The sequence below is a fragment of the Anarrhichthys ocellatus genome, unplaced genomic scaffold (assembly GCF_004355925.1).
Source record: "Anarrhichthys ocellatus isolate YVR2014 unplaced genomic scaffold, GSC_Weel_1.0 scaffold18, whole genome shotgun sequence".
NCBI lineage: Eukaryota > Metazoa > Chordata > Actinopteri > Perciformes > Anarhichadidae > Anarrhichthys > Anarrhichthys ocellatus.
The window spans coordinates 4,552,315-4,623,047 of record NW_022280048.1 but is presented as its reverse complement, the minus strand read 5'-3'; the positions used below and the strand labels follow the sequence as shown (position 1 = coordinate 4,623,047).

General features: G+C 41.8%; 5 protein-coding genes across 7 annotated transcripts in view; 1 reads left to right on the top strand and 4 right to left on the bottom strand.

Annotated features, from left to right (window-relative positions):
* Positions 1-2,506: 2,506 nt before the first annotated feature.
* Positions 2,507-9,394, bottom strand: kcnk4b (potassium channel, subfamily K, member 4b). Its single transcript, XM_031857145.1, has 7 exons — positions 9,323-9,394; positions 8,797-9,067; positions 6,050-6,164; positions 5,749-5,909; positions 5,460-5,646; positions 4,264-4,406; positions 2,507-4,173 (listed from the first exon to the last, which is right to left on the bottom strand). Exons 2-7 carry the CDS (start codon positions 8,983-8,985, stop codon positions 3,577-3,579), a joined length of 1,392 nt encoding a protein of 463 aa, XP_031713005.1. The 5' UTR covers positions 8,986-9,067; positions 9,323-9,394; the 3' UTR covers positions 2,507-3,576.
* Positions 9,395-16,963: 7,569 nt separating this feature from the next.
* On the bottom strand, positions 16,964-24,060 carry adssl (adenylosuccinate synthase, like). 2 transcript variants are annotated; one of them, XM_031857522.1, is made up of 13 exons: positions 23,755-24,060; positions 23,100-23,202; positions 22,593-22,661; positions 22,352-22,402; positions 22,208-22,274; positions 21,956-22,063; positions 21,367-21,448; positions 20,824-20,950; positions 20,565-20,719; positions 19,469-19,593; positions 19,226-19,323; positions 17,440-17,589; positions 16,964-17,314 (listed from the first exon to the last, which is right to left on the bottom strand). In XM_031857522.1, the coding sequence occupies exons 1-13, from the start codon at positions 23,983-23,985 to the stop codon at positions 17,262-17,264; spliced, it is 1,419 nt and encodes a 472-aa protein (XP_031713382.1). In that variant the 5' UTR covers positions 23,986-24,060; the 3' UTR covers positions 16,964-17,261. The 2 variants fall into 2 exon arrangements, with proteins under 2 accessions (XP_031713382.1, XP_031713383.1); XM_031857523.1 differs by lacking the exon at positions 23,755-24,060 and adding an exon at positions 23,542-23,711.
* A 9,055-nt stretch (positions 24,061-33,115) lies between these two features.
* Positions 33,116-46,126, bottom strand: kif4 (kinesin family member 4). The gene is made up of 31 exons (XM_031857256.1): positions 45,933-46,126; positions 43,616-43,755; positions 43,334-43,448; positions 42,894-43,084; positions 42,681-42,770; positions 42,323-42,489; positions 42,134-42,228; positions 41,862-41,981; positions 41,548-41,723; positions 41,284-41,345; positions 40,555-40,687; positions 40,279-40,337; positions 39,990-40,095; positions 39,794-39,895; positions 39,471-39,629; positions 38,990-39,093; positions 38,707-38,851; positions 38,470-38,580; positions 38,262-38,345; positions 37,930-38,031; positions 37,652-37,807; positions 37,432-37,529; positions 37,068-37,197; positions 36,776-36,946; positions 36,564-36,683; positions 36,372-36,449; positions 35,585-35,686; positions 35,130-35,297; positions 34,713-34,838; positions 33,977-34,093; positions 33,116-33,847 (listed from the first exon to the last, which is right to left on the bottom strand). The coding sequence occupies exons 2-31, from the start codon at positions 43,736-43,738 to the stop codon at positions 33,632-33,634; spliced, it is 3,726 nt and encodes a 1,241-aa protein (XP_031713116.1). The 5' UTR covers positions 43,739-43,755; positions 45,933-46,126; the 3' UTR covers positions 33,116-33,631.
* A 6,514-nt stretch (positions 46,127-52,640) lies between these two features.
* ammecr1 (AMMECR nuclear protein 1) lies at positions 52,641-63,086 on the top strand. Of its 2 annotated transcripts, XM_031857050.1 has the most exons (6): positions 52,642-54,248; positions 59,369-59,479; positions 60,725-60,839; positions 61,009-61,099; positions 61,224-61,320; positions 61,672-63,086. In XM_031857050.1, the coding sequence occupies exons 1-6, from the start codon at positions 53,761-53,763 to the stop codon at positions 61,784-61,786; spliced, it is 1,017 nt and encodes a 338-aa protein (XP_031712910.1). In that variant the 5' UTR covers positions 52,642-53,760; the 3' UTR covers positions 61,787-63,086. The 2 variants fall into 2 exon arrangements, with proteins under 2 accessions (XP_031712911.1, XP_031712910.1); XM_031857051.1 differs by lacking the exon at positions 59,369-59,479 and having other exon boundaries at positions 52,641-54,248.
* A 5,780-nt stretch (positions 63,087-68,866) lies between these two features.
* tmem164 (transmembrane protein 164) overlaps positions 68,867-70,733 on the bottom strand; it is a 19,029-nt gene continuing 17,162 nt past the window's right edge. Inside the window, exon 6 of the mRNA XM_031857052.1 lies at positions 68,867-70,400. Within this exon, the coding sequence (XP_031712912.1) occupies positions 70,194-70,400 (207 nt within the window). The 3' untranslated portion in view covers positions 68,867-70,193. The remainder of the gene's footprint in view (positions 70,401-70,733) is intronic.

Genomic DNA, 70,733 nt, shown 5'->3' with positions numbered 1-70,733 from the left:
CTCTAATTATAGACCAATAACCGTTAGTCTAGGCTGTTTAAACCAATAAGCGCGAGAGCCTCGCTTGCATTGAGGCGTTTGCATGCAGGCTGTGCAGTGGGCTCGAGGCACGGGACCACGGGACGTGGTGCGCGCATGAGAGGAAAAACTGACGGCAGTGTCATTGCGACCTTGAAGCAAGGTCATTCAGTCTCTGCTGCAGACACTGCAATTCTGCGGAGCTGCATCACACATGGTGCAGAGTCTGCATTATCACCCTGTTAGAGGCGAAACCGGCCACGCTATATCTGCATTAGATTCAGTCCGAAACCGAAAAATTTGATTTGTTAGAAACAGTTTGAGATGCTGCGTTGTAATGCTATAAGTAGAACTGTGTCACTCTTGTCGCCGAGGATATGTGTTCAAGCTGAAGTGGAGGAACAGGCTAAACTGTGAATGCCAGCCAGGGTCCCCAGGGTGCTCCTTACAGCAGGTCCTGACCCCGGACAGGTGTCGGCTGATAGGCTACATAAATACCAAGACGCCATTGTGCCTGATACACAAATAGCATTTGGGCACTGCATGCGTGAGTCATGGATAACACAACTGATAGAGAACATATAGTCTCCACCTATTCTATAAACACTATGATCTGCATAGTGGCCTGAATACACAGTAAGGCTTTTAGATGCTCTTGTTTCAAGTTGTCCTTGCTGAACAATCTTTGGTTCAAAGTCTGTATTATTACTTTTATACATATTCCTATTCTTATTAGTCTTATTATAACTGCATTTGTATAAAGTTTAAAGGGGAAACATCCTAAAACGGGGCTTTACATATTATAATGATTATCAATACTAAGGTCAGTATCTAGAAATACGGACAGATGTTTCACTAAACTGGAGATCAGAGCAGCATGGCTTGATAATGCCATCAGGTTACATTCAATGGAGTTTCACACCACTGCAACGACTAATTCCACGAGTCCAAAGAGGTTTTGTTTAAGAAGTCTCATCCAATGAGTGCACAGTGTCCATTTGTGAATTATAGAAAATGTCCTCATAATGGAACTGCTCCAGGATTTGTTTCTAACTGACATGATCACTGCAGTCTGTGATTCTGTCATCAAACCTGTATTGTATATTTAGGGTGGATTTTCCCTCTAAGTCCAGGTCAGGAGTGTCGCCTACATCAGCACTACTAACACTGGCCAGTAATTTGCCCTCTAGTGGCAGCAGCGGAACTGATGACGTTAGAGCAGCTGAGTGTGTGTCCTCCAGTAAAAGGTCACCTACTGCCACAGCACATCATCACTGCCTGCTGACTTCCTGATTGCAATGCCAGAACTCTGCCTTTTTCTTTTTACATATGCTGCAGTAAAGTGTCAGATTTCTAAAGGGCAGATGAACAGTCACTTGGTTTCTGCTCCTTCCAAACACTTTGCTTACTCACCATAACATTCTGCTTACTCACCAAAAACATGCTGAGCGTAATTTGTCTCATTTCAAATTCATTCAGACACCAACAAACAAACAAAGTTCCTGCAAAAGCCTTGGATATATGAACATGCTGTATAAATGAGTCCTGGACTTATAGGGAGGGAAATGTGTCAGTGTGCCATCTGCTGGTTGTGTTCAAAGAGAAAACAATCTGCATTCATTTACTTAGCGGGGGGGTAATCATAAACGACCATCAACTTCAACTTTTATGTATCCGATATTTTGTGAGATCGACTTTTCTTTAGAAAAATAAAACAGACAACAAAAGAACTGCAGATACAGTTTGCTGTGGCGTCATGTTTGTCCTTGGTGCCATTTCCAGATTGAAACACCAAGGAGTTTCCAGCGGAGTATCACTTACATGGATCGAACGAGGAGCGACGGCACATGCTATAAGGGCCATATTGACAACCCGAAGGGCATTTATACAGTACATCCATAATACGGTGCTGTGTGTATGCCGTTCAAATCCTGCAGCACGTCTGGCCTGTCTCCACCAACCTCATCATGAAAACCATGAGTGTTTTCATCCTCACCTCCCGCTCTGTGCACCACATAAAGCCTGTATTTCAGTTTACTGACAAAGCCATGACACATGCAAAACTTCATTTAAAAACAACTGATATTGCCTGGAATCAGTTTAAACCCGTTGTTCCCGTTGTTCCAGTTTAAACCCGTTGTTCCTCCTTCGTTTTAGCTGCTTCAGGAGTGCCCGTGTCGGTCGGTGTATTCAGGCAGTCAGGCTGAAATATTTCAACAACCATTCAACGGATTGACATGAGTTTTCCTACAGACTTTCATGGTTTCTGGAGGATGACCTTCCCTCTGACGCCACCATTAGGTCAAGCATGGCTGTAAACTCTTCATGTTACACTTCATTTTCTGTCTGAATATAACAGCTATTAATACCTAAATTATTTTCACAACAGCCTGCAAAATTAGAAAAGGATTCCAGTTAAACTTTCGCCAATTGAGGTGTACTTTAGACACTATATTGATAGAAATCTATATCAAGTAGTGGATTTGACTTTTTATTGTAACAAATTCGGGGTCCCTGGTTTCATCCTAGAAGAGGCTCACGCTGCCACCAACTGGTGCAGTGCATTGTCGTGTGACTGATTATATGACCAGCTGCAGGACAGACCCTAAAACCTCCAGAAACACAGATATACTACATTCAATATGGGACACATATTGTAACCAGCTCCTGGTTTGGTCTCTGGGATACACCCATCAGGATTCAGCTCTCTCATATGCTCAGCTTTGTTAGACAGGTTGACCTACTTTTTCATGTATGCCGGGCCATTCTTCGTGCACCAGGGCACTAACCCAACATGTGATGATAAAAAAGATGGTTGTTCAACAGATTATCATGTTTCCCAGAGGAGCAAATGTGCTGGAACAGCATCTTTAAAAATTAAGTAAAGTAGAACAAAAATGCTAAACATGCTTTTAAGATGCAATGCAGCTTTCCTTTAAAAAAAAAAAAAAAAAAAAGAAATCTTTATTACATATATGCAGTACAGTATGATTAATGCGTTTGGCAATCAAACTGCAAATATTATGGTGGTACACAGTATTTAAAAAAAAGTTTTATAACATACCAAAGATGTACAAGAGCCTGTTTAGTACCCGTTTACTTGTTGGCAGGATTCAAGAGTAACTGTCTCAGACCAATACTACCTCTCTTTAACATGAGCATCACACTGCTGTGGCAAACACATGTTTTTTTGGTTGCTTTTCTTGTTTCTTGCACTATTTGTTTTATGAATAAAAGGCAGGGAACCCTCATGTTAAGAGAGTGGTAGTGCATTACTGTCTTGGCCCAGTAGAGAGCAGTAACTCCTCAGAAAGTAATGGGAACATTGGCATACAAATCCCTTCATCATCTTTGGTTGAGCCATACACACTGGCATGCTAAGAGCATTAAATGCAAACCACAAGTGGCCAAGGCTTCTGCTGCATGTTTTCATCTTAAGAGTCTGTAAGTAAGCATTACATACAAATAAATTGCTATATTGACAACTCCTTTGTCAGAACATGAACACATCTCATATCTCTCAGGGCGATACTTGTGCTAGCAGTGGAGGTTCTGTTTTTAGCTTAATTCTAAAGGCTTCACTGGTAGACCTGGAACTGCTTGGGAGTTTCCATTGGGCTCCCTCTTGATTTTGGGGCTTCTCTGTGGAACAGGTCTTCTTTGACGTCTCCTCTTGGGTGTCTGAGAGCGTGCACAGTTGGATTGTGATGTATCCAGCAGAGGATCCAAATGTAGTTTACCACTCTGGGCATCTGAAGACTCATCAATAAAGGCAAGGTTCTCCCCAAAGTAGTCCAGAGGCTGAGACAGGTGGGGATCTGGAGGAGTCTCCTCCTTTTCAGGTTCTGCAGTTTTTTCTTCAGGCACTCGCTCCGTCTGAGTGACCTGAGAGTCTGTTTCTGACCGAGAGCCTGATTCATTAGAGGAGGCGGAAGAGGAGTAAGATCCAGACTCTGTCTGACTCTCACGTTGCTCTTCTTTCCCCTCAGGGGCCCCGTTAGCTGATGCGGTGTGACCATTGCTGCGAGGGCCGTGGCGACGCTTCCGGCGACGTCGTTTGAAGGGGTCATCGATTTTTCCTGGAATGCGAAAATCCACCGACATATTGTGGATGTTTTGAGTCCAGTCAGTGGCGTGGGCTCGGAGCTCCTCCATCTGAGAGAAGGGGATAAAACCAGAGATGATGGAAAGGAATTGGCAGAGACATGACAATGATAAAAACAGACATGAGAGGAGGAGAAGTACCTCAGCTCTGGTCTTCTTGGATAGAACTCGAAGCCAGTTACCAATCATTGTCAGGATAGATGCAAAGTAGGCAAGACCCAGCAAGATCCAGAACCACACCAAAGGCTTGTACCAGTGGTCACTCCCCGCCTTTCCTGAATCCCCTTTGAGAAGATACAAAGATTACCAGTGTGTAAAGGCAACACATTTATTCATCCATTCAACTTTTTTTACAGAGTGAATAAACATTTAAGATAGGAGATACTATGTAGCAGATTAGATCATCAATAATTCATCTCTCACAAGAAAGTAATCCTGAATTATTGATGAGTAAATGAAAATTGTCTGTGCTGAGTGAACTAAATGCATTACCAATGACAGTTATATTTATGGATGGCTAATTAAGTCACGTTCATACACATCTACAGATCAATAAATTCAACGGAAAAAAAAGCAAAAATATGCAAAAGCAAGCGCAAGTCAGATATAAACAAATTAGACGGAAACAGAAACTATGTTTTCACTTTAGCTGCTTCACACAAACAGTAAATATTTATTGATCTGTGTATTAAATTATGTCCAGTGAAGATCAGCTCTCAGCAGTTTGCGCAGTTTCACAAGGGCGTAATAGAACTACGGTGGCCCTCAGGTATCGTAAAAACACGAAAAGGCTCTCGTTAGAGCCAACGTTTGGTTTGACCGTTCTGGGCTACTGTCGGAATATGGCGGCGCAACATGGCAGACTCCGTGAAGAGGACCCACTCCCTGAGTAGATAAGATGGGCTCATTCTAAGCTAACGAAAACACAATGATTCTTAGTTTCAGGTGATTACACTAATGAAAACGTAGTTAGGAATATTTTATTCCATTTTTGCAAATAGATACCCAAAAATGATACACACTGGCCCTTTAAAAAAGGGATCTGAAGATTTCTAGGACCAGCATGTGGCTGCATCTTCTCTCTCCCTCTTTCTTTCTCGCTTCTTGAATGCAGATTTCATTTCTTGTATTTCTACAATGACAGTGATACAATACAAGTTATTGCACAGGTGTATAAATATACACTATGTTATAATGGAAACATAACTAAAATGTTTTGTATGTAAATATGCCTTACCAAGCCTAATGGTAAAGTCCCCCTTTGTTGCTTCAGAGTCTGTGCACACCACTGCAAGCTATGTTAAGATACACGTGGGTAATCAATTACTGTTGTATACCTGCAACATAGTCTCCGAACCCCACTGTTGTCAGGGTGATAACGACAAAGTAGACCGACTCCAGCAGAGTCCACTCCTCCACCTTTTGGAAAACCAGGATAGGCACAGCGACAAAGAGCAGGCAACCCAGCAGGATGGACAGGACGGCTGAGATCACCCGCACAATGGTTGGACTAACATGCCATTTCTGTCAGCAGGTTGGAACAACACAGTGGCATGAGACAAATAGAAGGAAGTACATGAGCAGTGCAAGCAAAGAAGACATTGGAAGCTCCGTTAAGGGTCTGACCCGGAAGAGAGTCTCTATTTTGGCAACAGCTTTCCTCAGCCAGGTACCCAGATGGTCTCCGACTCCAGCGAGCAGAATACCAAACATCGGGATTCCCACCAGGGCGTAGAAAATGCAGAACAGCTGCCCTCCTTCTGTCTTGGGAGAGATGTTTCCAAAACCTGAACATGTGGGGTGAGAGGTGGAAGATTAGTCGATTTGAGGACACAAAATGTAAAAAAATGTAACTGATTTCGCTCACAAGTAGCCTATTTGATCAGAATTAATGTTTGCGGCCTTACTGCTCCTATTGGACACCCACCAATGGTTGTGATGATAGTCCCTGAGAAAAAAAAAGCACTGGCCAGATCCCATTGGCTGACGAAGGTGAAGTTGCTGTTAGGATCCACACCTGCACCGACAGCCTCCACTACTTCCTGGGATGGTAAAGTAGAAAAGAGAAGAGTTTGAAACAGTTCCGCAATTCATATTTAATCGGATAGTAAAAAGAGGGGTGAGCCAAAATCGTACAAACTCAATTAGCCCACGCGATTCATTTCAGACATGTTGAAAGTTCCAAAGGCACAAACATGAGTGTGAGTTTCTTTTTATTATCCAATTAAATAGTCCAGTACTGTTGGCAATGCTGTAGAAAATGCATTGTCATGGCATCAGCAGCAGGAAGTCAGTGACAAAGAAGTGACTGGTGATGTACGACTGTGACGGCTCCATTCTGTCCCGAGTGCATCGAACCAGTGCGAGCACAGATTCCTGATCTAATTATCTGTTTTCTGTCTGTTGGTGCTTGAAGACATTTGTTAACTCTGAATTTAAAGCTGACTATGATGAAGTTGTGATTGAATATGGTCTCTGCGGACATTATTACTTATAGTAAATTAGAAGTTTACAATCACAGAGGCAGGGCTGTGTCTGGTTCATACTGAAAATTGATTGATTTCTATTGTTTTACGATTCCAACTGAGCTTTCACTTGAATTGCTAAAGCTCCTAAAAGGGTAAACATGGGCAATATTTGCCAAACTAACACAGCACATATTGAGTGGTGAAATTAGCTGAACTTCACTAAACCTGACCTTACTTTAGTAGAGTTGAGAACAGATTGTAGTAGGAAGGAACTTATCTATTGAGGACCTGTTGAAACATCAGCTGACGTTGTTGCAGTGAAACCTGACCCACGGTGCTTGTTGACCAGAACAACGTCTGAAGAATTGCTTTGTGACAACTGCCATGGTTCACTCATTAACAGGATGACTTCCATTTGTTTTTCTGACAGCACCTAACAATAGATACAATAAATGTTGATTATATTAGTGCATTTCTATTACTACAATAATGTGGAAAACTGTTTTAGAAAACCACCAGATGTTTTGTATTAAGTGATTATCTGTATTAAATAATTTAGGAAATAATTTGAACTCAACCTATAAAGATATTATTTAGCCATTTTTAAACACTTTTTACGGGAGTTTATCTATATTTTAGATTATAGAATTATTTAAAAATGCCCTTTTTCCATTTATCTACGTATATATCAAAGCTGTGCATGCTACCTACCTAGCTGGCCTAACATTAGCTGGTTAACTCAGAGTTACCTCTGCAGCATCTAAATGTTCTTCATAGAAAGACAAACAACTCTGTAAAGAGAAAAAAGACAGAATCTTTCTCCGTGGTAGCTCATTCGCTCTGGCCAACGGAAGCTAGCCAACACTGCTAACACTAGTAACTGCTAACAGTTAGCTCGTTAGCCGGCAAGGTTGGTAGCATTAACAGCCTTGGTAAGCTAATGCTAAGGCTTAAAAAAGCTAAAGAGGTTTAGTTTGTGTACTGTGTTTATTTACAGCTGCAGCATTGCTATTGATCTAGCTGACCGGAGGGAATTGGCTATGATTGGCTGAAAGGTGGTGACTGTTGACAACAACACAATCATGAAACGTGACATGATAAAATAAAATGCGTCATTATCAAAAGGGCTTTTTGAAATAACAATGTCTATAATTAAATAATAATTAACTATAAAATTCAGTTATCATGAAAATAATTGATGACAAATCATTTCATAACAATGATTTCTTCAATTATTACACAAATTATTGTTTCATTTATGTATTTTAAACTATATTTTTTCTATTTGCTTAATATTGAACACTTTGGGGTTCCATATTAATCATTCATTCCATTCTAATACTATGAACTATGATAAATTATCCTTCCTGTCTTTTCATGTAATCAGTAAACAGGATGCACCGAAGGAGCACTCCAGATCTCTTATCATCGTCCTTTAAATAATCAAAAACAAAATGTGACTACCTCGTTTACATCTGTCATGTCCGTCAGTCCCTTCAGTAACCTTTTTGCAAATGTCAATGACTAAAACAGTGATATACAACTTTCATTCTGGAACAATGATAAACATCTCAGAATCCCAGAACGGTTGCCAACATGGCAACCTTCATGCACTTGCACATGCATACTAGAGCTGACCCATCATTACATAGCTGCTCAGACCACACCTGTTATCCACAACTCCAAATGCCACACATATCTGAAGGGTCACCCTGAAGGTCCACAAAAGTGATTCAGTGCGATAAGTTGCATTGTCAAACTCAAGCGAGTTCCAAGTGAATATAAAATGTGAAGCAGTCAGGCCAAAATGCATTTTTAGCGAGATGTGGGCCGTCTCGATTCAGAACCTGTTGTAGAGGTGGATGACCAATCGTGAGTGAGAGGGGAAAAGTACACACAAAAAAAATCTCACCACAATAATAAATAATAATAAAGAACATATTCCATAAAATGATCAGCCACAATTTATTTTCAAATATCAGTTTGAATCTCAGCTTTTTTTAGTACAAAATTAACTAAAAAGTCATCTATAAATCTACCGCTGAACTATGCGGTAGGAAGTAAATACTGAGGCCTTATTGTCGGTCACAAGTTGTGTTTATAATACTTTTCAGTGGCTATACCAACCTGGGGGTGAGGACCCCCAAACGGCTCCCAAATTAAATCCATGTTGTCATGAGACATGTCAGGAGAAGAACTGCTGTACCTCTATAAGGCTCTGTAGGTCGTCTGGGCCCATGCAGGTAAAGTTCAACAAGAAGTCCCGGCGTATGTCCAGCAGCTGCATGTGCTTGCCCTCCTCTCGCGGAGCCTCCAAGGAGCGGAACACCACAGCTCCCAGCACCAAGTAGAGAAGCACCCCCGTGAGGATGCCGAGCAGGGTGGAGCAGCGCATGGCTCTACTCAGTCCGAACGCAGGCTGCTGTTTCCCTTTGCCAGCCTCTGCGCTGGTGTGGCCTGGATCCCAGCTGCTGCAGCTGAAACATCACCAACCACACGAACACAAGGGGTTTTCAAACTGACAACCCAGGCTGTTTACACACCTGCGCATGAGGCATTTAATGGACTCGGGCCACACCACGCTGCTGACACACAGTCAACGAAACATCCTTGATAAAACGCCAGTCATCTGACCTGCCTGAGACTTTGAACAGATTCGACTGCACTCCTACAGAAACATACAGTATATGATCCATGTCATCAACACACAGACAGATAATAGTTGACCTTACCTATCAATCCGCCTTAGTTGCCCACGCCTTCGTCTTTTCCAGTCCTTGTCACCAGGCCTGAGGATGGAGTCCCTGGACCCGTAACCAGTGGGGAGCCCGTCCACCTCACACTCCGAAGGAGGGGACACTAGATAGAAGCAGAGGCACGTATTCCCAAGTGCTATTTTAGCATTCACAGAATTTACGTCAATGATTTTGAATAAGAGAAGAACAGCTTTACGTTCACTTTCTCATAAAAGGTGTCAGTAGTGAGGATAATCCTCAGAGACAGGTAACAACAAGGGGAAGCTGTCAGGCGTGGCAGTGCTCAGGTTCTGGTAACAAAGCCACCTGTTGTTGTCTTTTCTTGATGGTTACACATTATCTGTATCTTCTAATCATATGCACACTGTGCGCCTTTCAATTGTGATGAGAGACGGTTCAGCTTTGTTATATTCCAGCCACAGCTTTGTGAAATCAGGGTGGAGAAAACAATTATAGAAGAAGATGTATTTCCTTTCGGTGATGCAGATCAGCAGTAGCAGAAGAAATACAAAGTGCAGGTACCTCCAAATACATCAGATGTGAACTTCAGAGATTGGTGATGTTGGTCATCGCCGGCTCAAGCCAAGACGCATTCTCATTTAAAACTGAAACTGGAGCCAAGTCTCTGCACTCTGATGCATCTTTGCCATGTTAAAGCGATGGAGTCGAGAAACTAACAGATGTGTCCGACACTCCCCTTTGTCCCCAAATTTCGCCGGAAATGATTTAAGATTTTTTATCATTTGGACCAGTAAACCTGCCATTTCCAATTTAATCTGCAACACTGGACTGCAAGCCAGAACAATACAACCAGCTCCCGTCTTCTTAAGTTCGGTGGCTGCAGCACTTTAGTCAGCAGATCTGATGAAATTAAAGCAATAAACTGTGACAGCAAAATATACACTTGAAGCATTTTTTGGCCCAACAACACAGTTAAAAACAGCAGTTATCTGCTGCACACCTACCGCAGAATGCAACACAGAGAGCCAGACAGGTTACACACCACTAGACAAAAGGAAATTGTAATACGGCTTGCATTAAGTGCCAACTGTGCTGCTGCTGTAACCAAGACATAGCCGTATAGTGATCCCATTTTATTCCCACTTAAGGTCCCTCCTGGTCCGTAAAAATGTATGGCACCGACCGACCCGCCGGAGATTCCCGCCCATGTGTGCTTACCTCAAAATGAAGGATCATAAGAATCCAGAGTACCAGTCGCCCCATGCATGGTGTTTCATGAGTTCAGGCAGCCGCATACAGCGAGGTGTATGTGTGTGTGTGTGAGCATGAGTGTGTGTGGGTGTGGGTGTGAGTGGGGAGGGATGCTGCTGCTGAGCACGAAAGAGAGGAAAAAGATACTCGATCAAACTGACTTTATATAGAGTGTGAGAGAGTGAGTTAAAGAGAGAGGAGGGGGGGGGCAGCACAGATGATGATGGAGTTTTGGATCTATTCAGTTTCTTCAGACTTCAGTTAGATCAGTTTTTTTATACAGTACGTAAAGATATCATTATATAAAGACATGAACACATAATGCAGCTTCATTCGCTTCAGTCTGTACGTGGAGTTCTTCATATTCCAGAGTTTTACTCCAGTGAGTTAAACTGAATGTCCAATGCAGTCGTGGCTGTAGTCATATCAATACCTCTGTGGGATCAATGTTTGAGATTCATTGAGATCTGACTGCCGACTCTGCAGGGGGAAGCCAAGCGCAGCCACCCTTCACTCTGCTCTCAATGTCCCATCTTCAACACAAGCTGCTTGACAGAACTGCTGCTGCTCTCTTTCTTTCTGTGCGTGTGTGTGTGTGTGTGTGTGTGTGTGCATGTGTGTGTGTGTGTGTGTTTACAGGGGCGGAGATGAGGTTTCTCAGGCAGATATTCCTATGTTCCTCCAGATCTGTAAGGTTATTATTGTAGAATGCCTAACAATACCAGGCAAAAAGGACTGCTGATAGCCTTTCAGCTAACTCGGGTACATTTACATTTGTTCGAATTATGCACATTGTCCCTTTTCAAATAAACAATAACTCCTGGTTACTATTAAATGTAATAGTCAGCCTAGTCATACATTAATATAGTTTGAATAACTGCAGGGATTTTTAAACTGCAGGGATTTTTCTTCCCGTAGTTTAAAAAAAAGACTTCAAGTTTCAGCATAATATAACAAAATAAAGATGCTTCTTCGAGGCTTTTCTTTTGCACAGCAGCGCTTTGAGCGAAATGCGACTATCAGCATGCTAGCATGCTCACAATAACAATGCTAACATGCTGATGCAAAGGATGCATACTGCAAACCATGTTCCCCATCTTAGTTAAACGTGTTAGCATGCTAACATTTGCTAATGGCTAATAATAAAAAGTGCTTGTTGCAAATGTTCTTCATACCTTTGCCACTGCAACTAAACAGCTGACCACAAAATATTGGGAATATATGTTCTCCAATGACAAGTAAAAACTATCTTCATGTAAGCTATACGACTAAATATATCATATATATCATGTATAATGTTGCTTTACTGTATATATATTTGCAGTATTTGCTGTTATTTTACTGTACCTTCACTGAACTGGCCTAAATAAACTACTATCACCTTCATAAGAAGGCTCGTACAAGAGAAAATGTAGGATAAATGTTGTCTCTTGTCTTTTGAAAGAGAGACAAATGGGACGGCACAGACGGAAAACTAAGATCACAAAGCCAAGTTGGCAAATTCCCAAGAATCCAGTGTTGCTCAGTCAGGGCCGGCCGTATGGAGCTAAAATGTATTACTCAGTTAAAATAAGCATTTTAAAGGAAAACACAAATGGGAATTTGATGCTGAGTAGCTCGCCACATCGGTTTAATCGAACATAAAAAAAGAACTTGTTTGATTTTAAATGGCAAATTTTGTGGATGAGGCTTTTGTGCGTAGCCTCCTGACTGAATCGATGTTGTTGCTCCTGACCACAAAGGAAGTGAGGAGTCATATCGAGAGCTGCTGGGACGATGGTGATCAATCAATCATCAGTCGAACAATCCCAGACATCTCCTTTCAATACAATTCATCCCAATCAGGAGCGGAAAGTAACTTTCTGCCAGCAACTTCAGCAGAGCTGCCAGACTGTAAAGGGCAAAGTGTGCCAGGACAATATATCAGGCTAAGAGGGGTGGACAGAGTTATTGTTCAGACAGGAACTGGGACTTCAAATTGGATGTATTACAAGTAACAGTACAAGGGTCAGTGCAAAATGATTTAACATGGCATCCAGACAGTAACCATCTACATCAACGTGTTATTTATTTAAAAGTGAACATGCAATTCAATTTCAGCTAATATAACATATCAAAAGCTATTGTGACCTGTTGTTCGTGCAGCATCTTTATATTGTGGTTATTCATTTTTAAGCATGATTCAGTGAGCAAATTCATCCAAAGTGGATACCATGAATATTTATTTTTATTAAAGAAATTAAAATGTTCTGTCGACCGGAGATACAGCTGTTCCCATATTTGTTACTCATAACTAAAGCCTATAGGGAAATAGGGGGGGGGGGGGCAGTTTCAGGGACTGACAGTCAGTTGCACACCATGGCATAATGTTGCTTTATTGATCAGCTGATCAGCACATCTGCAGATCTATCACATCCAGATGAAATGAAATATTTGACACGCCCTCCCAAGCAACATGAGGTTACTTTACTCTTTACAGGAACAGAAAGGGGTGGGACTTCATGTGATGTAAAATATGGATAAATGCATTTTGATATGTTAAAGAATACTGAGGATTTGTTTACACATTTAAGCAAGGAAGACACTGATGTACAATCTACACTTAAACAGATTATTAAACAGATGATCTCTTATCAGTAATTGGTGATTGAGCTAGCACATTGTAGTATTTCTGTTATGACAAGCAGACACGGGTACATTGCCGTAGTATTAGAGCAATACACTAGACAAGTACACTATGTCATAATGTATTTACATGCATCTGTCAAATGAGTACATCTTATTCATAATGAGATCAAACTTTACACATCGTTCTCCGTATTTCCCTGCAAATACTTTATACTCGGTTTCTACTTGCTAAGTTGCGGAATTGGATTTATTCCATGCACTCTCCCAATAAAGTGTAAAATACATTTAGCTCCTTCAATTCAATCTGTGTGAGAGCTGCTGTCTCTCTGTTCTTACCAAAACTGAACGCAGTCCAACCCCCTTTGAAACAGGTGTCTTATTGCTGAGGCTATACATACATCCTGACACATTGCAGAATGAGGAAGGAATAAAGGAGGGATTCTTCATAAATGCAGTGATCAATGTTAATCAGAGAGCTCTGTGGAACGCACGGGGAGACAATTCGACAACCGTGGCAGTTTTTGCATTGCTCACACCCGTTCCCAGCCCCCCCCTCCACTCCTCTGATTCTTCATCGACAGAAAAGTAGTTAACATTTCGATAAAACAAAGACCACTTTTTATTTCAGGGCATGCTGATATCAAAAATGCATATAATTGGACCTCTACATTACCTCCATATTCACCACATAAAAGATCTACCTTGACATTCATCAAACTCCTGGTCACACATGCAAAGAAAGAGACAATCTGAAAATGCTTACTTCTAGTAGGTCGATGGCTTCAATTCCAGGTGTCCTGTTAATGTGATGTATGATTGAGCTGGCAGTGTAAAGGTAAATGAATTAACATCCAGCCGTTGGAGGGGAATAAAACAGAGACAGCTTTTGGAAAGAGATCTGATGAGGGATGACCATCTGAGAGGTATAGCTACACTTGAATAACAGACTCAAATTGATTGACCTGCTGATAAATGTGCTCTCAATTACAAGTAAAGGAGGGTGGTTGTAAACAAAAGAGAGTCAGGGAGGGAGGGGGCCGACAGAAACGCCTGGGGGAGGAGGACTACACGGCTATTATGAGCACTTTATTTTCAATTAAGCCTTCTTGCATCTACTGTAAGCTCACTTTCTGCCATTTCTGATGATGCAGGGACTTCTTGGACTGGAAATTGATTGGTTAGCAAACGTCTGCAACTTTGCTTATTTAACGGGAGATGCACTTTCGACGTACATAAGACGACAAAACGTCAGAAAATTATATATTTTTTACTCTATAGGGCATTAGCACAAAAACAACCAGGTTTCTATGTTTGAAAGAAAGTAAGATAAGTTTTTGTAATTCTATTAGAACTTGTAGTAATTGCCTGTTCAGTTTTATATTATTAACCTCTACATTATTAATCCAGAAGCACATGGGACTGCTATTCAGGTTTTAAGCAGAATGCAGGAGCTGGTGTGATGTGTGGAGCTTGAGTTATATTTTCAAATTAACCGTTTTATTGAATATTGCATGTTTCATTTGAAGTCGTTTAACAATTGTGTTTTTATTTCATGATGTCCCATTTCAATGACACAAGTGCCCCGCCCCTTCATCTTTCAGCCAATCCCATGCCCCCAGCCATCCAGCAACAACTAAAAACTCTGTCCTTTTTTGTCCTTCACAGCGTGTTGTGTCTGGCAGCAAGCTGCTGCCTCTCGACTTTGACGCTGACTCTAATAATTCCAGGGAAAAAGCCAACGTAGCTAGTTAGCTGATAACGTGTAGATCGTTACCAAAATAAAAGGAAAACGTTGTCACCGTGTGTGTTTATTCACAGCAGCAGCTAAATCATTGATTCAGAATTAGTCGTTTTAGCCAACAGGTGCTTGTTGATGATATTTTTGTGGTTGGGGCAGATTTTGGTGTCATCAAGACATTATGGAAATGTTTGGTTAATTCCTAATTTATTCATTACTGTAGTATCTACTTAACATTGTTTGGGGCTCCATGGTAGTCTGGAATATAGTGGAATACAGTTCAAAACAAACCTTTGTGACGTAAAATAATTTATGCAAATGATCTGCAAGTATACATGAACAATAATAAGACAATGGCTTATGAATTAACTTTAAAAGATTTTAGGTTTAAACTCAACATTGAGCTACTATTTTCTATCATTATTTGATCATTTCAGGGCCGTTGACCGTCCCGTTAGTTTTCTTACTGCTCTTTCCAACCTTACGATGTCCATCTGTATGCAGACTTTAATGACATCACTTCCGAGCACATCTCTTCCCAACATCAACCTGAGCGGAGGTCTGATCGGCCTGTACAGCTGATGACACCTGTGAGGGTGTGCAGGGCCTTTAACGCATTAGACTGCAATATCTGAGAATCTCCAGGACTCTGTTACACCTAGACCATCGATCTGCCAAGGCATCTACTTTACACTTTGATCTAATCCCCCCCCCGGTCCTGAAAAGCTTTTAAACCTTGAGAGGAAGTCGGCTAACTAAGGAGGGTGTGAAGTAAGAAAGAGTGAGAGAAAAATCTTACGGGCTGAAGGGGGCATGAAGAAGAGTGCAGTCATCTGTCCACTGACGCCGTGTGAAGTTGATGAAGCAGAAGTGTCAGCAGCAGATGTAGAGCAACTTTATCATTTGTGTTTCCGCCAACCGGCAAATTCAAATCCTATATTCACTTTTCTTTCAGCCGTTTTTTTTAAATTTAGTATGAAGCGAGTTCATCGGGGCTTTCTTGCTGAATCAGCTGCCCGCTGCATGTGGAGACGCAACCGTTTGAGGCAAGAATGAACCAAAGCTCCACAGACCCGAGGGCAAGAGCAGTCAAGTTATAATTCTTTGTTGGTTAATCACTACAAGTGGCACCTCTCATATCGCACACATTCATATGATCCGTCCCAAGATATACATTTTTTTTTTTTGATCAGAGCAGCTTTTAAACTTGCTTACGTTTTTGCTGTGGAGACATTCAGAGACGCGCATCACACATCATCTTAGGTGCAGATTTCAAATGGGCCACCTTACACAGATAATAATGTGTGCATAATGACTAACACTGCATCGGCCAGAAGCACCTACATTTACTTGTGAACCCCAACAAGAAATACTGATGTGAATGGAATAAACTGAAGCTGCACAACAGGAAGGGAACAATGTGAGGACGACATGATTACATCGTAACATTTCACATTAACACCTGAGAACAGTTCTTCGCTCCAGACTTGGAGGTTAAACCCTTTACTGAAACCTGAATGAATGACAAATTAAAATAATGTTAGTTTCCTTTTATTGATAAGAGCAAGCCGAGTCTTTTACATCATTGACAATGAATTAAATGGTGTAGGAAACACATTGAAATATTCTCTGGTACGTTATTGCCCATCGGCCATTTTCTTCACATTTACACAAACTTCTCACAGACCGGCAAATGTGTCTGTGTGTGGAATTTCTACTTTTCCTCAATTATTGTGAAGCAAACAGCTATTCAACCTCCAGTTGTTTAGTGTTGGTTTATCCGTTTTGAAATTGATTTAAAAAGCACTGTCTTCGTTCCAACACTCCTCATGAAAATATTGTTACAAACTGAGATGCATTCATGTTTCTAAATTGTTTTAAAATTGTTCAATAGAAAAGTTCACTAACGGACTGATTGCACAATGGCTTTCAATCACTACAAAGCCTGAAAATGGTCTCTTGCTTTCTCGTGTTGAGATGCAGTGTTCTGTTCAGTAACAGCTCTTGAAATACATGTAAAAAAACAACACGGAGAACAGTTAACAATTAAGGGTTAATTAGATTCAAATGCTAAAAAACAAAACTGTGCTTTACTGCGGAATGGAAGAAAGAATGATCGATCCATTTGCACCACGTTTTAAAAATGAACACCGGAATAAATTACATTACATTATGTGGAATGCATAAATGATGTCTGGGAAAAATTATTGCAAATGTGATGCACAAGCAGCAACAAAAGGTTTCACAAATAGCCTTGCTGGTGAAGAGTTTCCTCGAGGAGAGTTTGCACTTTAAACTAACCCTGAAATGATCTGAGCTTACAGGTCGGCAGACGGATCAAAACAATTTCACCATGCTCTCTCTGGACTTGCCGACTCCGACCCACTTCACTGAAATGAGAGAGAGGGAGAAAGAAAAAAAAAAAAACAGACAAGGTGTGACTGGCAGGTTTGGCAAAGCGATTAACGATCTGGCTGCAGTCCAATCCGTTGATGTAAAGTGCCCGTTTACAAACCTGGCACTTGCAGGAAGTCCTCGATGAACCGAATGTAGCTTTGTGCATTCGGCGGAAGCTCCTCGAAGCTCCGAGCTGACTCGGTGCTGCAGCACCAGCCGGGCAACGTCTCGTAGTCCACCGACACCCGCGTCAACACGTCCATGTTTGCTACGACAGAACGAGTGAAAGATGATGTTTTTGTTACCGATTCATCACATGTCTGGCCTAAACAACACACCGGACAGCTGTCCTTTAGTGGTATTTATGGTGCGTCACGGATACATTTTATCATCCGATAGGATGTGATGCTCCTAAGTGAGGGTGTTCCAGTCGGCCACCCATTGTTTGAGCTGCTATTTGTTCTAAACGGTTTGATCGGTGGTCTCTATAAAAGGTCGCTCAGAAGAGCCAACCAGATAGCACAAAGACGGGACTGTTGCGCCGTTATTCCGCCTCACTGTTCTGAATAAAGAGGCACGGAGACAGAATGGGGACATTGTTGCTTCGCCGCTAAGCCGGCGTTTACAGCAGTATTGCAGGATCTCTGTATTAAAAAAGGGGCGATGAGAGAGAGAGAGAGAGAGTCCCCCTCTTATCGATTAGTCCACTAATCTTTCATTTTGGTCTCAGTCGACTAAGATTTCTTAAGTCGTGTTTTAATGCTTCCTCCTGATGAATGACCCATTTCCAAGAAACTGATGAGCACATTTCTGGTAAACACAAGATTTAAAGTGGAACTGAGAACTTCAAGTTTTATAGATCTGTAAAGTAAATCATCTTATCTGTCGACAAAATCGTGCAAGTCGACTATGAGTTTCGGCAATATGCTGCATGTGTCATCTGCCAATACTTTCTCATCTCTTCATTTTAATACACAATAAATAGAAGGCTTCAAATGGGTCATGGGATCGAGCACATTTATTCCTAAATGTGTATCTCTCCAATTGTTGAAAGACTGCAGCACAATCGGAGAAACAGATCTTGATGAGGATAAGAGCCCCCTCAAACATTCAGCACCATAAAGATGATAAATATACGAGGGCAATCAGTGATGACATGCTGGTCGAGAGCAGCTGCAGTGTCACAGAGAGAAGTGGTTTCATCATCCTGTGGTTCATTAGCTTAACAATTCACTTTGCTTTGGCAGTGAAAGCAGAGAGTGACTGAAGATAAATGCACCCTCAAATCTGCTGAAAAATAGATTATCAGAAAAGCCCAAGATGTTGCATTTCCTGCTAGTAAAAGCTGACCCGTGTGAAATAAGACATTAAGGAGCATAAAAGCTGCGTTTGTTCACCTTTAACCAAAGGCTGAGTAGTCCTTCTGGAAACAATGATCCCTTTGAGAGTACAGGTCCTCTCCCGTGTTTACAGTCATCAAGTTTCTGCCGCTAAAATGTTTGTAGATCGATGGATAGTCTTAGAGGTGAATATTCTTCAATCAAAAGATCAGGACATCAAGATAAAACGTGACCATTTACACCTTGTATTGTAGTCAACAGTTGATGCATGACAAACACTGGTCACAGCTTCTCAAAAGTGTGAGGATTTGCTGCTTTACCACGTTTTATATCACTGATACCGTAACTTGTGAAGTGCGGTTTTCACTATTTTCAGGTCTTTCGATCAATTAATTTTACAAATAATTAACAGAAAACAAATATAATCATCACTTGCATCCCTACTTTTCATCAATCTCTGCCCCCTACTTTAAGGCAATGTTACATGTGAAATCCAACACTATGTTCTCTGTAACGGGCAGACAAAGAGCTGTTCTATAAATCATTGCGATGGTTATGACCTACCGGGGAAACTTGGTAGAGATTTTCCGTCGACTTTATAGGCCACGCCCACTTCAATCTCTGACAGCGTGTCCAAAATGTCCAGCTTGGTCAGGGCAATTCTGCAAGGAAAGAAATCACTCCGTTCAACTCTGATGGCGACGGACGGTTCAGAGTGCATCACAAAGCTTAACTGCAGCTCCAATAATTACATCAGCAGGTGGGCATAATATTCTGAAATGGCGAGACTTAAATGGCGAGACTTACGCAGAGAAGCCATTGACCATGTGGGCGTATCTGACCAAAATCAGGTCCAGCCAACCGCAACGCCTCTTTCTGCCCGTCGTCACGCCGAACTCTCTCCCTCTGGACTGCAACAGTTCTCCAGTCTCCTAAAATACAACAAACAAGGAGCACACTTTAAAAATCCACCAGATTAATCAGCAACTTTAAGGGCTACTGTGTTGATTCTGCTCGTTTTGACGCTTGTATTTGTGTCGGAACCGTTAGCTGCACATTCCCTTTCCCAGTAACGTCCTGCTTCAGCATGTGGAAGCTGCCCAGTACAACCACACTCCTCTACCTTTGACCGCTGAGCGTTAAGTGTCTTTTTAAAAAGCACAGCGCTGGCAGACCTTTTCCACAAAAGGTTCTCTCAGCAGTCTCCTAGATTTGAACTAACCCACGTCTGACCAGAAGTCTGCCCCTGAAGCCGACCTCCATACCCGAGGTCACTGGGGTCGTTTCGGCTCACGGGGGAATCTGCATTCACCCACTTTTTAAAACTACTGCTGATAAAGTGAGCTTCTCTTTAACAGTTACTGAACAAGGAGACACAAGTCGGATGATTTACTCCACCTCTCTGCAGCACCTTTCACCACGACACCGTGTGTCTTTGTTTAGTGATAAAATTGTTCTGCTTTCGTCTCTGGATGTTTTGAGAAATGTTTCACAATCGTTATTTCAGAATTAGGAGAATCCAATCCGTATGAAACTCATAAACCACGTCAACAAATTCAACTTACCCATTTGGAAAGATATCTTATCAAGTTAAAGGTCATATAATACTGTGATAATGATAGTGATAGTGAATGATAATTCACATTTGTTCTCTGAATGTTGGATAAACATCTAAAATACTAAAACGTTGCTGTTGTGAGTGTGGTAACCCGACAACAACATCACGTATCTCCTTCAACCCGGTGGAGTACGTTGGCTATTTTACAAATAGCCTGAGAAGAAGGCAAGATGAATTTGATCCTTTAATCACAACATCGACGTCTTCTGAGCCCGACGAGTCTAATCGGTAATTAGCTGGAGCTTTTTTATTGACGAGTCTTTTTTCAAATGCTTCTTTACTCACATTATCCTGCTCTGTTGGGAAAGCGCCAACGCCCACGCGGGTGGTGTAGGCTTTGACGACGCCGTACACTCGGCCAACGTACGACGGAGGCACGCCGAGACCAGTGCACACTCCGCCCACGGTGCAGTTAGAAGACGTCACGAAAGGATACGTGCCTGGACAGAGAAACCTCGGTTAACCCGAGGAGGCAAAACATCTGATCCGTCTTCATAATTAACTCCGTGAAAAAAAAAGAAAAAAAAAACCCAGTGGTGCTCACCAAAGTCGATATCCAGCAGAGCAGCATTGGCTCCCTCCACCAGGATCTTCTTACTGGGCCCAGTGAGAGCTTTGTGCATGAAGTACACCCCGTCCGTCACCAGGGGGCGCAGGCTCTCTGCATAGCCCTGAAAAACAGAGACCAACAAGTTACCAAAATAATGAAAACACTGAATTCTGTTCAGCAATAAATACAAATTACAACTGTCAATCATTCAAACACCACCCTATGGTGAACACCCTTATCATATGAAACTAGTAAATAAGCAATAATCTTGATTAATGCATCGTCCTGATTTCATCACAGCAGACATTTTAAATTGTCACAGTAGTACAAGCAGGTGTTAGTTAACAACATGAGTGATTTCTCTGTTCTTGTACGCACAATACCAAGACCTTGAAACTGAGGCAGCTAAATTCCGCAACCGTTCATTGTATTATTTACACATGTGCATTTCCCACTGACACGGGAAAAATGTCTCCCGTGAAAAAGGTCTATTGTCACAATAAGGTACTGCGACGTCGTTCCGTCAGTGTTCCTCACCTTCAGCTGCTTCAGTTCACCGTCGACGTCCAGGTCAAGTTTCGGGTACATCGTCAGGAAACGTTCGGCCAACATGCGAAACCTGCGAGGAGGACGGAGTTCAAGAGGCTGCTCACACACACGTTTGTAAAAGTTTACATGCATCCTCTTCTGGATGCAAATACTGCATCACGGACAGGCCATCGTGAATGCTTCCGTTGCATGTGCTGCCACCTGGTGGCAGGAGAAGATACAGACACTACACTTACTACGTCAATGCATTATGACACTCATAAATAGAACTATGGACACCCGAATGTCTATGAGGTTTTTGTTCAAATGTGATTTAAATGCTCTCAAAAATGTGTTCCTGAACACAAACTTGTATCTTGGGAAGATCCTCACATTTAGGGATTCAAATACAACTGCCCTTTAAAAAGAGATGCGTGTCACAGTGCTGCAACACCAAAACCTGAATAGACTTTAAATGCTGCTCACACAATGAAGTTGGAAATAATATATTTTAGACCACTGATGAGTTGGCAACATATAATGAGAATATGGAAATGAACGAAATTAGAAGAAAAAAAAACAAAACAGGAAAACTTACTTGTCCTGAAAAACCTTAAAATCGGAGACAAGGTCACAGACTCGCAGACCGTTGCGAGCAGCTTTGGAGGAGTAGGCTGGACCGATTCCCTTTTTAGTGGTTCCCAAACTGAAGAACAAGTAAAAACGCAACATGAACAACCACAACAACCCATTTGTTTAATAGAATAGAATCCCTCCAGCTTAAGTATTAAATATAAACCTCACCAGACTAACAGATATACAGTATTTAAACTAATTATAGTAGATTTACTTTTTCCCTTCTTGTTGCTGCCGCTGCTGCTCCTGGATTCCATCAACAGCTTGATGGAAGTTGAACACTAGAGGCGGATAGAGGGGATTGTCAATAAGAGGACAGTACTAACTAAGAAATTTGAATGAGGAACCGCTTACTCACCAAGGTGGGCACGATCAGAAATCTTTAATCTCTCCTCCCATCCTTCTAATCCTGCACACAATACAACAAACCCCACATTACATGTTGGCTATACGTCACCGATACCACAGTCATGACCCCATCCTGCACATTTCATTGCAGGTTTCCAGCCTATTAGGGGACGCATCTGGGTTTTTGAAGCCAATACCAATACTATGTTTAAAAACACTGTAAGTTTGATGACATATTTAGAAACCTTTACCTTTGCCTTTCTGCAGGTTCTTCTGAGCTTCCTCAAACAGACCTGGTAGGTGTATCACCACTCCGTTGCCTGTGACGAACAAAAAGAAACTTATACAAACCGTGTGAGAAGCCGTGCACCATTGCTTAAAGACATTTCTTATGTGGCTCTCGTTTCTTCCTGAGGTTTCATTTATATAAAACGCAAGCTATCTCTTAACAATGATTTTAACAACAGTTCCTTTAATGGTTCCTCTTCCCATGTGTTCATAGTACTAGAAACAGAACATCTACCAAAAATAGGAAATGCTTAATCAAGAGAACACCAAGTCTCATGTGCAGTACATGTTGATCGTTATCTATATGTACCCATGCATGCTCTTTGTTCAGCTCGGTGTCACTTCAAGACCCAACAACTGATACGGCTGTCTGCGGTGCTTCTGAAGTATATACTCATTTTATTGCTTTATTAGGATCTTTATCTTTCCGCCAACTTCAAAAATGAAAACACAAAAGGATCGCCTCGTACCAATGAAGGAGACAGCCTTCTTGTTGAGCACTCCGCTGGGCAGCAGGTGGAAGTCGTACTCCACTTTGTCCACGACCACCGTGTGACCCGCATTGTTGCCTCCCTGCAAACAGCACAAACATGGGGATCAGCCACTGAAGGAGAGCAAGCACCAGTACCCATCAACCCAGAGGACGGTGAACGTTGCCTGCGTGTTTCATTGAGAACAGGCTCTAGTTGGCTGTGGTAAGCTACATGCTAATATTTAAAGCAACACATTCCTGCTGAATGTCACTGGGTTGAAAGCGAACAGCTGGACAACAACGTGCGCTCAATGCCTTACATAACACACAGTGACGATTATCAATACGTGGAGGTCATGTGCTGGACTCAAAACACATTTTGCTACCAACACAGCAGATATACATTTATAGAAGAAGATGAACAGGCATGTAGTTCTCACTAGCATATACTTAGCACTTCTACATCCGGGAGGTCAGACACGGTTGTTGACGTCGGAACCACTTCATTAATATGTAACGGATGCTAGTGGGGGACGGTTTTCACCAAACAACCCGTGTTACGATTAGCGGACGTTTCAATAACACCGCCATAGTACGACGCGGTCGGTTTGAATGTTACTTGTGAACGTTAAATCGAGCGTGTAGCTTTGTACCTGGCACCTGCATACAATATCCGCATCCATTGCGAGCAAGTCCACAACTTTCCCCTTGCCCTCGTCGCCCCACTGCGCTCCGAGCACGACGGTCACTTTGTTCTGAGGCTCCTTCGGGACCCGGAGAGCAGACTGAGAGAGGGTTTCCCGCGGCCGCTTCACGACCGGTTCCCCGTTCAGGGAGACGGTCTCTAGTCCGTTTACGTTATCCATGGTGCTGTCGGATGCCATGCTGCTGTCCTCCTGCACACCGGAATATCGTTTTACCGCGTTTCTCTGCGTCACGGGAAGTGGTCGTCCGTCGCTTCGCCACTAGGTGGCAGTGTTTCTCTTTATATCCTTTGTTCTGAGTATTAAAATACTGTACATTCATTTAGCGCACAGTTATCATTATTCATTCTAACTAACTGTATATATAATCAATTAACTGACACACATACATTATATGTAACTCTGTGTCTTTGTTTGTTTAGCTTATGATTATTAAATTAAAGACCTCCGTTGATGAGAAGTCACAATTCACGAAGAGTACAGAAATACAATGTGATTAACTCCACTCCACTTCCGCGTTCGCTTTTATCATCGGACGGATTGAACGTGCCCGGAAGTGATATTCTGCTGTTTGCTTTTAACAGCTCAAATCTAATGCTTTATCCGTACTAGGCAAAAAAAAGCAACTGCCTTTGTTAACCATGTTTTGAGCAGTTTGTTGTTATTTGATACATTTGATTGGTAATGTGCACAATTTAAGGCACATCATTATTTAAAATGAATTCGAGCATTACTAGCATAGCCTCGAGGCAGTAATACAGTCCCGGTTGAGGTCCTGTTTAAACATGTAGTCTTAAAGAGTAACTCCACACTGACTTCAGTGACCATAATGAGTTTGAAATTTTAGGTCTGGAGTCTTTGCTGAACACACCCAACTCTGATTCAATACAGCAATGTGTCCATCAGGCTGCCAGGTGGCAGCAAAGGCAGCTGCTTCATATTGTGTGTACACTCCTGGTGCATATTCCAATGCAAATTTGCATTTAATAACACAGCAAACAAGGTGACCCAGAGTGCACCTGTGGCCAAGTCATATTCCAGCAGCACATGGCTGCTGGTTGGTTTTCTGGACCAAAACTCCCTTCCTTCGGTTGTGTTTTTGTAGTAATTGTGTGGTCCCATTAGAGCGTGAGCTCAATGATTTGTATATTTGTTGTCATTTTGTGGTAATGTATTCAACTAAATCATATGACCTTTACTAAAGATAAATATTACTCATTACCATGGGGGTCCGTGCACACAGACTTTATTAAATAACTGTAGCTGATTGTCTTCCAACTCATAATTCATTGAAGGGGATATTCAGAGTGGAGGACTGTACTGGTAACTCAAGTCAGCATACTGGACTAGTTAGCCCTTCAGTACTTCCACATGGTGACAGTTTGAGGTAAATATATATATAAATATTATTTTATCTTATTATAAGGAAAAAACGTGTTGTCGCAGAAGTATATAGCAGCCACCTCTGGTTCCCGATCGGGAAAACGCAGGTTGCTCTGTCAGCACTTTTGCCGTTGCTTGCGCCGTGAGCACCGTTAGCAGCTAGCGGTCAGCTCAGCCGTTGCCATGTTAAGAGCTGTGTGGAGGCAACAGACAACAGACTGAATTTGGTATTGAGCACCTTTAGATGATTTTGTAAAGACACTAGTTTTGGATTTCAACTAAAGGCACTCTAAATCAAGTATTTAGTTAATTTCCATGTTGACAAATTGTAATTTAATTTTTTTTTTACAACATGTTTAATGTGTAAATAAAACTAATTATTTAGAGATTGGATGCCCCAAAAGGTCAAGTAGACTGCATCAACTTGTCTGTGACTATTATATTATTATATCATTATATTATTATTATAGTACATCATAATTATGTTTGCTTAACGCATCTCAATCCTTATAAAATAATTTTGAGTTGCCTAAATAAAAGTGACTTGGCAACAAATAATAATCAGAGCAACAGAGGACACATGACAGACTCACCCATTCATAAAGTAACACGTTCAGACTTTATTCATTGTAAAACATGCTCAAAAAACAATTGTTATTCACGTAAAAGCCACAAGAGACACCGTTGGCTTCTTGAGTTAACCATGAAACCCAAAACATGTTGTTTATACATTCTGTAGGCATTCAGAGGGACAAACACAGTAGTGGCCTACAGAACTGACAGGCAGATGTTACAACCACTGGCTGTCAATTCATAGGTCATCGCCTTGCGTCCCATCGCTCTTCAGCTACACTTGAAACTAAAAACCTGTCAGGAAGAGCTCAGGCTCGGCGTTGCGTTCGGCGGCTCTCTGCAGGTAACAGCACTTCCACTGGAACAGACACAGCTTCCACATGGAGTTGCTGTTACATCCAGAAGAGCACCAGAAGACTCCCCCGCTGACAGCAAACCGCATCCGCATCAGTTGTTCTCCAAGTCGGTCACGTCTGCAGATGGACAAACCGACAATGACACTTCCAGTGTTGGCCACCGGCGTGGAAAATACCTGAGATGAAAGCGAGAGAGAAAGAGAGAGAGAGAGAGAGAGGGGAGAAAAGGAGCAGGAGAGAGCACCGAGGTTGACTTAGGATTTGGACTTGGAGGCAGTTGCTTTAGTACGAGAGGAGTCTCCCCTTGCGAGTGACTTTGACCCGGCAATTTCCTCCACCCAGTTTTATTGCCTCAAGTAGACTGCATCATTGCTCACACTCTTCCAACAGCACGGCCAAAGGGCCAAGGCCTGTATAGATAACACAGATTTTATGGTTGCTGTCAACATGAGGGCTCTTTTCAATATGTGAATATCTGGGTGTGTCTGACCTATGTACCTGCCGGCCCTGCATTTCCTGCTTCCACTGACGTTCGTCCTCATGATTACTAAAAGATTGGCCTCATAGTTTTCCAATGTGCAATCAGTTTGAGCCTAATCGAGTTATTTTTCAAATCCTGTGAGGCATTTCGTTCTCGTTCAACCTGCCTTGCTCAGCTACAGAGCGATATCTCTGTAGACTTTGCCTCGCAATAAAACTCTGCACAGGAAGAACAAAAAACAGAACAATAAAGCAATTAAATGATTAGCATCTCTGTTAGACCATCTCTGCTTTTACTTTTTAGTCTGTTGAATAGACCAATCAGACGGCATCCATCGGCCCTCCAAAGACAGAAACATTGACATGAATTCAAAAGATACAACTATTACACCTACTTTGTTTTATTTAATTTTTCTCATTTAAAAAAAAAAAGCAAAAAGAAAGAAGCACTAAGTCAAGATCTTCAGCAAATTGAAGTAGACAGACTTTGTCTCAAAATACATAATGTATCCTGAAACATAGAGCCATGTCGATGTAGTAATATGCATAATATTTCTCGTTCAGCACTTACTTTTGTCAGGTGTTCTTATGATAGAAAATAATTGGATTTGTCGTCGTACTTTGTTTTAATGTTGGACATTTCACACACGATTCAGTTTGGGGTAAGAGCTGCACTCACCTCTAGATGCGTGGCCCCGTCCGGAGGCTTTCGCGGCAGAACGAGGCCAAAGGTTTCAAGAGCCGCAGGGCGTCAAGATACAGGGGTGCCGGGGGGGGGCAGAAAGAGGCGGGAAATGCAGAGAAGAAGAAACAGAGCAGACAAGACCAAGACAGGTGGAGACACAGAGGGAGATGCTGACAGTGAAACAGCTGCCGGGAGCGTTTCGATGCCAATGTCAGCAAAGACGGCGAAGCAATGGCAGCGAGGCCGAGCAGCCAGTTTAAGGGATCAGGAGTTGGTGGACGGTTAATTATTACACCTGCAGTCAATATTTAACAGGCCCAGCGCCCTGCCCCTCAGTCCAACATCCTGATTCCACACTGACTGACACAGAGGGTAGGGCCAGCAGCAAGCACATCTCTTTTGTCCCCGGCACAAAATGTGTATTCAAGGCCTGCAGACAAAAAAACCCAGTGCACTGCAATATCAGCGTGAACTACCATGTCATAACTCACAGGATTTCTTTCCACATTCATTTATATTTATAATGCGAAAGGAACGGCCTTCCCTTATCAACCGTAAAGGTCGAGGCAAAATGAGTTGGACTGTACTCCCTCTGCTTTTTGTGCTTCGCTTCTTTGAAATGCAGCACGACGCAAGCTACAAAATGGCGTACTGTAGTATCAGCACGTGAGCCCAGTCGACAATTACCGATGCATTACTCACACACACACACACACACACACACACACACACACACACGTACGCACAGTTACCGGAACGAGCAGATGTGAAACTCAGGGCTGCTGAAGGAGGAGGAGGAGGGAGCAGAGAGTAATTTGTGAGGCATACAAAGTATTAAAAACGTCACAAATAATCATATTAAGTATACAGAGAGCAACCACAAAAAAACCCACTCTTATATCATTTAACATTTGAAGTTATGGTATGATAAACCCTGAATGATAAACTCTACCAGATGTGTAATTCTTTAACTTTAGGGCACTGTAAAAGTGACTCATGACACAAACTACTGGTAATAAACTGTATCTCTTCCCGTCAGAGTGTTGTATTTTATTTTATATCGCTATGTAACCTGAATTTCTTTATCTGACTCCTCTCTAACATTAATATTATTTTATCATACTTCCTATCTGATCTGTCGGAGGAGTGCCTGAAGGATGAAGGAGATGTTATCTGACCTAACGGGGGCAAAAGCTACATTAACAGAGTCATAATGAAACAGAATGTATATTAGCAGGTCAGGCTGCTGTCCTCATGTAGGTAGGCGAGGCATTTCCTCATGAGAGGCACAGTTTTAAGGTCTTCACTATGCGACTGCACCACAAACTCCTTAAATGTCGTTAAAGATATTTAATATCTAGTGAGATATCGACATTTTCTAGCATTTCCTGCACGTTCTGCCTCCTCCTTTATTCATATACTCGGGCTATCTTATCTCAGAAGTTCAAGTGGTTGGTATGCCCGAGTGCAGAGTCCAGTGTCTCCAAGAGAGAGAATATGTGCACAGCATTAATCTGTCACACAGATAAAGTCCTTTGTTGCTCCTTTGAATCTGCAGTGCCTATAAGGTCATCATCACTTTTACATCAGATAACGAAGTCAATCTGCTGAGCATGAAATTATCTCATGCACGAGGTCAACGTGCGTCGCTCGAATCTTATTGCACAAAGTTCTCCTTTCAGAAATGATTGACTCCATTATGCATTATGTTCTTCTCTTAATGGGCGTAATGTTCCGTTTTCTGAGTTCAATTTGCTAATTTTACTTTTCAGACGATCTCTAGCTGGAGTCTGTTTCTTTCATTTTGTTTTTTGTCCGTGAACTATGTTTAACATGTGCCACGTTTTGATAAGAGGCTCACTCACACGCGGCATGTTACACATTTCTTACTTTACTTTTTGCTCTTTGTATATTTTCCTCTCAGTTTTACTGGACTTTGGTGCTAAACTTCCCAAAGAAGCTGAGATCAAAAGAAAAAGCGCTAATGTTTGAGCGTGTTCAACGATATGACTGAGTCAAACATGTGACAAGACAATTAATTCCACTCTTCCAGCACGCTGTACTTCAAACACATTTCCACTTCACACAGCCAGGCCTCAGATAAACTAAAGCCTCTCACATCAAGAGCAAACATGACGTTTTTCTTTTACATTTCCGTTGACTGGATTGAATTGTTTAATATTAAGTTCAGAGAAATTCAGTAGTGTGACATCACATTTAAATAATCCACCTTCAGTGACTTCATTTTTTCCTGTCCAGACATGTTGGCCCTGTCAGTTCTGTTGTACATGACAACAGAACTTGCAGTATAAAAATAAGAAGACTGTTTTTGAAGGCCATGAAAACATATTAAAACTAATTTCAGTGAAATTCTAGCGTGCTTGGTCCCATGGATCAAGGCTATTGAATGAATATTGTGCAATACGTGTAACGTGTGGTTATAATGTGCTTTAGTAAACGTTACTTTGTTTGTCTGTTTCTTTTTTATTCACTTCTATGGAGGCACCTATGATGGTAAGACAATATGTTATGTGTCATATCATCTGTGCGGCAATTGAGTCAAAGACAAATTTCGCTAAGGGGCCAATAAAGATTAAATCAAATCGTGTCGTATCGAATCTAAATGAAGCGTGGGGCAAGGTCTTGAGCTTTGGGGTATATGGCACATGGTGCAGTGTAACTGGAGCTGCGATGCTGGAGTGTTCCTGCAAATGGCGCTAGAAATAAAGGGATGATGTCCGCTTCGGTCCTCTTTGGTTGCGCTCGGCCTGACAGAGTTTTTTGGGTGCGCTCGAATCAGTGAAGGGTCGCCGATATACAATACGGTTTCAACCTTCTTTGAGCCTTTTAGCCAAAAGTGCACCAAAATGTAGAAGTGCCTTGAACCTGCATTCTTTCTACTTGCCACGAGGGGGCGACTCCTCTGGTTGCAATTGTATAGAAGTCTATGAGAAAATAACTTTACTTCTCAGTAAACACTGTGGACATGAGTTTATGGTCTCAGTCGCTGTAGCTTCAAGTCCTCTTCAATATCGCATGATGTTCATTTCGTAAACTACGGTCATTTACAGATCTCTTCCACAGCGGCGTCCGGTCTGGGAGCTGTTTTCCATGTTTTCATCCCACAACTTTTACCCGTTCACCGGGCTTTTTCAGTTCATAAAAGTTCATCGTAACATTTTGGTTGCAATGTCTTAATCAGTGTTTCGTTGTACTTAGCTCCACCCTCTCTTGTCATTCTGACGCATGACATCTCCTTTTTTTGATTCCTCTAGCCACGGATATGGAGGATTGCAGGAATCTCCAGGTAGTCTTATCTGAATTGTACACACAAAAGTCTAACTTTTTATTGATTCATGCGCCTCTGAGAAACTTTCATTGGAATGAATGGGATACCGTCTCCAACGTTACAACAGTTCTCTTTAATACATCCATGAAAGACTTCTTGTCTTATTGCTTTGCAGGGGGCGGAGCTCAGTCGGAAAAAGGTGATCTCACATACCTCTTTTGCACCAATCAGGATTTAGCAATATTTAAATCAAAACCGATGACTGTTGGCTTGTTTGATCAAGCCGCACCCGCACATTCCTGATGACATAGATCAGTGTTATAATACCTTAAAATGAGGTTCAACGATTTTCAGAGGCTTTAAAATATCTTCATCAGGCCTTCATCACGGACCGACAGTATTTGTGTCCCCCCCATTTTGGATTCACACCATATCTGTCCGTCAGTGTTCAGCCTTCACTGGAGTCCCTGAAACTATTGAACCATTGAACTATTCTCTCTCTCTTTCAGCAGCTCATTTAATCTTTCAACTCATTGTTTTCCATTGTGGCCCTCAGTGAACACGAGAGACATTAAGATGAAGATCATGTTATGAAGATATAGAAGCAAGTGGCGTTGCCAAGCTAACCGGCTAAAGTGCTTTAGCAGTATTAAAAAACCTAAAATTAATAAATGATCTATTTACACATAATCCAGATTTTCCATTGGAGCTAATTTAATTTGATTGCATATGTCTGCAAATACAAGCACCCAAAACAAATACCCGCACTGCCCCCTACCTTAAAACCATGATACTGTAGATGTGAGCAGCCCAATGTCTAAAAACACAAACACCTGTCTGATACAGAGCGGCTCAGCAGCCCAATGATCTACAAGCTCATACACAGAGGTAGAAATACACTTTGGTATCGAAACATTCACATCGCGGATTGTGATTGGAGTATTCTTGACCTCTATCGCCTCATATCTGTGACCAGAATGCATTGCAACAGCAGCAGCAGGGCTCTGGCTCAGCATCAGTCACAGCCACATTAGAAAGAAGCTCCACAGCCGAGAGCAGAGATCCATCACAACTAATAATATTGTGAGACTGTCAGAGATGTGATGAATATTTTCTGTATTCATGAAGGGAGCCTTCATAATAACCTATTTCCCAGAGGCCCCGGTGGAGTCTCTCTCCTCTCAGCGTGCCTGTTTTCTTTCATGCTGATCCTGTGGATTTATTTTCTTGTACAATGTTACGTGTGTATTCCTCCACCTCCCTGTCCCTGTCCGGTGCAACATGTTCACTGCTTTTTGGACACAAAGTCTGAGTGTATTTTGCTTTTTAAGCACAAATAAACAGATTTTCCAGTCAAACAATGCTGCATTGTCTTGCTCTCCAGTTTGGCCTTGGGAAGCAGCCATCGCAGCCAAAAAAAAACATCCCTTTGTTCAGAGCTCCGCTGTTGATCAGGTGGAAATGTTTGGAGCGTTCTGGAGAGGAATTGGCAGCGATTTGAACGAGCCGTCATGGGGAGAGCTTTTGTCCCTACATCATGTAGAGGCTGGGGAGAGCTGAAAGTCAGACATGTCAAGTCACAGCTGCTACCAGTATTCAGTAGTGTGCTCATGTAGAGCTTCTTTTTCTGTTGTTGCAACGTCCACCTGTTTTGTACAGCACACTCTCCCAGCAGAAGCCATCAGATCAGTCTCTTATTACCAGCTGCTGCTTTCACAGTATGCGACTGTGATTTGATAACACCAAGGTGTTGTTCTTGAGGTTGTTTGTGACAAATGAGAAGCTCCACCAGCAGTGGAGGCAGTTTGTGTCAGACACAGTAAGTTTATTATCAGTAAATCTTGGTCATAATTCTTTAATAAACTATTTTTTAAATGGTAATTAAGGCTCTGGTGTGAAATTCACACAGCAAATGTCCAAAATCCCAAAGCTGGAACCATTAAATGTTTGGAAGTTTTGCTCAATAAAAAGACAATTGGTTTCCCAATTTAAGTTGTTTAGAAACATAATTATGTACAGAGACAACTCAACTGTACAGTTTTTAAAATATTAATTGCACCATTTTATTTATCCAATTCTAAAAACGTGAAACCCTTATAAAGGGGCGCTCCAAAAAATGTTGGACTACTGATCATGCGTCAGGAAATACTTGTGTATTTGTTGCCTGAAGGAAATCTCCCAGAAAGCATTTGAAGTAGATTGTGAAGCGTTTGCTACAGACGTATAATATGAAACAGAAAAGTGAATCAGTGCACTGAATTTGGTCACAAGATCAAACCCCTCAGGCTCTTCAGCCCTTGCAGAAATGGATAAGGAAAATAAAACGGAGTAAATAAGCAGCAAAACAAGGAAAACGGCCTCATACAAAAAAAACATAACGCGATTCGACTATTTTTCCATTTATTTTGTTCATTTTAGCATTTGGGGATCTGTGGGAAAGAAATGTGTGCATTAAGTTTCAAAACTCATCAGTACAATTTCAGATTAGTGTAATAATAATAATGCAGCGCTTTAGTTTAAGATTTTATTTTCTTTAATTGAATATTTTCCACTTTCCACTAAAGAGACAGCAATGTAAAACATTAACCCACTAAATAATTATATAAATTATTTTCCATCAACTTACAACACAGATATTAAACATTAGTACACATTCAGACAAGAAGAAAAACAGTTTGTTCTTTAAAAGCAAGATTTGACTGCAAGACTTTATTCAGCTCCGATAGTAAAAGCACCGGGAAAAAACCTAATAGGGACGCGGTGTTGAATTGATGTGTTGAATAGTACTCGGATAAATTGGTGGACGACTGATTTGACAAACAAGCAAAGTAAATTTAGTCTTACTATATAAGAAATATCATCTAACGCGTTAAACTAAAATATGTACAGGCTTCTTGATCATCTCATTGTGAATTCCAGTAAAAGATTCGATGCTGTTCACAGTCCGTTAGTTACCGAAAACAAAGTGTCTTAGAATCAACAGCTACTCTCATGTTACAGTACAAGACAGTTCAGTCACATATACACAAAACATTCAAACACGGGACCCCGCCGTCCCGATTAAGACTCCTCTCTGATTGGAGTGCATCCGGAGAAAAAACTGTTCTGAAAACTGGTCAGGAGCCGTTTCTTCTTCTTGAGGAAGCTGACGGTAGTCCGGTCCTTCCCATAGTCATCCTCTTCCTCCTCCTCCTCCTCTTCCTCTGGAAAGGACGGTTTCCTGACCAACTTCAGGTCAGCGGTGGCATGCCCCATGTCTCCGATATCTTTCAGCACCTGAAACAGTGCAGGTTAGCAAACCGTTAGTCTGCTCTGCTTCACATCCTTTAAAAAGGTGGTGAAAGATCGAGAACTACAGAGAAATAATCACTAACTGGTCAGATCCTTCAGGAGGAGCCCGCTCACCTTCTTAGTGGGCGTACAAGACGGCGGCTGAAAGAACGTGGCGTTGTCCGGGCTGTCGGATATGGGATCTTGAAGAGACATGGAGTCTTTGGAGATGATTTCTGTCTGACTTACATCCTGAAATGAGTAAAAAGTTAAAAGACATTTGAACGTTGCTTATGGGTCTTTATTAAATTTTCATAAAAGCCTCCTTTAGCATCTTCACCAAAGCAAATCAGGGTAATCTTTGTCAACGAAAGTTACATCCGACTAGAAAGAAGCACGATTGTAATAAATGCCAAATTACGTATTAATCTGTTGAACTAGTACCAAGTTATTATTTATTAATCATTAATTTAATTAATTTCTAATGACTGCAACATATCTAATATTTCTATTCTATATTGGTGATGAAAGAAATACGAGTAATTACTAATAGTCCAATAATAACTTTGGTTTGGAGTGTTATTCTCATCTATTACATTCTGATGAGCGTGTACTGTACAGCAGTTATCATATTAACATTAGCCGTAAAGTTCAGCGTAGATAAAACACGTCCTGACAATCTTCACCTGTGTTTTTCCTACCACGACATGTCAAGATGTCACACGCTGATATACAAACACGACAACAGAAAATTACAATTTTTGCAATTATTGATTTGTAAAACTTTATATTTTCAAGATATTCCTGCATCACACAAACACAGTGCAAGTTATCGGTAGATGAGACGAGTGGAAATCATGAGATGACTTACCCCAGCAAGCACCTGGTTGTCCATATTTCGACATTTCTCGTGATCACACTGGCAGTTCTCTCCGCACGTCAGCTTTCCTTTGCGGCACCTGCACTGCTTGTTGCCACAGCGACCTTTACACGCACACTAAAGGAAGAGAAGTCGTGACGTTTCTTTGCATCATGAGTAACCGAACTATCCTGATCCTAAGAAAATACGTTTACAGCTCGGCACCGGAGGAAATGTGCTTTTCTCTTATCTAGTGCACTTTGAGTCAGGTGACGTGTTTCATTAATTAGCAGGCCGATTTAATATCCTGGACATCCTTTGTTGTCGCCCTTCATGAGCCTTCAGTGAGCGCCGTGGACCGACGAGCTCACAGGTTTCATACACAAACAGCCGTTTGAAGATGACCCCCGATCCTAATCTCGGTCTTACCCCGGTTGCTTTCGGTTTCTTTGAGGTTCTGCGTCCCTTCTCCGGTTTCTCGGGGCGCCACTCATCCTGTTCCCCCCCACTCTCGTCCTCGCTGGGAGACATCAGCTCTTCGATGCTGATGGTCGTGTTCAGCGGCGCTTTAGCGGTGGTGAAGCGCTTCCCTTTAGGCTGGTTTGTGGAAAACACAAAGAAAGAAAAATCAACACACGTGAACTTCAAAATGAATATCCCTCAAGTTCTCAGAGAATTTCACATTTACTTCTCAAAAATAAAAGATATTGTTCACAGAATAATTCACTATTGGTGAAAGGCTCTCTTTCAGTTAAACGTTGGTCCTGACTAAATCATATTCGATGACTACGGGAACAACCTACATTAGCCAACTTACTTTTAAGAAGTGAAGTAACCGTGTATGAAAACAACAACGAAGAGGAAGGTAGAATATCTGCGATTACCTTCGGAGGAACGTACTCAAACGAGTCCTCCGGGTTCTTTTCATTGTTGGTCGCGGGCGCGAGGACTTTCTTTCCACTTGCCAGGCAGAGCGATGAGAGTTTCTGTGGAAGAAAAAACAGATGAGTTTGAGCCAATATCACACACAAATACAGTGGGTACGGAAAGTATTCAGACCCCTTTAAATTTTTCACTCTTTGTTTCATTGCAGCCATTTGCTAAAATCAAAAAAGTTCATTTTATTTCTCATTAATGTACACTCAGCACCCCATCTTGACAGAAAAAAACAGAACTGTAGAAATTTTTGCAAATTTGGAGTCCAGCTGTGTTTAATTAAACTGATTGGACTTGATTAGGAAAGGCACACACCTGTCTATATAAGACCTTACAGCTCACAGTGCATGTCAGAGCAAATGAGAATCATGAGGTCGAAGGAACTGCCCAAGGAGCTCAGAGACAGAATTGTGGCAAGGCACAGATCTGGCCAAGGTTACAAAAGAATTTCTGCAACACTCAAGGTTCCTAAGAGCACAGTGGCCTCCATAATCCTTAAATGGAAGAAGTTTGGGACGACCAGAACCAGAAAACGAGGCACATTGTTACAAATGTGTGCAGCTCCATGGGAAGCGTTTCTTGTCTGCAGCCACGTTAAATCATTCAGTCACAAATGATGTGTCGTCTGATCATTGACCTTAAGCCCCTCCACCCATCAGTGTGGTATGAGAGTATGGTATTCATCCTGTATAAGTTAACTTTACATTAAACCAATAGTTAAATGATAAAGCTTACCTCCTTGTACGTCTCATTCTGCTCCACCAGTGTCTGGTTCCGCTCACTTAATTCTCGTAGCTTTTCAAGCTCTTCTTCCTAAAACGATGTCACAAATAACCGCATGATTACCTTTTTGTTTCTCCTACACAACGAAGGGAAAGTGCAAAGTCGACTTGTTGATTAAACCCTTTTCAGCCGGTGGAGACAAACCTGAACTTTGAGGCGCTGGAGAAGTTCCTTCTCCTTTGCACTCTCCTCATCCGTCTGCTTCGTCTCAGCTGGCTCTTCACATATGGGCTTGCTCTGGAGCTGATTAAGGAGGTAATGGACCTGGAAATGGCAAAAAATAAAAAAAAGTATATAGAACAGAACATTTCACAAGTATACAAGCAAACTGGTATGCGAGTAAAAGCTATGAGCACCTTCTCCTGATGCCGCTGCTCTAGTTCCACCAACTGCTGCTGGTGCTCCATGTCCATGGTGGACATCACGTGTCTCTCATCAGCCATCATCTTCCTTAAATCTTGTGAATTCCCCGTCTCCTGTTTGAGCTCGCTCTCCAGCTTGCCACCTGCTGTTTTTGCAGACACCAGCTAAAAAAAAAAAAAAAAGGGGAAATTCTTTTTTTTTTTGGAAACACGAAAGGCAACAAACGAATGTACTTTCACTAATTCAACACAGGTGTGAGATCAAAATGTATGAGCATCTGCTCACCTCAGACATGAGGACCTTAAGGGAGTACTTGGCGTCGACTATGCTGGTGATGCTATCGAGGCGCTGTTTCAAACGGCCCTCGCCGTCAGCGACGAGGACTTTCTGCTGAAGGTCAGCGATCTGGGCATTCCTGTGAAGACACAAATCACTCTTCACATCTTAACAATTCCTGCAACAAGGTTCAAAATCACTTCAGTGTTTTCTGAAGAGACTTCTTTGCAAAACAAACTGCTAAAAACGTGTGTGAGTGCATTTAAGGGTGTGTAGCTCAACCTATTGGGAAGCAGAGTACGATGAATGCGCAACAGATTTTTAAAAAAAAAAGCAGTTTAATGCGGTGACCGCGTTGCTCCGCCGGACTCACCTGAGGGCCATCTCCGTCTCCAGGTTCTCCACCTGTTTGGTCAGAGGTGTTTCCAGCGCTCCCTGGGTCTCCAGCTCAGAGATGATCAGCGTCCGACGCTGCACGGAAAGGACACCACGAAGAAAAGGATCGACTCTTTGTTTCTACTTCGCTGACGCACTGGATGTCTCACTTATTCTTTTTTCTTCTTTAAATCAACAGTATAGACTTTACAACTCACCCTGATTTTGGCAGCTGGTCGGTCCCCTGCCTCTATCTGCTGCTTGAGGTGGTTGATCTCCTGAGCCAAGACCTTCCGGTCATCCAGCAGATCGTTGAGGTGCCGCCGGGCCTCCTCTGTGCTGACCATCACCTCCAACTCATTGATAAGCCATGTCTGATCACATGAAGGCAACAACAGAGTTAGGGCGGCAACATTCTTATTGTCTAATCTGGATCCCTTTGAGCGAGAGATAGATAGATAGATAGATATATCTTAAGGACAACAAGTTTTACTACCTTAAGTCTTGCAGCAGATCCCTCTGTTCCTCTGTTGCGTTTATCTGCTGCCTCACTTCTCTTCTGCAGCGCATCTTTTAACCGCTTGTTTGCAGCTGCAGCCTGTGTATGTGTGGGGGTGGGGGAGACAAACTTGCAATAAGATGCTTTAAACTATTTCCAGTTCCATTTAATTCTAAGAGTCTGAGATTAGCTTAAGAGTGACTCAGAGGTTTGCAACCAGGTTACTGGTCGTGGTAATAGTTGCTACTTTACAGATGTTGGAAACATTAAATCCAGCATGTTTATTTGTAGATGGTGTGAATGAAATGAAACAGACCGAGAGGCCTCACCTCCTCAGTTTTACGTCGCAAAACATTGGCTTGTTTCTGGAAATCCCTCTCAAGTTTAAGTAACTCGTACTGCCGTTTACGATCCTGTCAAACAGATAAACAATTAACAGAGATGTTTATGGAACCAAGTGATAAACCATTCAGCAGCAAGATTTAATAATTCTATGAATAAGATGTTGATGTCCTGCAGTGAGGAACTCCCCATTACCTTCTCCTTCAGCTGCAGCACCTCCCTGTCCTTCAGGCTCTTCCAGTTTCGGAACTTCTCTGAGTCCTCCCTCATCTGCCTCATCAGCTGTGTACGCTGGGTCTTCATGGACTGTGAGATCCATGGAGATATTAGAAAAACATGCATCCTAAATGGTAGTAGTGCATGTTTACACTTAACACACAATGCAGCCTTCACCTTTAAAAGGAACTACTAGTAAAGTAAAACCCTGCTCACCTGTATCTCATGCATCAGGTTGCCAACTTTCTTAACGGAGGACTCTTTGAGCTTCAGCATTTTGGACTGCTCGAGAAGCTTCTTCTTCATGTCCCCCAGCTGGCCCTCGAGCTCCTGCAGTCTCTTCCTGCGCTGCTCACTGAGCCTGAAACAAGGTGGTGTGTGTCAAGACGAAGCAGGAAGTAGAAAGTGAAGGCTTAGGAGGTTACTTTACTTTTGTGTCAACAACAAATCAGTAATACTTTTTGTCAAATTATGAAGCTCCAGGCACAAGTTTTCATACTTCGCCTGGTTAGTGTCCTTCTTTGCAGACTGAAGTGCCAAAACCAGATCTTCCTTCTCCTTCTGCAGAGAATCCACTGCGGACTGTAGAGTGTGTACATTCTTCTGTAGGACAGAATGTCAAGAAGATTAAAAAAAAATATGGCTCATTGTTAGTATAATCAAAGCAGAAAGACTGTGCTTTAAAATCATGAAACACATTAAAACTCTCATGGGAACCTCGTCCCATAGCTGTCGCACCACGCCGCTTATTCTTACTAATAGATGAATGATGATCAAAAATGTATTTTGCAACATTTAATCTTATGCTCACGTAGGTTTAGATTTAAATCCTCTCCCACCCAAACCCTGCACTCGTGTTCAGTTTCATTCAGAAAAATATCACGTCACCGAAGCCAAGGATGCTCTAGCTTCCGTTTGATGGGAACTTAATGAAACAACTGAACGCTAAATGATTTTGAGATTATTGCCAGAGGGCCTACCTGGTGCTCCGATTGCATCGGCTCCAGCTGGGTGTCATTCTGGCACATTTTCTTCACGAAAGCCTCCTTCAAGCTCAGCACTTTGTTCAGCTCGATCAGCTCCTTGGAGAGCTGAGCCTGTCGCAGTGCATGATGGGTCGTGAAGCCCTCTGGGGCATCCTGTTTAAACGTGTTAAGAGGTGGGGAACATCTTAATTTACATCGGTCTCAGAAAGACTTCATTCTTCGATCAAACTTTTTTTCAGAATTCTTCATTTTGTAAAGTATATTTGATACTAATCAACATCTAACGTGAACATCAACGAACAAAAGTGTCGACGTACTGATGAGGATTCGTCATTTTTACTGCCGTTCCCGGACACCTCGCGTCCGTCCTCTCCTGCAGCCATGGCGTCGATGGAGGCGGCGATGCCTTCACTCTCATTCTTAGGAAAAACAACAAACAGTAAACCATAATATTCCGCATTATGAACATTCAATCAACGCTGCTGGATGTATAACAGGAGATGACTTCTGTACCTTGAGCTCCAACACGATGTCTTGCAGGTTCTTCATCACCTCGATGTTCTCCTTCAACTCCTGGTCCTCCAGCGTCTCCAACACTTTCTCCAGATCCACTGTACATCTGAAATAACGGTTCATAAAGAGCGTAGCTCAATACGATCATCGTGGGATTGGTCAACAAAACAAAACAAAACAATAGCTACAATCATGAACAAAACGGACTGCCATTAAAAACAAAACACAACATTTAACGGGAATAAGCCGTTAGACTCGTCCTGAAGCTCTCACGGCTTCACAAACTCACGCTGCATGGTCGCTCAGCTGCTCCATTCTGCTCTGTAGTTTCTCATTTGCATGCTCCGTCTGTAAAATGAAGCAAACACAACGTGATGGAGGACAACGCAAAATAGTGAAATGTCAGAGAAACAACATCAAAAATGTGTCGACAACATAATTTCCCCACCCTTTTTTTTTCCAAGTTAATTTGTTTTTAAATGTCAATTTCAATTGTCTTGGCTTTCCAGTTTTTCCAATGACATTTGCAGGAAGGATTAGCGAATGCTGTCGCGGTCTTGCTCACCATAATTATCTTCTCGAACATGAGGGCAGTCTGTCCCGCTGCCTCACTCAGCTCCCTGCTCAGCTTATTGTTCTCACCCTGCAGAGCGCGATTCCTTTCCAACAGCTTCGTCACCTTCGCCGTTGACTCTGGCCTGTGACAGAACGCAGAGTGTCCCGTTATGGCCTTTTGTTATCACTTTCATTTATTAAAAGCTCGACTAGCCAGGATACACAGCAGCGTGAAAAAAAAAAAAAGAGTTGTTAAACGGTGAATCCTGAAATGTGTCAAACATACAGCATTTTACACCCTTAATATTTGGTCATTTTAGACCATTTAAAACAATTCAAGACAATTAAGACAGCTTAAGAGCATGAGGAATAAAAGGTGCAAAATAAGTAATTTATAAAACAATTAAATAAAAGAAAGTAGATGTCTTTTGATGCTGCCTGTGGGCACTACAATTTCCATGTGACTACGAGTGGGTGTTGAGGCTTCAGGTAGAAAATCGTGCGGGGCAGGGTGGGGGGGGGATGAACCGTCTCGATGAGAGGGTAAACAGGGTGGCCTCATCACACCTTTCACTCAGTGAAGAAGACAGAATGCCAATGATCCTGCAGCATTGTTCTTATTCCCTCTCCAGCTCCTTAGACAGGCCTTTCGTCAGCCCGCCCCAGACTGGTCTTTTGTTGTGGGTGCATTCATCCCACATCCTGATGGGACATTTATTGGAAGAATGTGATGTCTTACCCAGAGAGCACCGGAGCGACTCCTCCACGGGCATGAAGCAGCATCACCTGCAGCTCCTGAACCTAAACGAGTGTATGAATCAAGACAATTGGGACATTTATTACGTTTGAAATGGAAGTAGTAAGGTGTGTATCATTTATTTATTTATTATCAGCACCACTTTCTGTCCTATCGATCTTCAACAAAGATGTTGAACTTGTAAACAAGCAACTGAACTGCATTTAACTTGCAGCATCATCACACACGCCCCACAAATGTCTCTACCTGTTGTTTCAAGCGGTTCATCTCTGCAGCTCTCGGGTCAACGTTGACGACAGGCTTGTTTTTAATCTTGCGAGCTCGGTCAGCGTATCGCAGCGTGTTGATGGTCTCCTCCATGTTTGAGTCTGCAGGACTGATGCACGCGATCATCAAAGTGTGGCTGTTGCCTCCCAAAGAGTCTGAAAACATTCCATTAGACAATAAAAGTCAAGCGACGCAGCCTCGATTTGCTCGTGTTTGAAGGATCCTGAACGTGAGGACGGCATCTGAGACTAATGACCACGGAGTAACTTCTCAACACGGAACGCAAAGCTTACTTTGTAGCAGGCGGGTGAGCTTGGAGTCTCTGTAAGGTACAAAGCTGCTTTTCTTGCTTTCGTCCCCCAAGGCGCTGATCACATTACCCAAAGACAAAAGGCCCCGATTGATGCTGATGCCTGAAGATGAAAATGAACAGCATTGGAAACAGAACGGCTGTAATTGAGGGCACTTTCACAATACAAAAGAGACAACCCAGAGATAGCACACTACGCCATATAGCGTGGGGAGGATCATGAATTGAGAGAAAAAAAGAACATATTCAGTTTACCTTCCTTTAACCGATCTCCCTCTGCTTTGGTTTTCTTTTGCCTTTCTGAACCAGCCAGATCCACGAGGTGCAATTTTGAAACAACCGAGTCGGCTCTGCAACAACAGATTACACAAATATTCAACCGATTCCACTGTTTAACCGAACACATTACAAAGTGATTGTGTGAGAAGACGCCGCCACACTGACTTGTCTGTCCCTCTGCGCTGCTCCAGCGTGATGGTGAAGATAGCGTGCGAGCGCGAGGAGGCAGCGTTCATCGCCGTGGAGCCCACGGTGCGAACGGAATTTCCGACCTCCAGACAACCCACCATCTCCTGGGCGGTGACCACCTTCCTCTCAGTTAAACCCACGATCTGGGGAACAGGATATTTTCAATTAAAACTAAAAGCGGACACACTCTATTATGTTTGTACACTGCTGCACTGCACTGACCTGAAATACTTCACCAAGGAATAGGATGAGGTTTATCTTTCCATCTACTCTGAGCTTCAAAGAGATGCCACACTATGTGCATTTATCTTTGTAAAACATGTCGGTCACTCACCTTAATCCCTTCTTTAGGGTCTTCCCTGATGCTGAGGCCTGATTTATCTTTCGATGCACACAGCAAGTCCAATATGTCTTCATTATAGATCTACAATCGCAAAAAGGAAATCACTTTGATTGCACAATAAAACGGCACCTGCTGAAAGCCAATGGAACACAATACATTTCTAAATGGCATGAAAACAAAAGTGTAAACAACATTTCCACCGACCTCCAGGTAAGATACCGCCAGACTGAATTCACAGGCGGGCCTCTTCTCCCCTTCCTCAAAGATCCTTCTGATAACTCGCGGAATAACTCCGACTGAAGGGTCACTTTCTTGAGCCGATGTGTACGTGCCTCCCATGGAGAAGGTCTTCCCTGATCCCGTCTGTCCGTATGCAAGAACTGTGGCATGGTAGCCTACGAACAGGACACGTTAGTGAGAATGTAAAATGATTCAAAAGACAATAGAGAAAAATAAATATCTATAGAACTACCTAAAATCTTTCATCTAATTATGCTTTTCATTTGTGTGCAGCCAATGGTCAGGACAGTCAAGTGTTTCAGCAAAACCATGAATTTTAGGTTGCACAATCTGTTTCTGGGGTTAAAACAAGAAGAGAGTTTTCTTCCTGAATGCAATGAATCGTGCTAGAAAGGTACAGCTACCTTTGAAAAGCCCACACAACAAGGGGGACACGGTGGTGTTGAAGACCTCTTCTTGTTCGGTGGTGGGATCGAATACATAATCATAGGTGAACGCCTTCTCTGTGCCAACGATCACCTGAAAACAGAACAAGAATTGAGCTGTTGTTACACTTACTACATAGTGTAGCTCCATGGCCTTTAAAGAAAGACAAAAACATACATTATATACACATGGATATATTAGCCGTGGTACAAAATATTACACTGAAAAAAGGATATTTCCCTAAACTGTTGAGCACAGACCTGCGGTTCTCCAGGCACGAACGTCAGACAGCACTGACAGCCCTCGTTGGTTTCTTTAGGGACCAAGGGGCGGCATCGCAAGGCGACCCTCACTGGGATCACCTTATCATCCTCATGGGTCATGATGAAAAACTAGATACCTAAAAATAAAAGAAACAAAAAGGGTTATCATAATGAAACCAAGCAATATCAGTCCAGTCATGTGACATATTGAAATATCGTGAATGGACAATTTGTTTTTGAAAAATCCCGTATTTGTAATTAGTGACACCACTCAAATGTAGCAGTGTTGATACTGACTGCAATGGCAGATGTTGAGATACAGTGACTTCCATCATGTCAACAGAATAGACATGTATTGCTTGAATACTTGAGGATTGAGGAAAACGACAATATTTGGTACTGACCTCTTAATTATATACCAACAAAAGACATCTAAACCAGATATGGTTCAAAATTACCATTTTTGCTGTGTCATTAATCATTAAACCATGACATCACTACATTGAATCATACTGTATATTGTGTATGTGGTTGAAAGGGTGAGTGGCATATGCATTAGTGTGGCATATACAGTCAGGGCCGTAAGTATTTGGACTGTGACACAATTTTTCTAATTTTGCCTCTTTACACGACTACAGTGGATTTGAAACTAATCAGTCAATATGTTGTTGAAGTGGAGACTTTCATCCTTAATTCAATGGATAAAACAATAATATTACATGAACTGTAATGGAATTATGGCCATTTGTATACAGTCCCCAACATTTTCAGAGGCTCAAACGTAATTGGACAATTGTCAGACAACTGGTTTCATGGCCAGGTGTGGTCGGTTCTGTCACCATTTCATGACAAATGATGCAGATAATAGGATTCAAAAAGTTAAATTAGCATTTGATAGCTGGTCCATGGAACTCTCAGCATGCGGACCAAAAAGGTGTCAATGCAAGTGAAGGAGGCCAGTATTAGGCTGAAAACAGTAAACAAACCAGTCAGTCAGATAGCAGAAACATTAGGATTGACCATATCAACAATTCACTGGCAAGCTAGCCAACACCAAAAGGCCCAGAAGACCACGGAAGACATCTAAAGTGGATGATCGCGGAATTCTTTCCTTGGTGAAGAAAAACCTCTTCATAACATCTACTGAAGTCAAGAACACTCTGGAGGAGGTAGGCGTACCATTGTTAAAGTCTACAATCAAGAGACGCCTTCATGAATCTAAATACAGAGGGTTTACAACAAGGTGCAAACCTCTGGTAACACTGAACAACAGGAAGGCCTGATTACACTTTGCCAGAAAACATCTAAAAAAAAGCCTGACCAGTTTTGGAAAAATATTCTTTGGTAAGATGAAACCAAGATTAACTTCATCAGACAGTTATTGACTGCAAAGGATTTTCCTCCAAGTATTAAAAATAATGATTATATTCACAATTATGTTAGTTTGTCCAATTTACTTTTGAGCCTCTGAAAATGTGGGGGACTGTGTAAAAATGTCTGTAATTCCTAAACGGTTAATGTGATATTTTTGTTTTATATATTGAATTAAAGCTGAAAGTCTCCACGTCAACCACATATTGACTGATTCATTTTAAATCCACTGTAGTCGTGTAAAGACTAAAAATTAGAAAAATTCTGTCACAGTCAAAATACTTATGGCCCTGACTGTATGTACATTACTTTGATTACCTAACATTGCCAAATAAAATAATATCACCAGAAAATAATTGCGGAAAGAACACACTGGGAATGAACCAATTGCTTGCGTGCGTCACTGACCACGAGCGTGTTTATAGTTTGAAACGTTTTTTTAATTAGGAGTAATGGACGCTGTCCAGTGGTGAATCGTGTCCCCGTGTCTCGGTGAATTAACAGTGGTTGTTGTCATGGTGTCCAATGAGTTGGTCCATTCTTCTCCATCTATGGAGCATGATTGTCTGAGTAACACATCAGAGCCCAAAGACCAAGATCAAAACCGAGCTGTGTAATAAGCAGGAGATGTTATGGAAGTGTGCTTTTACTCAATTGACCTATTTTAAGGATACGAAAGCCACTTAACAGTTAACTATAACGTGCACTTACCAAACGTTACCGTTGAGGCAAAACAAGCTACCAGCTAACTAGTTAGCGGTGGTTAAAGTGCATTTTTATTGAATTGAAAACATTACCGGTGGGCAAAATGAAGTCTTCAACCCAGGTGACATTTTGTACCAACGTTTAAGTTGGAGTCAGTTTACCGTTAATAACGTCAACCTAGCAAAGCAAGCTAGCGTTGGCCATGAAGACGATGACTTCAACTTTAACTTCACGTTACCTTCACGTTTGCTCCAGGGCCAAAGTTTAGATGTCACAAAGACTGCATTCGGTGGTTCTAGCTGAAGACGGGGTCAGCGTTAATGTGAAACACTCTTCATAAAAAGTCCAATTTTGAATGTTACTGGTTTCGGCTAACTTGATTAAGTATTGTCCTTTTCCCGTGTAACCACTGTCTTTGAGACGAGTGTTGTTACTGCCCGCCACTTTCAAACACCCAGCTCCGCCTCCTCCTCCTTCTTCTACTTGTAGTTTTGTTGCAGAGTCGACGCGACTCGGCAGCGGCACTGCCCTCCACAGGATAAAATAAGAAACACAGTATTTGTACAATACCGCAACAAAGATTAAAAACAACAACACATTGCTGCCTTAACCGTTCACCTTGATCATTTTACTCTACGTCACACATGACACTTACATTCAGCTTGTAATTTATTTATTTATTTGTCACCTATTTTCCTTCACTCTTCACCGTTATTGAACCTGTTTTTTTCTGCACACAGATTCCTGATATTTTGGTGCATTCACTCAACTGGATATAAAGTAGGGGGTTGTAAAAAATTCATCAAGGTTTTGAGGACCAAAAACGATTAATTCCGACTGTTGAAACAAATCATTTCATCCTAAATGATTCAGCATTCAAATGCTTGTCCAAATGAGCTGAGCACATATTAGATTAATGATTATTTTGTGAACCGAAGGCCATTTATATAATTTGAATGCATTCTATTATTCAAGTGGACTAAATGATGGATTTTTGTTTTGCAAGCTTGCAAGGTTAAACCTACCTCACTGAAGCCTCTCTGGTGACTTGAAAACTGAATACACCAACAATACACAATTTTATGACGTGAGACAGAGAGAAGACAGGAGAATCACTGTCGCTACCTGACAGTGACAGTATTTTCTATACCCTCAATTCAATTGGTCGTTATTACAATTCAAAATAAGGGTGTGATAGAGAATCGAGAGAACAAGCATCAAAACAATGCTGCAGCAGACAGCATGTGAATCAGTAATTGTGTACGATATACATACTATGTTAAAAAATAAAAAACCTCTGGAGAGATTTATTTTTTGCTTCGAATAATTGCTTTTAGAGGAGGACAATACGGCAGAAGGGAAGCTGAGTTAGTGACATGACATCCCTCTTGATGAGATGAGTTGTCAGCCCTGTGATGGAAAATGGGGAGTGACTCTCTGTTCTGGATGAAAAGAGTGAGGTCATTACACCGAGAGCCAGAGGGGAAAGCATCTGAGTCCAGATAAAGTTCTGCGGGGAAGAGAGAGTTATTAAGCAGGCAATAAACCGCCAGAAGACAAGAGCATGGACTCGTGTTACAGATGTGTGCTTCTGATAAGCTGCGTTAGTTGTTTCCAGAAAATCCACCAAAAGATGATTTCCACAATGCTGCGTCACATAAAATGATTCTTCGTCCACGTTTAGTCCTACCCACACGTCAGAGGATTTATCGAATGTACGAGGTAACAGAGCACCACAGCACTGTTGTAGCTGGGTCCTATATATGCAATCCATGACTTTTATCAACCTTGTCACCACGGGGAGCTGCAACAACACTGATAGAGCTTATCCTCTCCAACACGGATGTCTGACTCAGCCTCCACCCCTCCTGTGACAGAGGCTGCCGGATCCACACACACACAAAACAATGAAGTCACATCTTCACAGTATATGAGCAGATTATGGGAGGGACATTTTGACATGTCTCACATGACGTTGCAAATTCTTGTCAAAATGTGTTTTGACGCTGGTTGCTGGCTTGAATATCCATCATATAGATTATTTATCAGCCATTGTTGAGCAGTTGAAACCATCGAGGTAATAGTAATACACAAGGTGGAGGGAATCCACAAGGCCTTGAAACTCGAGTGAGTGGAGACAGTAATCCCAGCAGGAGACTGGAGAAGTAATCATTGGGTCATTGATATCGATACTATAGCCAGTATATGCCGCAGGGAAGTAAAACAGTCATATTCCTGCACCTCTGAAGTTTTACTGAACATCCTGTTTATTTGAATCATCGTACGCAGAGACTCCGAGGCGAGTGAGTCCTGCTGCTCGAGGAAATTCTACCACAAGAACCAATAGCAACATGCCCGATTATCTCTGCTCCCAGTAATAGAACGCACAGTGAATGAATGGAACAAACCGGTCTACTGTCTCCATATATACTAAGTGATGATTGTGCATGTGGGCACTTTTCCTAAATAGGAAGATTGTAATGGCAAGAATAATGTTCTCAGCTCCGCCTATTTGGCTTGTGAAGCTACCTTGACCTTGAACAGCAGTGCCCGCTCTGATTCTCTCGCTGGAATGGGAGGAAGAGCAGACATGCTTCCCTCTTTCCTGTTGTAGTTTCAAAAGACACTCTACACGGGGTAGTAGAGTTTGCAATCATCCATGCCTAAAATCCAATGGGTGCATGAATGGGTTTTTTAAAGAGGATACACTCTGCTCAGCTGCACTAAGCTATGTGTACATACCAGTACCTCGGCTCTGCCGAGCTAAACGTTCTATGATGGGGTTTTCAATTAACTGTGGAAAATGTAATTTATGATAAAAAAAACTGCAATCTATGTAAAGTAGCTAAAATAATGAAGTCTGCTGAGTATCAGGTAATTAGAGTGAATTTAATTAATTTGCACAATTGAATTCTCAGTGCAGCCTCCACATTTTTTTTGCCATTTTTAACATTTTAGCAACTTCTTCTTAATGAAGTCGTGGTAGATGGATTTTCCCCCCGGGTTCAAATGTAGGATATCTGACTTTGAGGTTGAAAATATTTAAGTTTGGAGATGTCTGGAATACAGCATTAGATCTAGCCAATCATGAACTTCTAGGTAATCCGATTGCATGAAGCAACATTTGGCCTGCTGTCTGATTTGGCGGCATCTCTGGGGCGGATGTCATGTAATCTCTAATGTGAGAGATGCAATATATCATTCAAATTTAAAGATATTATTTTGACTGTGGGAGATGAATGGCGTCCTGTTCTTATCTTGGTGTGATGCTGTGTGATGCAGACACATTATATCCGGGTGTTATCGTGGGGCGATCTGCACCGGCGGAACAAAGTCCAGTGGAGTACCCCAGGGGGTCTAAATGTGACCCCCCTCCCATTCTAAAAGTGGACCGTAACATGGAACAGGAACACAAAGAAATCACTTCCACCACATCTGGTAGGAAATGCTTGCCTCCACGCGTGTCTGAATTGGGAAGTTATTTCACATTGTTGTGGATCCTACTGAAATTTCCTTTTGATTTTCAGACGACATGGAGCCCAAGAAGAAGACAAAGAAGAAGAAGAAGAACTGCTTCAAGCGCTTCTTTTCCTGGGCCAAGAGGACATTCTGCTGCTGTATCTCTGTCGATGATGACGAGGTATGACTTGCACTATGAACACAACACCATCTCTCGATGAATTTCACACAGGAAATTTAGAGAGTAAGCTTCCTTCCATACTCTCTATCGACACTGGAGGCCATCTGTCAGGAGTGGTGTTGTAGATACGTTCATAGTTGCTGAGGGTATGAAGGCAAATCAATGTCAAAATCCGCAAGCACAAATGAGATCCACGAGCGTGTGTGTAGAGGTCCAAGCACAGCCTGAGTGTTCACTATATTGTTTTAGAAGTAAAAGCATCTGTACAGTGTTTGACTGCAACACATATTGGCTTTGTAGCTTATGCCTCTAGATAGAGCTCCATTGTTTTCCAGGAACTATTCAAAACACACCAGTGAGCCACACTATGTTCCCCCAAATATGTTTCGTTATTCTGATAAACATGGGCTCTGTAGTTTATTTTGACTCACTGCCACTTACACTGTCTTGACGTAAACTCACTAGAACACCAAATGTGTATCAATCCACGGCTAAAAATAGTCCATAACAACAGCACCACTTACGCATTTTTGGGTAACATTTGCTTAAAACTGCTGTGCCCAAGTATTTTGAGAAACTACTTAGCCTTTTTAGGAAAATTTAATTAAACATTTTTGATGCGTTTGAAAAGATATACTGTACGTCTTCAGTAGGGAGTCGTAGCGAAATTGTAACATATTGAGAGAACGGACTAATTCTTTGTTGATTTTGGACCTTGCATCGGATTTGTTGACCATGAAAAAAAGAATAACATCGGCCTTATTGATAATTATTTATGTCAAGAAGGTAGCCTATACTTGAAGGGAAGGTTTTTGTTGTTGTGTACATTTTTCATAACTCATCTGAATTCATTACTTATGTGCTGAACTGTAAATTGCTTTAGCATGTTGAAAAAAGTAACAAAAAAGTAAGAGTATTGTATGTAATCAAAAGTTAAAAAAAAAGTATAGTAAGTCATGAAACATTAACTAAAAGGTCAGAGTGCAGTATGTCATGAAAAAGGTCATATTATTGTGTGTCATGTAAAAGTCATAGTATAGTATGTTGATAAAAGTCACAGTATATTGATAAAAGTCATATTATAGTATGTTGATAAAAGTCACAGTATATTGATAAAAGTCATATTATAGTATGTTGAGAAAAGTCACAGTATATTGATAAAAGTCATATTATAGTATGTTGATAAAAGTCACAGTATATTGATAAAAGTCATAGTATAGTATGTTGATAAAAGTCATAGTATAGTATGTTGACAAAGCCATAAAGCACTTGTACAGTATGTTGACAAAGCCATGAAGCACTTGTACAGTATGTTGACAAAGCCATAAAGCACTTGTACAGTATGTTGACAAAGCCATGAAGCACTTGTACAGTATGTCAAAAAAGTCATAGTGTAGGATGTCAAAAAAGTCATAGTGTAGTATTTCAAAAAAGTATGTTAAAAAATATTTCAAAAGTCCTAGTATAGTGTTTAGAAAAAAGTCATATTATAGTAAGTCAAAAAAAGTCATAATAATGTATGCTATGCTGAAAAAAGTCATTATAGAACGTCGAGAAAAGTTCTAAAAAAGTTGTAGTATAGCATGTCAAAACCAAGTGTAATACAAGTCATTGGATAGTATGTCTAAAAAAGTCAAAACATTCATAAAAAGTCATATTATACTGAATGTGACAATATAACGATCATATTGTATTGCATGATATCACGTTTCAATATAAATGGGAAAGACGTGACACAATGATTTTCAAGGGCTTTGCTGTCATTTCTTCGGTACAGCAAGTGCCTCATTTGCAATACAAATTTTTACTAAAACCAGTAAATCCAAATCAGGCAATCGAGTATCACATCAGTTTCTGTAAGATATACACGTTTTCTTAAATTATTTTCAACAAAAAGTTAAACAGAAAACATGCGGGGAAGTGATTCATGCAGGAGAATGATGGTTGCTTAAAGTAAATAAAGCCTAATATGTACTTTGTTCTGCTCAAAGAGGCCTGTTACCAGGCAGATGCTCAGTCAATATCCACAAGAGCCAACAATAATTAGCTATACATTTTAGAACAGGCCTGAAGCCTCACGCTGAGTCAGCCATGAGCTCATGGGAGGGGGGTCTGTGGGTTGCTCTTTACTCCTCTGGCCTAGATGATGAACTCAAATATGTCTGGACTCGACATTAAGTGGGAATAAAGACAAAGCAAATGGACACTGAATGAACATAAAGACATGTTTAATATAAGCACAAGCACTATTTTGGCACTGCAATAGTGCAATTGTTTACATCAGTTTGATTGCCGCTGGTTTTAAGAATCAACAGCACACATAAAGCAGATAGCACTGAGGATATTACAGGCTACTGTAGACATTAACATACCACCAGATCGTCCTCTGTCAGTGAGGCTTTAAAGGCTGAGCCACAGGGAGCACCTTCCTCTGAGATAATTTATTCTGAAAGGTTTGAATAATGATGATCGTTTGGACACGAAACACTGTCTTGGCCTATGCAGCTTTGCCCAAGTTTTAAAATCAAGTTGGCCCATAAACCTCGAAGAAGGATGAGTTATGATCAAATATACTTCACCTGACAAATGTCCCATTAATTGAAAAACAAGTATGGGAAAACATATTCATTTGTGCCTTGAATCTGTATAACAGAAGGAAACTGTGTCTGTGGCAGTGGTGCTTCAAACCTAATTAAACTTAAGTGCAGGTATAACTGTTTACATAAGTATTTTGTAATGCATGGGAGGGGAAGAAAACACATTGTTTCAATGTCATGATGCTTTACCCGTCATCATGAGTCAGAGCACGGTCATCATCAGCTGATACGTGTAATAATCACTGACATTTAGACAACTGTTCTCTTCATTGACACATTTATTTGTGACGAGAGGATAGGGCCGCATTCTATGTGTTTTAGTAAGATGGTTTATCGCTTGCTTTGTTGGGGGGGGGGGTGTTGTTGGAGAATAATTACAGTTGTCATATATATTTATTGTTTTAGGGTGCCAAGAAAGCTGTGTCCATGAGGCCCAGAATTTCTTCCAGCGGGCCCTGAAAACAGGCCAATTTCATATATACAAGATTTCATGCAACCTTTGTTTGAACCAATAGAGACTCAAATAAAGGAAGGGATAAATCATCTTACTGAAATGCAAAGACAATTCCCTTTACAGGACTAATAAGGAACATCTAAAGAATAGGCCAGCTCTGGCCTCCGTGCCTTTAACATCTCGGGGGATACCGATACTTCACCATGCACGCGTATGACCATCGGGAGCGCGCATGCTTCCACGGCCCCGTACACGCCTTCTAAATTGCACATTTGATACCCCCAGAAGTATCTACGCAGGATGTGTAGCAACTGGGCGCAACGCACTTTCTGAATCCGCTTCCGGCGTGCAGACGACACCGATGCTTGTGCACACACAGGCTGATCACAGGGTTTTCACCCGAACAGCGCTGAATGGTAGCAGCTGAGAGGCGGGTGCGGAGCGAGGGTTGCCAAACCCGGAGGATTTCTCACGGCTCGCGGACTAGAATGCTCTTCTATATGTATCCCCATGAACGGATGACAGCCTCCAAACAAACCTACACTGAAAACTTTCAGTTCTACATTTGACGCGGAGCTGCCATTGAGATTTTATTTCCTCCTTTTTTTTTTTAAACCAGGTCCAAGAACAGGCATCATGCAGGTGCAAACTGTGGGCTAACGTTTCTGAAATGATTTGCTCGGCGCTGACGCTGACGCGTTTCATTGTGCCATATAACCCCGCATTGTCAGATGCCATTTTACTCTGCGTTATCCCAGCGTCCGGAATATTCCAACATACTGGGCCTGTTGTGCAATTAGAAGTTCGTGAGGCAGTGGCAAAACACGCTGGTGCAATGAGAAGCTACGCTGTCCAAGGCATTGTGCGCAATTCGTGCTGAAGCTTATGGGTCCTGCGTACTCAAGCTCCCGGCTTCCACTTGAAGAGGTGTGCGGCTGGGCTACAGCGCACTGGCTGTCGGCTTCACATCTGGACCGCCCCACTACTGTCATCTGCGGCCTGTTCCGACTGTGCACTCCCTGGACTTGTATGTTTTAAGGAGAACTGACTAATATCGCCTCGGCTGGTGTCGTGTTAAGGAAAAGGGGCGAATATTTGGCTTGGACTTGGTGTTATCGGTGATCCACTGGAACACCGTGGTCCAAAGCTGGACTGGCTTACTACTCGTCCAGCTATGGATTTTGCGTAGCAAAGTCACGCATTTTTAAAGGCAACGCTAGGGTGACATTGCAGTCTTCTCACCACATCGGTTATTTCGTCGTCCGATAAAAAAAATAAAAGAGTGGAAGTGGAGTATTGTCCGTCGCACGTATCAGCGCAGTGGGATTTCTACGTCTGCTCTGCGTCCCCCCCCACCCTTCCCGCGGTGACGGTTATGGGTCGGAAGCGGTGTGTCGGTGCAGATTGTTCCAAGATGGCGGCCGGGTGCTGCGGGGTGAAGAAGCAGAAACTGTCGGGATCGCCCGGGTCGGGGGGTCCCGGCGGGGTGGGGGCGGGAAGCGGGGTGGCAGGAACCGGACATTGTGGCTCGGAGTTGGGGATTGGCTCCTCAGCCACCGTTGCAGCAGCGGCGAACATGAGCAGATCCAACGGCCTGGGGGGACCCGGGGGTAACGTTAGCAGCAGCAGCAGCAGTAGTAGTGGCGGTAGTGGTATCAGCGGCACGAACGCTCTGTCCACAGCCCCGGCCGGTTACTCTTCATCCGGCCTCTCCCCGAATATCAGCTCTGGACCTGGTTCGGGAAGTGGAGGCAGGAAAATGGTCGTCTCAGCGGAGATGTGCTGCTTCTGTTTTGACGTGCTTTATTGCCATCTGTACGGATACCAACCTCCGAGAACACCCAGGTTTACAAATGATCCCTAGTGAGTATTTTTTGTCTTTTGTTGTTTTGTTGCATGTCAAAGCTCGTTTATGTAATCTCTAAACAAATGTATTTTGACGGGATTGCCTCTGGATGCCACTTCGGTGTTAAGGGCACAAACTGTCACATCGAAAAAACATTTTACTTACAGTGCATTTGATGTGAAAAGCTCGCGATCAGAGCTTAATTTGGCCAAGTTGGAATTTGCGGCCTGTCGAACAGACTGTCGGCACTGGCCCGCATCGGCGCTATGCTAACGTTAAAATGAATGATATATGATATTACCATGCGATGTCACCTATCCCTGAATGAAGAACTCTGATCTACTTTAAGATGTTCCGTCGCTAAGATTACTTGGTGGAAAAAAATGTTGGCGATACTGGTTGTGTAACTCTAAAAACACTGGGTAGCGTTAGCTAACGTTAAGCCTGTTTGCCACTAACGTTAGCTAACTATCTTAGCCACTAACACTTAAAGAGAGGGTGGAACGAGAAACATAACATCATATTTTTCGGTTCAACTGAAGCGGTGTTGCTAGTTAAGATATAACCCTTGAACCACGAAAATGCTAAACATATAAAGTTAAATTAGAAGTCTTAATCGTTTATGTTGCCCTCAATGAACTCTGGATTGCCACACACAGGCTTAGCTGTGTTAGCTACGAGCTACATTAGCTTAGCAACGAAGCACCAATGGGCTTGGGGTAACGTTAATTAATTAATTAATTTAACAGTGTATGTCTTCAAAGTCGCTCTGTTATCACGAGCAGATAACCGGCCATACTACTCGCGAGGTTTACAGCAGGTTTTGTTTGGTAACGTCACGTGTTATGTCGAATTAAGGGACACTAACGTTAACCGACTTTAGCACAAACCAACAAAGAAAATGTGGTTCTTGCTAAGTACTAAGCAGTCCCAAGCACTCCATATGCCCACCTTTTAACTAAATAAAAAACAACATTCACTGTTGAATATAACAAACTCATATAGTGTTTAATAATTTAAAGCATTCACTGAAAACGATTTTGTTTTTGTATTATGAGCAAATTAACAGTAAGATTAATAGTTTCCTGCCGGTAACCGCACTCCTGCGCCCTCCACTGAAACATTTTGACCCAAACTTAGTCGAGCGTTGTAATGTGATAGCAAATGACTTTGCGGGCGTTTACTTGCATTTCGAGCCACTGAAGGATCGCAATTACAGTTTACTATTCCTGTGTATTGACCTGAAGAGAGAAAATACACTTTGGAATGACAGGGACCATGTTTAAATGCATCAGCACGGTCAAAACAGTCACCGGAAATGCTTTTTTTGTGTTTTTAAATGTCTTTCTATTGTCATGTAAAACATTTAAGTGACAGGCACTCTTTCACGTCACCATGCTGACACTAAAGATGTTTCATACATTTCAGATGCTTATGATGGGTTGTGAATTGGTGTGCATCTATGTAAACAGTTTCAACACTCTCAGGGTGTTTGCAGGTAATCATTATCTATTATGGGCCATCTCAGAAAAACAATCATGCCATATGGCATGCTTAACAGTGCAGCCCGACAGCCCCTGTCACTCACACACACACACACACACACACACACACACACACTCATGTCAGTTATTTTTCAATACCAAAGATAAGGAAATATACACAGCATGATGACCTTCTTGCAGGTTAACCCTTTGAGGAAAATGCAACACATTGGGGCCTTTAATTATAAGTGTATCCTTAAAAAAAACTACCACACTAACATCTCTTATCTAGTGTAATTCCAAACAAAAGGCTTTACACATTCAAATATGAGAACCATTCAATCCTGACAGTGATGTGGCAAACGCAGAACAATGACTTGACATGTCCCAGACAGAGTGGATGCAGCTCGCTGTACCGCGTTTTTGGTGTTAGCTGTAATAACCAAAAATGTGTCAGATAATGGAGAAATGCATAGCCAACACTTAATTTCATACATTCTGGATTTAATAAATGGCTGCCTGTATTAATGAATGCACCATTTAAAACTTGCTTTTGAGGACCCTTACTTCATGGCCCAGTCCCAATATCCATGCTAATCATTAAGCCTTCATAAATATTAATGCTGCTGACTTTCTAAATAGTACAATAATACTGTTAAGCTGTAAAAGCTCCTTTTGATCGTAACAGCTCATTAACATAATGATGTTGAACAATGACCTTGTTGCTATGTAGACTTGTGAATTTCCCTTTTGTATTTTTTCTGTCATCGTTGGAACACTGTAGTGTGCGTGTGTGTGTAATCTCCTCAAGCGGGGACATATGGAAAGGGCTCAGAAAGCCATTGGATGCTCTAGAAACTCACAAATTCTGGTCTGTGGCGTCCTCGACATGCCCTTCACTTGGGGTTCTTGTCAGAATGAATTATTGAAATGCTCAGAACAACTCCAACATTTGACATAGACACAGTGCTCTGCAAAGTTAGCCGGTAAACAAGTCAGGGCCTCAAATCGGGAACATTTCGTGATCTTTTTTGGGAGACAGTGGTACTAAAATTTAGAAATAGGAGCTCTTGCTTCTTGTAAATGTGCTCTTTATCTTAAGTCATAATGGTAAACGCATCGCAATTGTGGATCCCCTTGAGCAGTGTGTGTTGTTGCTGTTTAGACCGGCTGTTGTTGGTATTTAGTAATTTAAAAAAAGCATACACTGAGAGCTGTGACTCAATATATACGCAAAGGTAGCTGCTTCAAGAAGCACCAACACAGCAGACATTTCTTAACTTTTTGCCTCAAGAAGACCAACGGACCACGCTAGCCAGCCAGCTAGCGCTGCTGCAGGTACGTTAGCATATCTCGACAGCTAATTTAGCTAGCTTACTTTGGATGACTGGTTGTATAACTTGATAAGGCAAATGTAGTCTCTTGTTGGGTAATGTTAATTGATATTTCTATAATCTAATGCTTGCCAACATAGATGCGTATATTGTATGCTACTTACATTTTGTAGATTTATTAAGCTAAACAAAGTTAAAGATTGCAATTCAGAAGTTAAAAACTAGCTAGCAAACATGCTACCTTGTTAATGCATGTTATCTCATCCATTGTGCTACCAATTGGTGAACACTAGAAATCTTGTCTTTTCTACGTCGACCCTTTCCTCTGTCATTACCCCTTTTGACGACAACACCAGAAGACACCAGTGTTTCCTTACTCGAGGAGAAGGGGGAGATGTTCCAGGAAAGGTATAATGAAGCCACAGCACAGTTACCATGCACAGGTTCTCTGAGGAACTGCTGGGTGAAACTCCTGTAAGACAGCAAAGTCTACAGCGGTGGCCATTAGAAAACGCATCGTTTTTCATGAGACTATTTGCACCGATGGCCTGTCTGTAGCTGTAATTTTTTTTCCTTTGTAATTAGCTTTTCTTTTTTTTTTTTTTTACTGGAACTTTGAGTCAGAAATCAATTTTGGTTTCATATGTGAAGAAGCTAAAAATAAAATTTAAGATATGTTCAAAGAGAAAATGTCTCATGTATGTTTCTTTTTGTAAAATTGGAATTTCAAAGCCTTTTTTTAACAGTATAGCTCAAGACTTAAAGGATTAAACTAAAAACATCATAGACGAGCAAGTGTTGAAGTATTGGTTCTGGTATTGAACATTTCTTCACCAGCGAAACACGCTACGCTCTTTTTTCCCCCTTTTCTCCTTTCTCTTCAGAAGGTTTCATTTTCATTCATAAAGGAAGAGAGAGAGAAAAAAAGATCACCAAGTAGCTGAATAAGTAGTCCCACTTACAGAAACACAGAGGCTTCGTATTGATCCATTTATAAAAAAAATCCTAACAAGTAACAAAAAAGTCTTAGGTTAAATAATCGGTTACTAAAGAATTAATCAGTGACGCAAGTAACTGTGCTGAAATACGAAGGTGTCAATCTGAATTTGAATTTAACTGATGCCCTTTAAATTGGACTTGTGCTCATTTTAAAGGGAGGGAGGAAAGAGTGGAGCCCTACTATGGTATGTTACGCCAAGTTCACACTACACGGCCTCCAAAGTCGTCAGATCGCTGTTCCGTCCACACAATTTGCTGCTCTATAATCGGGAGTCTAGGGAGTGTGTGGCTTTCACACTGCATGACTGACCGGCGACAGAGGTTCACACATCACAAGATCATCCATTTGGAATCCAAACTAAGTTTTTCATGAAAACTCATGCAATACGGGCGTAGCGTAGTTATTCTTGTTGTCATCGGTTCACGCAATAGCCTGTTTCCAGACGTCTTTGCTAGATTTGCCTCTGATCTGAGGCTTTTGTCCGGCAGCTCCAAAAACTGTCAGCGAGCGGAGAATCTGGGCTGAAGTCGTGTAGCGTGAACAAGGCATTACTTGGCATCGGAGGACAAGCGACAGTAAATCAGTGGGATTAACTTTCCGCAGTGAAGATCAAAAATGAAATCTTCCATTTACTGTCGAGCAACCCGGGCAGAAGCGGTCAGGGTCACAGTGGATCTGAAGCATCTTGACGACACACAACAAAATACACAATCATTGTAGTTTTGTGGCAGAGAGTACACTGAAACATAAAAAAAAGACACTTTCGGTTGCATTGAAGCAGGAGTTATGCAGCCAGTGTAATGGGTCTAATGGGTAACTCTGGGTTTGCTCCACCAGACATGCATGTAGTGAACACTCCTTATGCAAACACAAATGAGATAGCTTTGACCTGTTATCATCGTATACTGTGATGGAGAACTGTTGGGTTCTGTTATGCGTTATTTATTGGGTTATTCATTGTCATTAACTCATTTTGTTAATGAAGACAAGTGATACATTTTTATATCTGATCATGTCAGAAATTAGTAATGTGATCAGTATGCTAGGCTAATTTACATGCTATTGTAGAAGTGGTTGCAGGATAAAAAAGTTGGAAAATCCCTCTTCATGAAAGGTTACTTTTTCAAAATAAACACATGGCCCAATGTTAATGCTGATCCAAGACAATTGTGCATATTCCACCAAGAGTGAACAGCTGTGACATCAGAATCGACCGATGTGTGCTACTAACCAACTTCTGTGTCCTACAGGAATGTACAATGGATGTGCACGTTATTCAAAGTTCAGCTGCTTAAACATGGTTCCTTGTTGTTTTTCAGCCCGCTGTTTGTCACATGGAAAATAGGCAGAGACAAGCGGTTGAGGGGTTGTATAGGTACATTTTCTGCCATGAATCTGCACTCAGGACTCAGGGAGTACACCCTTACCAGGTAAGCAACAATACAAAGTCACTTTTCTATGTTTCCAAGCTGTAGACCGATTGCTGCAACGGTACAAAAGTGAAGTAGTGGTAAATTAAAGTGAACAACAGGGATATTAGAATTTAGACCCCCAACAAGGGTGACTTTGTACCAACAGTAGTAGTAAATAACCCCCGGAACTGACAGTTTGCCTGTGCATGAGTGCAAAAAAAACCAACACAATTTCTGTTTCTTATAGTATTTACTTTTTTGTTCTGTTTCATTCATGTAGCTCGCTGTAGCGCTGTGTGGAGCGCGTATCTCCATTGATCCCAGGTCCTGGGGCTTCAAAAAAAATATTCAAAAGTTATTCATGTCTTTTTAAGTAGGTTTTTCCATTAACCATCTTCCTTTGACATATACTCATTTTAGACAAGTGGATACAATTTACTGTCTTTGTGTAAGCACTTTCTTTAATAGTCAGACAAACTGCAGTTACAGTATGCTGGCAACACAGTTTGTTATCAACACCGATGTGATGTAGAAGATGCCAAAAATACTTTAGTGTCGGTGACATGGCAGTCCTGAGATTTTAAAAGGACAGACAGTGACACAAATGAAATGTATTGACAACTCAACTATAACTGTAATGTATGTAAATATGTTTTTAATACAAAAAAAAAATGTAAAGCTGTGATAATAAAAGAGTCCTTGTGTAGTTGTATTTGGGAAGTCCAGACAAACGCAGTGACACGGGTTAAACCCACGTTGGTGGTTCATCCGGCTGGTGGGTTGAACGCCGGTTGGGCGCTACTTGGCTTTGGTGGTCGAGTGTTTCAATTAGAAATGTACTTACTGATATTAACATCTAACAAACGAAGAGAGAACGAGAGTGTCTTCAGTGTACACACGGCCGTCCGCAAGTACCTGCTGTGGAATTTCTTCACCAGCATTTTTTTCACCTGAGGGCAGACACTGCTGACGTGTCACATGTATGTAAACACACACACAGTCTCCTACCGGTGCTGTGTACAAATATACACATTACAAACGTCACGTCAGCAGCAACGGTCAAGAGTCCATGTTGCGAACACGCTGGTCTCTGTATGGCCATAGGTCAATCTATAGCTGAGACGAGGCATCGCTGATCCATCATAACATGTTTGGAAATTTGCCCTTTAGTCTTAAAAAAAATATGAAGTTATGAGTGCATTGCATTGTCAAACCATTGGACGTCTTGTAACGGTGTTTTTCTTTGTGCTTCTGTGCCCGCAGTGCCCTTAAAGACAGCCGCTTCCCCCCTATGACAAGGGATGAGCTGGCTCGCCTCTTCTGCTCAGTGTCTCTTCTCACCAACTTTGAAGACGTCGGTGATTACCTTGACTGGGAGGTAAGACATGGTTTGTAAAAAAAAAAGGTCTTTCTGCAAATTAATACACAGCAGCTCCTCCACATTGTATTGAGGTTCATTTTTTTTTTTTCAAAGGTAAATTAAATTCTAATCATGCTGTGACTTATTTGAACAGTTGCAAAAATACTGTTTCCTTCTTGAATTCTAGGTGGGTGTTCACGGTATTAGGATAGAGTTTTTCAATGAAAAAGGATCAAAGCGCACCGCCACCTATCTACCAGAGGTTGCAAAGGAGCAAGGTAAGATCCATTTGTGCCCCTGACATCTCAGCCTAATCTGCTTTATAGAAAAGACAGTGTATGTTGTGCCCGATGTGCATTTTTCAGCAATGTGTAAAGAGATTTAAACTCTTATTTTACAAAGGTTGGGACCACATTCAAACCATAGATTCCTTACTACGAAAGGGAGGTTACAAAGCTCCCATCACAAACGACTTCAGGAAGACCATTAAGTTAACCAGGTAAGATTGCACTGTATTACCCACAGACATCGTGTGTCACTGATGTGCGCTCTGTTTTCCACATACATTCATTTTGAACCATGTCTTCGAAAATAGGACGGGAAAGTCCTAAAACTTCACCTGAGTACATTGCCTTAAGTGATGTCACTTGAGGCAATTTAATCAGGTGAAGTTTGAAAATGAAAAAATTGGGAAGTTACAAAGTTAGAAAGAAGAGCTTACCAGTCCTCTGTAGCCTGTTACAATAACTCACCCAAATGTCCTGTGTTTCGGTGCGGACCGTGGCCGATCATAGCTCTCCCAGCGTTCACGTCAGCCAGCCTTCACCAACTCATCTCGTCTCATCCTCAGGTACCGTAGCGAGAAGATGACAATGGGTTATGCAGAGTACATCGCCCACCGCCAGCACCATCACTACCAGAATGGCATCGGGCACCCTCTACCACCCTACAACCATTATTCCTGACAGCGAGCCGCATGACCAATCATTGGACCTCTCCGCGGACCTTTTCCCAGGAGAGCCCGCCCCCTCCTGGTCTAGCTATTTCTACTACTGTACCATTTTATGATGATAGTTTCCGTTGCCATGCTGGCCGTCTCCCAGACGTTGACATGGCAACGGGTGGCAACGAAGCATCATTTGATTCTGGCAAGAAATCCACATTTCTGTTTCTTTGCCCGTGGTTACGTTTTTGCAGCATATGTATACCAATATCTACAACGCCCCTATCTATTAATCTTTTTGAAAATTAAACGACTATTAGATTGTTTTCAGCAAACCTAATCCGGTGTTTGATTCTGTGGATGGAAGGAAGTCTTTTTCGGTGCATTAGTCTCGCGCTTATATTGTTTAGGCTTTGCTACAATTTTACATTATCTAAAAATAAAATAAAAAGATCTTATTTTTTCCTTTTCTTTAACTTACTATCCAGACATGTATGCCATGTAGCAAGGCAACTGCAGTTCTCAAAGGCTGTGTCGTCTCTATTCTGACTCCTCTCAAAAAAAACACAAAAAAGTGGTTGACTGTTGAGCCTTGTTAACTCGTAGTGTTGTAGTTGGAACTATATATATACCGGGATCTGTATACTCCAAAGTCTAGATTGTGGGATTGTGATGCCCTTTTGCTGGTCGTGTGTATTGTTTGCGCTCACAGTCGTGTGTGTTCTTCTGTGTGGGTATAGATATTGATCTGCCACAAGATGAAAACCAGTAGAGTGAATTAGAAATTAGATTTTTACCTAAAGATTCCCCACAGAGATTTTTTGTTTTTTGAAAATCCTCTCCTCGGTATTTGTAGTGTTTTGTGGTGGGACCTGTACACAACGGACTGAGTTTGTTTGGCTAGAGCTTTCAGCCGCGCTCCCTCTTTTCTGTTTAACTTTTTTAAATGTACGGTAGTCTGCGGAGGAAGCCATGTTGTCTGAGGATAATCACATCAGGGCGGGGGATTTCTTAATGTCAAAGTGGATCTTGATTGCCTCGCATTGGAGAGGGTGAGCAGGCGCAACTACAGATCCATAGGGGAAAAAACAAAAAAATAATTTGCATGAGCAGTGCTTTCATTTGAATTGACTGTCTGTTGGTTTCTGAGTTTACTGGCAGGGAGTTACTTGACATGCTATAGCTAAAGCCATATTCTCCTTTTATTCCACACTTTGTAATAGTAACCAGTTTGGATTGAAGTGTTTGCATTCGGTACCACTTTGTTGATAACCTCATATATATATGTATGTATGTATATATATGTATGTATATATATGTATGTGTATATATATATATATATATATATATATATGAAAATGAATGAATCTTCAATCTCTGAATGCAAACTGACACCAGTCAAACCCACCGGTTTCAGTCAGATGCCGACCACATCGCCCGTATTGTCGTGAAAACGTTGTCTTGCCTCTTCAGATTATAGCTAACCATTTGTCACTCACTCGTCACAAAGGGAGGCATGTAACTAACACGTTTGTGTCATTTAGGAATGCATTGTCGTCGTGCTCGTCAGATCCTGAGGCAGGTGCAGCAAGTTGATTTAGTTGTTAAAACCGCCCCCCCCCCCCCCCCTAAACACTCTGCAGTTCAGCGAGATACCCGTCGGATCTGTGTGTCCATGGTGCAGGAGTTGTGGTCTGTTTAGTCAGCTGTTAGAGCAAACACAGTTGAATTAGTTAGAGCGGAATCTCTGCGTGGGGCCCGGTGGCTTGCAGTTAAAGTCCACAAATAAAAAGCCGGGGCTTTGTTGGGACTCAAGAAGCCATTTCTCATCCAACAATTACTTGTTCACATCCACACACACACACACACACTCTCACACGCACACACACTAGGCTGGTTCACGTTCCAGTGTTTGAACTGTCGAGGATCACCGTGATCCGCCTGCTTTGGGTTCGGCTTTAGTTCTGCTGACTGGAATGATTTTGAGAGGTTCTCGTTGCACGACGTCTTTCTTGGTAACAGCCTTTACTAACTGACAGGTTATTTTTCTTTATGCAAAAAAAAAAAAAAAAAAATGTCAAGGGCTTTTGGAACTCCATCCACAGTAACCCGAAATGACCCAGATTTAAGTTGTGTTGCCTTAAACGAATGATCTAGTAAACGATGGACCGACGGATGACGCTCCGACTGCTCCTCTGTCCCGGGGTTTCGCTCGCTCCCGCCTCCCCCATATTCACACCACAGTGTAGGAAAGGGCCTCAGATGTTGTGCTCCTCACTTGAATGCTAATACCTTCTCGTGCATACGGGGGCTCCTGTATGCCTGCAGTCTCCTGGCTGCTCACGTCTTACCCAGCTGCTGGTCCTCAATTCTTTCGTTTTTTGAAAGCCCCACATAAACACATTCTCTTAAAAACAATGTCGGGCACTGTGGTGTCGTTACCCCTTAAATGTTTGAAACCCACGGGAGGACGGCTTCACGCCTCGACAAATGTACGCTTTCACACGATGCACACGCTACATCAAAAGCTGGGAAAGAGGAGGAGCAGTCGGCCGTTCAGTTTCCCAGTCCATTCAACACAGCACAACCTGAATTTCTTCTGCTGCAAAACCAAATTGACCATGCTCTTTTACATATATGTCTTTGTATACACATGCAATGTATTTAGTTGCATGTATGAGTATGAGACCTATGGTTTTATCCATGATATGCTTGATCTATGGCTTAGACGCTCTTATTTAACCATTAAGAGATTTAAAAGACAAATATGGTGCTATCGGACCTCATATTGGGGTGGTCACACCTCGTGACTGGTCATGCGGACTCATTGATCATATCATACTTTAAAGATGCTGCATGTAAGATTTTCTCCCGAGTGTGTCGCTGTGAATCCAGTTTGTGACGGCACATTCTTAAAACTGAAGGATGTGACCGATGCAAACGGTAGCCCCAAAGCCTCTGGGCTTTCATTCATCGATGCGGGCAACTTTGGGATCAATTCCCTATGGGAAAAACGAGACTGCTATTCTAACACATGGTAATGAAGAAGGAAAAGGTCCCGGCAGCAAACACCTCATAGGGGCTGCGCAATGAACAGTTAATTAATGGCCGCCATTGCGATTTAACGGCGTCATATTTAGAGAAAGTCCTACATGTGTTACCTTTTACTATCCTTGATATATGCAGATCTGTTCAACAGGTGTTTTATTTTTATTTTTAATTTTATTTTAAAATCCTACCAGTGCAAGTCAACACCCCTGCAGGTTTGAAAGGACACGAAGTCACACGTAGCCTCCCCCTCCCCTCGATTACACCCTACACTGTGGCCCAACCTCGCGGCCGGGTTTGTCAAGGTGTGTTGTCCGGTAGACAAGCGGCAGCAGTAGTGACCGTCGGCCTCCTCCGGGAAGATGGGATGCTGCTTTTTTCAGAGCGCATCCTCCGCTTTCCTTTTAGCTGCTCCATCCTTATGACCTCTGTAAAGGCACGGGTTTGATTCGTCGACGAGTGAAAAAAGGTCCCATTGCCGAGGCCGTCGCAGACCCCCTCGAACTATATGTCGAAGGTGAGCGTCTCCTGTAACGGGACGCAGAGCTAATGTTTTATGTAGAACAACGCAGAAAATAGTCCTGCTTTCTGTACTGATTTTAACTGTTTAAAGCATTGATACCTCATGGGATACTGTGGAGCGACATGTGTAGTTTGTTGTAGCAGATTGAGTTTTGGTTTCATACCAGGGTTACAGAGTTCAGCCTCAGCATTCCTTGTGTGGTCATTCTCATATTTCGTGGAATGCTCGAGCTCATGTTACCTTCGTATGTTTGACTGAACCAAAGATGCCAGCGGCCATGCCCAAATGCTGCTCTTCAGGCCTGGCTTCCTGTCCTTCCAAAAGAAACCCCCTGCAATTGACAAAATGTTTTGTTTTTTTTTCGTTTTTTTTCTCAACTTTTCATTGAGTCCATCTCTGAAGCCGTACACGGCATCAATGATGGTTAAATAAAATGGTTGCAAATTGTGGTTACAGTACTTGTTTTGTTTATTATTATTATTATTAGTAGTAGAATTATTAGTATTACTATGATTTACAAAAATGAAAATCCCATGGTGTGCCTCCTAGCTTTATGGGTTTATAAATGTTTTTTCCCTAAAGACCAGCAGTTATACTTTGTATAAAAGATGGATTCCTTATTTTTTATGCCATTAAAGATGAAAAAGCCTGTTTTCGTTACTCTGGACCCAGTAGCTGCACTGGTATACAATCGCACTGATAGATGAATAAAAAAATAAACAAAAAAAGAATAAATGAATTATTAATAACGAATGAAATAAGAACTACAATAAACTTGTGTTTGAAGCTTTTATTTAAAAAAACAAACTTAAAAAGCAAATAAAAAAAAGAAAATGACTGTTTTTGTACATCAAAATAAATTCTTTTCAAAAGAATATTTTGGATCTAGTTTCAAAATGATTTTAGTGGTTTTCTATGTTCTGAAATTTTGAGACACTGACTTCTAAGACGCGTCGCTGTACAAAATGACTTTTCTGTTGCGATGGCCTGATGGGCTGGGAGGGTTGCCTGGTGTAACTCCTCATACCAATTTTAATTTCTGTTCCTTTTGATTTTTGGATCTTTTTTTTCTTTAGTAACTTGGGAAAATGTTGATGGAATAATATGAACTGGGAACTTCAAATCCATCCCCTGTAGAGCTAGACCCTTTCTCCTTTCCTGTTGCATTGCTGTTAGTGTGACAATATTTGAAATGGGCATTTATTAAGATAATATGAATCCAAAAGAAAAATAAACGCAAACAAAAAAAAAAAAAATGATGTAAGCAAAAAAGCAAAGCAAAACAAAAGTGTTGGGAGGGTTGAAAGAATATATATAGATGGGTTATCTGAGTAAGCAATGGCTGTGGAGATAATGTAGTTTTAAACATTGTTATTACCTTTTAAAATCATTTATTCAATAAAAAAATACAAAATCAACTGAAAGGAGAACACGTGTCATTCTGTTTTCTTTCAGCACACACGCCTACAGATAACTACAGTATTTTGGTATTTCAAAATTTGAAAATGCGAGTGCGTCACATTTTAGATCCAGAAAACTTTCAGCACCAAATCAATGTGTTTAGTTGATTAGTGATTATTGGATTATGTCATTTGGTCATTTACAGTTCACACTTCCTTTATTCATGCTCATATTCAGCTTGATCCATGCTGGTCAGTTAGTGGTCAGTGTGCAGTTGATGCCGAATGGCCTCAAATGAAACAGGACGATGCTCGATAGGATCCGTAATAAAGTCTGACCTCGTGTACTGGTCGCCTTCTTCGAATGCTAAACTTGCTGTCACCAGTTTTCAAGTTTCTTTAGTAGAAAATAGTTCCAATGAAAACTGGTCCACGGTGAAGTCTGTGGATAATCCTGGCTGTAAATTTCATTGGCACCTACAGTAGTGGGTTTGGGGGCAGATACCAGTAGAGCATGCTGTGGGCTAAATGAGGATTGTCTTGTTCCAGTAACTGATCAAGTTGCCATTGAGTGCCCCACAACTAGCTATGCAACATTTCTTTTACAAACCCGTGGTTTAAACGGAACAAGGAAGCTCTCAGTCACTGAAAAGGTTCTTCATGTGACGGCAGATACAGAACATTATCTGAACAAACATCTGCTGATGAAGATCATGTGATCTGATCGAAAGCTGTGCTACTAAATGGAGCTTGAGGTGAGATTGTGTGGTTCGGTGGAAACAGAAAATCCCATCAGCCCCAGCTGCTTTTTGTGTTTAGTGCTAATTAGAAAATTGCTAACTAGCTAAACTAAGATGGTATTACCTGCTAAACGTAAGCGCGTTAACCAGCCTGCATTGTGAGCATGTTTGCAAGCTGACATTAGCATTTAGCTCAAAGACCAGCTCACCTGGATGTAGACTCGTTTTTGTTTTAAAATATATGTGGAAATGACACTGCCTTCATAACTAATGTTAATTTAGATTCATTCCTGCACTACTGAATAGACAACTGTTGGCAAATTATAGAAAATAACCAGTAACAAAAATGGGTACAGGCCAGAGGTTGTGTTTGTGTAATCTTGTTATAAATTACGTGTCTAATCAATTTTGTGTGTATCATGTCTCTTTAGAATTTATTATTAATTCCTTTCGCTTTTAGATTTTGAACACTGTTTCTCCGACCATTGCCATTTTTAACATTCCATACTCTGGTGCTGGTTACAGCACATGCTCGGCCTGCCTCTCTGCCAGTTCCTCCACCCAAAGTACTCGGCACTAAGTCAGGAGAAGTCTGAAAATACATTGCTGCAGGTTACATGATATTCAGGGCCAAGCGCTCGGAGATAGTCGACTGGTTCAGTCTGCTGCCTGTATGGAAAGCACAACCAGTGCTGGCCTGAGATCAACTCTAACCAGCGCTTTACTTTCTCTGCTGAGTCAGCCCGCCGGACGTCCATCTGTCTGAATAAACAATACCGAGTGGACTTCAAACTGCTGTTTTAAAGTCCACTTTCATTTCACCAGGCCTTTCCATTTGTGTTGAGACATGAGTCAACTTTATCAATTCCATTACCAGCCGTTACCTGAAGCAGTGGTTGTGTTGACCGAGTAAGTGACGATGCTTCTCTGCTTCCTTCCATCTACTCTCAAATAACGATGGAACCGTGTGAATCAAGCTCATTTTATCCCTCAGATGTCCCTGTGCCGCGTGCGTTTCTGCATCTGTCACGACCGCTTTAGGAGAAGAGCAGCATACATGAACACATGTTCAATCCTTAGATCCTCTCTCACCTTGAGACCTCTTCGCAGCCACTGGGGTGGTTTTAGATCGACCTCTCCTCCCTTAAGTGTATTGACGTGAGGCTACAGACGGTGGAAACTCCCGTCAGTCAACGCGCTGCTTTGTAACCCGTGTGGCCTCACAGAGGACAGTGTGCCCAAACACATGTTACAACAGCTGGAGTTTATGAGTCTGGCAGCAACTACGCTTCAGTATAGATATGTGGTGTGCTGAGAGCACAGATAAGTGTTAAAAAAAAAGACATCCTGGACATGGTTAGAATAAAAAAAAAAAAATCTAAAACGAGAACTTTGGTTAAATGAAACCACTTTTATTGTCAATACAGCACATACACTGGAACCAATAGAAATACAAAAGTTTTGTCCCTTTTTTTTTTTTTAACAGTGAAATACAGTATATGCTACAGTAACACACACCCCACACACTTGAAATGATATAGACCATGACTTAAATATTCCAATGCTGGTTAATACTTTCTTTCGAATGGGTCGTCAACTAGTGACCCAGAGTGACCTCGTGCAGATCATCCGATGCATTCTTTTTTTCGTATTTTATTTAATTTTTCTTACTAAACTGAGCCCGTGACTCGCTGTCACACAGTTGTAGCGGTGGGGAGAATTCAGGATGCCTTGTAAGATCAAGCGACAAATTCAAGTCAAGTGTCATGATGCATGACTCCAGCTCAGATACATATTTTGTCAAGATCCCCCTTGGCAAACGTCACATTCATCCCAACAACTGAACTTTATACCCAACTGAATATGGTCCAATATCGTAACAAAATAACGCAAGTACATAAAAAATACACCCCAGTGTAGATCCATGAACCCGCATTCATCACGTAGACTCTCAGCACGTACTACATCCTCGTGTCCCCTGATTATCTCAACTGGAATGATCTGAACAGGCTGGAGACGGAAACGCACAGGAGGCCACTAGAAATTGCTTTCATACCCTGTACATGTGTGGAGTAGAAGGGGAACGGAGGAACATAAATAACTTTGTATTTTCTGTCATGACAAATAAAATCCTCTGACGATTAAACAAGGCAACTTTTAACAACGGCTCGCACATTCAAAATCAGTTTCAAAACGCACTTGAGACAAGAAATGGCAGCTTCACCCACTAACATGTGACCTAGCATAACAACTACGTACAGAACTAAAAAAGTGTCACAACTGCAGGTCAATATCGACATTTCGGGTGACTCACATTTCCCTTGTCCGTAAAACTTTACATTTACAAAAAGGCAGCTTGAGACGTTTCCCCCGAATTCACTTACGTTGTTTCTGGAAATTGTATTCCCAAAAAAAGAAAAAGAAAAAAGAAAAAAGAAAGAAAAGAGGCTAAATCCGCCCAACTGCACAACGCTAACTACCAGCCTTAAAACACCACCTCATGTTTGTGCATGCAAGCATGTATGCAAGCCGACGACGACACAAAAATAATGACACATTGATTCACTGGCCCCCCCAAACGCTCACTTCTTTCATTGAAACAGATGGTAAGTCTTAAAAAGATGCATTCAAATGTTAAAAAAAGAAAGAAGAAAAACATCTCCATGAGAGCAGGCATTTAGAATGAAAGGCTAGTTCTGTGCGCGTCCTCGCGGACATTCAGTCAACTTTCTTGCTGCGCAGTCGGAGCGTGTCCAGCAGGCAGCGGCAGGCCGAGCCCGTGTGCTGCGAGAGGAGCGTGAGGACCTTCCCATGGACCAGGGTCAGCAGGGTCTGGTGGCCCGTCGCCCACACCCGGTACCAAGGCCCGTAGAAGGGGTCGGACACGGCCGGGCACAGCATGTTGTTCAGGTTGACCTCAGTCGCCTGGAGGGGGAGGGGGGGAGAAAGCGTGAGCATTAATGTGACGCTAATAGAAGTTGGAACAATAAGAACTACTCAGTCGGATAATGAGGTTTTTGGCAAACTGCATGGTGGACTTTATCGTTGATTTGTGCTCCAACTATCATTACATTTACCGAAGGATGAGTTCACGGCCTGTGAAGCCTCCACAGCTCATTATCTGACTGCATAGTTTGCTTTGACTGCTGATCTCAAATTTATTTGGACGTCTATAGATTTTCATTATAGTTTTGATATCTGCAGCGGGGGGGGGGGGGGGGGGGGGGTAAGGAGCTGTGGAGGGTTCACAGGCCGTGA

Coding starts and splice junctions, on each gene's coding strand:
- kcnk4b (XM_031857145.1), bottom strand. CDS start 8,985: ATGCGCTGCTCCACCCTGCTCGGCATCCTCACGGGGGTGCTTCTCTAC. Junction 6,165..8,796: donor ACCTACAGAGCCTTATAGAG/GTACAGCAGTTC, acceptor TTACCATCCCAG/GAAGTAGTGGAGGCTGTCGG. Junction 5,647..5,748: donor AAATAGAGACTCTCTTCCGG/GTCAGACCCTTA, acceptor ACCTGCTGACAG/AAATGGCATGTTAGTCCAAC.
- adssl (XM_031857522.1), bottom strand. CDS start 23,985: ATGGCATCCGACAGCACCATGGATAACGTAAACGGACTAGAGACCGTC. Junction 22,275..22,351: donor TTCTGATCGTGCCCACCTTG/GTGAGTAAGCGG, acceptor ATCCGCCTCTAG/TGTTCAACTTCCATCAAGCT. Junction 17,315..17,439: donor GGACTTCCTGCAAGTGCCAG/GTTTGTAAACGG, acceptor CTCTCATTTCAG/TGAAGTGGGTCGGAGTCGGC.
- kif4 (XM_031857256.1), bottom strand. CDS start 43,738: ATGACCCATGAGGATGATAAGGTGATCCCAGTGAGGGTCGCCTTGCGA. Junction 39,896..39,989: donor ACATCGTGTTGGAGCTCAAG/GTACAGAAGTCA, acceptor GTTTTTCCTAAG/AATGAGAGTGAAGGCATCGC. Junction 38,581..38,706: donor ACCTGATGCATGAGATACAG/GTGAGCAGGGTT, acceptor TGGATCTCACAG/TCCATGAAGACCCAGCGTAC.
- ammecr1 (XM_031857050.1), top strand. CDS start 53,761: ATGGGTCGGAAGCGGTGTGTCGGTGCAGATTGTTCCAAGATGGCGGCC. Junction 60,840..61,008: donor GTGATTACCTTGACTGGGAG/GTAAGACATGGT, acceptor CTTGAATTCTAG/GTGGGTGTTCACGGTATTAG. Junction 61,100..61,223: donor AGAGGTTGCAAAGGAGCAAG/GTAAGATCCATT, acceptor TATTTTACAAAG/GTTGGGACCACATTCAAACC.